The sequence below is a fragment of the Chenopodium album genome, chromosome 7 (genome assembly GCF_948465745.1).
Source record: "Chenopodium album chromosome 7, dcCheAlbu1.1, whole genome shotgun sequence".
NCBI lineage: Eukaryota > Viridiplantae > Streptophyta > Magnoliopsida > Caryophyllales > Amaranthaceae > Chenopodium > Chenopodium album.
This window is the reverse complement of record NC_137840.1, coordinates 43,219,995-43,292,083: the sequence shown is the minus strand read 5'-3', so window position 1 is coordinate 43,292,083 and position 72,089 is coordinate 43,219,995. Positions and strand designations below refer to the sequence as shown.

Here is a 72,089-nt window from a genome sequence, read left to right as displayed (position 1 = left end):
TTTGAATATTTGTATTTTTATGCTTGAGGTTTTCTACTCTTTTTAGCTCTCTTTCATCTCTTGCTTTAGCATCTATTTTATTTTAATAAGTGTGGGCAATCTCATCATGCGGTCTATCACTCACTTGGAATTCATGTTTCTCAGGCACGGTACCGAGCACTCGATAAGAGACGCAATCTGAAACGTGTTCTTATCGAAGATATATTCACATCAAAGACATTGGAACACTTACCCTTTTGTACACTTTTATTTATTTTTTTGTTATTGCTTATTTTTTTGCTATTTCTTTCTTTTGAATTTGCTCAAGCTTTCTTTAGAATTGCATAAGTTGCACGCCATCTCATCCCAAGGTTAGGTAGATGTAGGTTTAAAAAAGAAGGGTCTATCGTTAGACGAGGCTCAAAGTGGTTTATGAAGAAAGGATTGTAAATTTGAAAGGTGAAAGGAGATATGATGTGGCTACAAGGGGTGCCTCAAATCATTAGTATACCTTGTGCTTAATTCGACACGGTTTTTTTTTTTTTTTTTTTTTTTTTTTTTTTTTTTTTTTAATGCAATGAAATGAAATGATCATATGCAAGGAAATAAATGCTCATTTTTATTAAAAGAAAAGGAAAAAAGACTACAAAGTTAATCTAAAGGAAAAGAAAAGAGGCCTATGCTAGACTTATTGGGGAAAGGAAAAAATGAAAAAGAAATAGAAAAAGAGGTTATGAAATCTTGTCATTGAAGCTCGCCTCTTGTCTTGTGTTGTTTGCTCCGACATCATCCAGTCTTCTCGCTAGCTAGAGGCAATGGGATCTTATTTGCTTCTATGAGATCTTGAATGAAATTTTGAAACCTGTAGCATTCATCGGTGGTATGACCGTTTCCTCGATGGTACTTGCAATAGGAATTTGGATTCCATCTCGAAGATCGATTCTGGTGTTGGATCCTCGGTAGGGCCAATAGGTTTGATTAATCCTCGATCATAGAGACGATCGAAAGCAGCATCGTAGGTCATTCCAATGGATGTGAACTCTCGCCTGGGTTTCCTTTTATATCCTTGATTGTCCACGGCTAAGACATCATTATGGTCAAAGGTACTAACATCATTACTATAGTGGGCGCTTTCGGAAGAAGAAGGATTGTCGCTCTTCTTTCCTTTCCAGCCACCGTGGTTGCTATTGTTAGTAGCTTTTTGCTTTGCGAGGTCATCTTCGATCTCGACACCTATGTCATAGACGGCCTTGAAGGTATTCAAGTTGTGTTGATATTTTAAGTGCTTTGAATACTTTTCTTGGAGATTCTTGATAAATATCCTCACGGATTCTTTTTCGGTGGGGACCTCAATCATCTTGGCGGAAGTTTCCCTCCACTTATTAAAGAAAGAAGTAAAGCCTTCATTTTCTTTTTGTCTTAGCATCTCAAGTTGTCTATGATCGGTTTCAACTTGAATATTGCACTTGTACCTATCAATGAAAGCGTTTGCTATCGATTCCCAGGTAGAGGTTTTCTCCTTGTCAAGGGAAAAGAACCATTGTTGACAAACGGTTTCAAGAGATAGTGGGAACAGAGAGGGGAAAACCTTCTTATCGATACCCTTAATGCTCATTATAGTTCCAAAAGCTCTTAGATGGAAGTAAGGGTTATCTGTTGCCTTGAATTTAGGGATGTCAGTGGCGTTGAACTTATGCGGAAGAAGTTCCTTGTCCAGTGAGACCCCTTGTGAACTCATGCCCTGAAATTTGTAGTCACTAGATAGCTTGCTCAAGCTTTCTTGCATGAAGTCCATCCGTTGTTGCTTCAAGGGATCATCGATCTTGAGTGTGAGTAACTCTAGTGTTTCAGTCATGGTAGCCAATTGGTTCCTAAGCTCATTGACTTCTTCTTGAGTTGCCATTATCTTTTTAGCCTTCCTCTTTTGATGAATCGGTTTATCAAAAAGCGAGACTTGAATAAAGAAGTTGTCCTTGATTAATCGCCCTTCTCTCTTCGACCAAGTACTGTGGGAAAGGAATTTGGGGATATTTATTGTTAATTATTTGACTCAAACTCTATTCAACATGCAATGAATGGAGGAAGTGAAGAAAGATTGGAATAGAATATGAAGAAGAAAGATGGAGGGATATGAAGAATTAGGAATAAAATGTACCCCCAACTTAAACGACGGAAAAGACCGACTCATGCATGAACCTAAGACATGGCCATGGTGACATATACTCAAAGTGTGTGCTAAGACTAGTGAGTGTAGGTGACATGTTGAAACTCGTGTTATGACCACGTGGCTAGACTATGTGACCAAGACTCGATTAATGACTTGACAAGGTGTTATTGACAGCGAAAATTAACCGAATTAATTAGCAAACTGGTTAATTATACCCTAGGTGATGACTCGACAAATAATCCGAACTGTCGGCCAAGCGACAGGACTGGCGTCACACTTTTTAGTAAATGTCTGGCGCTATACACCATATAGTGGCGCTACAGTTCAAATTTTGGCACCAATTTTGGAGGTTCAATCCGGGACTGTTTTCGTCATAATTAGCCAACTGGAGTATGCCTAAAGTCGTACTAGGTCAATTCCGATTAAAAGAAGAGAAAAAAGACTTTATTAACTCGAATTAATTAATTAGGCAAAGTTCTTTAAGTCATTAATTATAATCTCAACACAAATCAACAAACGGTTAAGAGGAGCATAAGATATATATGCACAACAAATAATGCACAATTAGTCAAGTAGGCACAACATGATGCAATAAGTTCGCAACCTAACCATGGCTCTAGTTCTCTAAAGTTCGGGATATGGTTTAGTCAAATAGGGTCCATGGTTAATTGTCCGGATGCACCGCGTAGAAGCCTAACCATGAAGGGTTAATGCGTGTGGATGGGACACCGCGAGTTTTTAGGAAAAACTCACTTCCATGGTTTGGTGAATTCAACATCTCAGATGTACCCTTTGTTGCCAGGAGCGTTCAATCAGGTAGATAGAGCATGAATTCCCAGAGGGTTATGTCCATATGTAGAACACATATGGGTTTCAGAAAAAGTGAGAAAAAATTCAATCAGGAAGCAGGATCGAGCAAACAATACGAAAAACCAGTCGAAATTAGAACGCATATTTCTGGCTCGGTATTGGGGGAAATTGGCGCCAGCAAACAGAGACTGGAGCCAACTTTTAAATGTAGCGCCTGGCACCAATATTGGCGTCTGGCGCTACGGCTAAAAGTTTGGCGCCAAGCTCTGGCCCCTGACGCTACTTCCCACATGCCTCAGCAGCTTTCTGTGCTCAATAAAATCATCCTGTTTCGCACGGTGTTATTTCAGCCCTAGTTGTGAAAGACATTTCTCAAATTTTCTACGTGTAAAATCCTTATGTTTTTGACTCATTACGGATGGTCTTTCTAATGAGAACCTTTTTATGCATATGACACAATGTTAATCAAAATTACGCACATGAAATACTTAGAACTTTTCGAGTCTCATCCACTCATTCTAAATCATTGCCGAAACAAATTCAAGAATTAAAATAGAAATCCTCCCCAGCGGAGTCGCCAAAAACTGTAGGGAATAATTTCAAGCCTTTAAAATCCCACTAGCTTGAACCCCACTGTGATCATACACTAAAGTACGGTGGCGTCCAAAAGGGAAGAAGATAGAGCAAAAGAGTCGCCAATAAGTTTTTAAGGAACTTGTAAACCGTTCACTAGGTGAAGGTTACACCCCTTAACGATCCAAGAGATCGTCAACTCCATAAGGTCATGAACCAAATAAGGGTTCGGGGATGATGGTAAAAATCCAACCTAAAAGAGATTGAACCTGCCCTAATAATAGGCCTCTACTTTATTCTGCTCGTATTCATGTGTGCTTTCTGACTAACATACAATCAATAGGAATTAACCCTAAACCTGTTTAATCTATGTTGGTTGAATTTAATGCAAAAATAAATCTATTATTGGCGATCACTTGAATTTATAATCACAATTAACCCTAACAAGATTATTAATTATCTTATTAAGCGTGGTTGCAAGTACCAATTCCCTTTAACATGCATAAAAGGTGATCAAGCAATAAAGAATATAAAATAATAATAATAATATGCATATCAAGCAACATAATAAATATTATTAACAATAATAATAATAATTCATCAATCATAATTATAATAATCATGTTAAAGCATAGCAAGATCCTAGGCATGATACTAACAAGATTAATAACAAACCCTAGCATGTCACTAAGCATTAAAAATTAAACCTTTAGCCCTAACATGATACTAACAAGAATTAATATTAGGAAGAATATAGGAAGCATCGTACTTTTAATCATACTTGATATTAAAGTTACCCTAGACATGATACTAGGAATATAATAATAACGATATAATCATGATATCTACATCATAATATCAATTAATCAATTAAAGTACTTACTTGGATGCCTCGTACCTCTTTCTAATAACAAAATACACACGTTAGTAACTTCAAGGAAAACTTTAAACAAAGCAACTAAATTAAATAATTGAAAGAGAGATTTGGGATCAAACCCTCAGAAATTAAAACCTTTCACGTCTAGGGCAAAGGCAACTTCGAATATGGCTAGGTGTATTAAGATCTTGTGAATACGGAATTTTGAAAGAGAATTAAGAAAAGAGATGAATGAGATGATTGGTGCATCTTAGTGAATATTGGCGAATGATTAAGAGAGTAGATGAATGAATATAGATAATTGGTCCATGAAAACGGAGTTTTGATACGATATTTATAGAGAAAATCGTCCAAAAAAGATAATTTATCAAAACAGAGTCTGAAGACCAAAGAACCACCTTGGCGCCAGACCTGGCTTATTGGCGCCAGGATCTGTGGCTAGCGCCAAGCGCCAATGCTGGCGTCTGGCGCTAATCCTGATTCCAGGCGCCAAGGCCTGGGGTTGGACGCCAAACCGGATTTTAACGCGTTTTCAAAAATCTGATAATTTTATCGTACTGGAAGATAAAATAATATAATTTCAATCGAAAATGCTATTTGATCTGATTAAAACTCTGAAGAGTCCTAATTAAATTAAGAATGATAAAACCTTCTAGAATGTTCTAGAAGACAAAAAACCATTCCTAATTACATTAAGAATGATAAATTATATTAGGCCCTCCCCTAGATCATAAGGTCGTACTTAAAACTCAAACCAGGCCCAGTTTAGTAAATTGGCCATAAATTCCTCAATATTCATCGGAATTGGGCTTATAATATATCGTTGGAAAGGTCTTTGCCAGCCCCATCCGACTACACCATTATTGGACCCATATTATGGACCAACCACACTGGATTGGCTGTTTTCTTAAAATAAAGTTTTCAAAAACTGGGAGAAGAGAAAATAAAACTTTCCGCAACACTAGACTTTTCACACTTTCATTTCATTCGATTAGGATTCGACGTGAAAGGCACTCATCACTGGGTTTGGTTTTGGGGAGACACAAATGGGAGTCTACACCAGGTCACCTAAGTGGGATCCTAATAAATACTGCAAATATCACCAAGTAAAGGGTCACGACATTGAGGAGTGTTGGAAACTCAAAGAAGCAATTCAAGATCTGATTGATGATAATAAAACTTCAAAGATTCTAGTCATCGCAGAAGATCAAACATCCTTTGATCCTTCACTTCGTATCAGACCTGTAGATGATCCCATGATCGAGGTAGCTTATATAACCTCTCTTGATGAAGTGGCCATGATTGAGGAGGATGAGAGTAATTTCTAAGTTAATACCATGGAAAACTTATCAAGTCTAAAGGAGGACGTTTGAAAGCTGCAAGATGTCATTGCCATGCTCTTGAATGTTGTAGAAGGACTAACAAATCGGATGATGGTTATCGAACAAAATTCTCACCAAGGATTTAATGAAGAACTCAATGCTCCTAAGCCACAGGAAAAAGGCACCATTGAAGAATACACACCAATAGGAATGACTTACAATGAAGCTTTTAACTATCTTCACGATCAAGGTCTCATTCACCCCACTGGTCCCAGTCAAGACCCTCCGCCTGAGAAACGGTTTCCCAATTGGGACCCAAATCTTTTTGCCAATACCATAGAGGTCGTGGTCACACCACCGAAGTATGTTTCGTCCTCAAAAACTGCGTTCAAGACGTCATTGATTCAAACCACCTTTATGTTCCTCTAAGCAACAAGAAGGCCAAGAATAGTAACAATAGTAACAGTGGCTAAAAGGAAAGAAGAACGACAATCCTTTCTCTTTCAAAACTACCTACTCGAATAGCTTGGATGAGGTCATTTCCATGAACGAACGAGAGCAAAAGAGAACCTTTACACCTATTGGCATAAGTTATGACACAGCAATCGATCGCCTTCATGCTTAAGGTGTCACAACTACTATTGGACCAATTCAAGATCTCGCACCTAAGAAGAGGCTTCCTAGTTGAAATCCAGATGAACACTGCCAGTAGCATCAAGGTAGGGGTCATGCTACTGAGAGCTGTTGGAAGCTAAAAGAGGTCATCCAATATTTAATTGATAATAACAAGATCCCATTGCCTCTAGCTAGCAAGAAGACTGGGTGATGATAAGCACAAGACAAGAGGCGAGCTGGAACGAAAAGATTTCATGACCTCTATTTCTATTTCTTTTTCATTTTTTCCTCTCCCTAATAACTCTAGCATAGACACCTTTCTTTTCCCTTAGATTAATTTTTTAGATTCTTTCTTTTTCCCCTTTTAATAAAATGAGCATTTATTTCCTTATATATGATCAATTCATTATATTGCATTAAAAAAAATGTCAAACTAATCACAAGGTATACCAATGATTTGAGGCACCCCTTGTAGCCACATCATATTGCCTTTCACCTTTCTGATTTACAATCCTTTCTTCACAAACCACTTTGAGCCTCGGCTAACGATAGACCTTTCAGTTTTCAACCTACATCTACCTAACCTTGGGATGGGATGGTGTGTAACATATGTAACTTCAAAAATCTTGAGTGACTTCAAAAGATTAAAATAGCAAAAAAAAAATAAAAAATAATAAAAATATACAAAAAGGCTAGTGCTCCAAGGTCTTTGACATGAACATGTCTCAGATTGCGTGTCTTATCGAGTGCTCGGTACCGTTCCTGAGAAACATGAATGCCAAGTGAGTGATAGACCGCATGATCGGGATTTCCCACACTTAAAAAAAATGCAAAAGCAAAAAAAAGAAGAGAGCAAAAATAAATAAATCTAAAAAAAAGAGTAAAAAGCCTCAAGCATGAAAATACAAATTTCCAAAAGCAAAGTTGCACACCTTGGGGGCTTATCTAGGGTCTTTAGCCTAACCACGTCAAAACCCTTAAAAAGACCTTTTTGAGGTATACACACACTAGTGCGAGGTTCGGCTAGAGCTACGTTCGGCTTGATTCCTAACGGAAACGTAGGCAACCACACAAAAGGGTGCGGTCGTAATAAACATGCATTCATATTTACATTCATAATTGATCATATCAAGGGATCCCCTATGCTTATCCCTATGTACTTACAGCTAGACTTGGGTGCTTGATCCCTACATCATTAGCTTACCTAGCCTAAACAGTCACCATCATTTGACTCTTCTGGAAATAATTTTTTCCAACACACTTAGCCCTTACGGCCTAACTTTAGTATCACTTTAACACACCGCACAGATACATGACCAAATATAATTTCCCTTAGGAACCCTTTGTCATGAAATCTTAACATAACGCTGAAGCATACCTTATCATGTCAAAATCGCTCATCAATCATCATTGCATCACAAAGTATGAATTACTTAGCCTCCGCGCCTAAGTTACCTAAATACTCTAATTATTAAGTCAACTAGGATAGTCTAAGATGTTACAATCCTTGTACTATGAGAGACAACGTTAACGGATTAAGCTCATTCAACATGCACCTTCAAAAACTTCGCTTCTTTCTTTTTTGCGTCTTTCTTTTTCTGGAGAAAGTCAGTACCCTCCACAAAAATGACGGAAATTTTTTGCTTTTTTGCATTTTCGAGTCACACGATCTCAATACAATGCACACACTGGTCATGAGCCACACGTGTCAATTCACCTTGGGTCAACCTGAAGTCAGTCATTTACCTAGGGTTAACCTCAAGTTAGTCGGTCACGTTGAGTCAACCTCAAGTCAATCAATCACGTTGAGTCAACCTCAAGTCAGTAAATCACCTTAAGTCAACCCTAAGAAAAAACATCAAGCCTTAGGTAAACCCTAAGAAAAGCACCATCAAAGTCTTTTGGCAATCTTTTGATTTTTACATGATACAACCATTCATCAACAAAGCTATTTTGTTTAGAGACGTGTGACATATCATCAAAGCTCTATTGTTCAAAGACGCGTAGACATATCAACATATCTCTATTATTCAGAGACGCGTGGACATATCATCAAGCTCTTTGTTCAGAGACGCGTGGACGACTCATCAAGCTCTTTGTTCAGAGACGCGTGAACATATCCAAAAAAGCTCAGTGTTTAGAGACAAGTGAACATCAAAATAGCAAGATGGCGTTCCTTTGTTTGTTGAAGGTTGTCACAACGACAAATGCAGCAACAAATCAGTTACCCCAGAGACGTGTGCTCGACGGTGCAAGATACGCATTTCTTAACTCTCTTATCTGTTTAACTAATGCTAGTTTGAAGGTATCGGCGTTAAAAGAATGATCTAGAATTGCAGAACGTTCTGAATCAGTCTCCGTTCCTATCGATACTTTGACTTTTGTTTTCGAAACATGCGTTTATCCAAACTTAGTCAAAGTTGGGACTTCTGTAGACACCCATTTGTGTCTCCCTAAATACAAACCCAGTGATGAATACCTTTCACGTCATTAGATTATGAAAAAAACGAATGTTTGAAAAGTCTAGTGATGAAGATGTTTTTATTAAAATATTTCTTCTTTCTATTTTTGAAAATATTTCTTTTCTTAACTTTTTATGAAAAAAGTGCATCCTAGTTTAGTTTGGTCCATGATAAAGGTCCAATAATGGTGTACTTGGATGGGGCATGAAAAAACCTTTCTAACGATATATAATAAGCCCAATTCCGATGAGTAATGAGGAATTATGGCAAAAATACTAAACTAGGCCCGGTTTGGTTTTTATATGCGGCCCAATGATCTAGAGGAGGGCCTATTTTTAATTATCATTCCTAAATATTTTAGGATTGATTATAGTTTTCTACAATATTCTAGAAGTTTCTTTTAAATCCTAATGCAGTTAGGATTGATAATTATGTTTCAAAGAGTTTGAAATTGAATAAAACTACTTCTTTTTAAAATCCTTGTTTTGTATGAAGTGGAATATATTAAGATTTTATTTGTGCCTCATAATATTTCTCTAAATTTTATATGGTTGGATAGATCTTGAAATTATCTTTCCAATGATATTTTATAATATAAAATCCGAGCTATAAGGAAAAAGATATGAACGGAATATAAAACTCTATCCAAAAGTAACACCCTTCCACTATTTCGGCCATAACTTTTTATTTACAAAAGCTTTTAATCTTATTCAAATTGGGTTAGAAAGTAAACTTCAGGATCTTTCCAACGACATATTATATAACTTATTTAGACTTCTGAATAAAAAGATATGTTAAAAACAAAATCTGTAAAAACTATTTTGTAGCGCCAGACGCCAACCCTAGCGTTTGGCGCCAGACTTAGCGCGTGGTGCTGCACTCAGCGTTTGGCACCACGTGCGTATTTGGCGCTGCTATCGTGTTTTATTCTTTTCTAAACTCTGATTCGCTTTTTATAACATTCGGCTAATTTTCTATACAAAAAGCCTCCTAAAACTTTCGTTTTCAATCATCAAATCTCATCAAAAATCACTAAAGCTCTTCAAGATTCTCTGGATATTCTCTCTCTCTCTTTTTAAACTAGATTTTGCATACAAAATTCCGCATTAAAAAGATCTAGAAACACCTAGCAAAAGTAGAAGTTGCCTTCGCCCTAGACGTGAAAGGTTTTTTTTTCTGAGGGTTTGGTCCCATATCTTTATTAATTATTTAATTTAATTGTTTGATTTATATATTCCATGAATTTACTAACGTGTGTATTTTGTTATTAGAAAGAGTTACGAGGCACCCAAGTAAGTGCGTTAATTGATTTATTGATGTTTTGATATAGAAATCATGCTTAGATTTTTATTATTATTCCTAGTTTCATGTTTAGGGTAATAACTATAATTTGTAATATCAAATATGAAAATTGTGATTCCTGCAATGCTTCATATTCTTTTCCTAATATCATGTTAGTATCATGTAAGGGATATATATTTAATCTTTGATGTTTAGTGACATGCTATGATTTGTTATTAATCTTGTTAGTATCATGTCTAGGATCTTGCTATTATTGTTATGCTTTAACATGATTATGATAAATATGATCATGATTATTTTAATTATTATTATTATGATATGATTATTATGATTATGATTTTTATTATTATGTTTCTTGATTACATTTATTGTTATTTCTTGATCACGCCTGTTATGCATGTTTAAAGGGAATTTATACTTGTAATCACGCTTAATAAGATTATTAATAACCTTTTTTAGGATTAATTTGATTATAATTCAAGTAATCGCAATAATAGTTTTATTTGTGCTTTAAATTCAACTGACATAGATAAACAGATTTAGGGTAATCTTATTGATTGCACGTTAGTCAGAAAAAGCACATTAATACGATCAGAATAAAGTAGAGGCCTATTATTATGGCAGGTTCAATCTCTTTTAGGTTTGATTTGTACCTTCATCCATGAACTACCTATCATGGTTCCAAACCTATTAGAGTTGAAGATCCTGGATCGTTAAGGGGTGTAACCTTCACCAATTGAACGGTTTACTAGTTCCTAGAACTTGTTGGCGACTCTTTTGCTCTATCTTCTTTCGCTTTGGACGCCACCGTACTTTAGTGTATGATAACAGTGGGGTTTAAGTTTGGGGTAATGCTTGAAATATTCCCTACATATAAGGAGGTTGTTCCTCCTCCTTCCCACATTTCTAAGACTTATGGAATTGAGTTCACAAAGGAAGAGCATTGGGAGAGATTTTCCTAGCTTTCAATTCAAACACTCTTTTCTACTGGATTCTATGATTTGTCGGCAACTACTTCGTTGGGTATCGACGATGATGTGATATTTTTGGCTCAAAACTTGGCGTTATAGGAATTCTTAAGCCTTCATGCTCCCACTTACTCTCGGATTGCTTTCGAATTACTCTCTTCACTTGAGGTCCTAAAGGTGGATTTGGATGATGAAACTTCTTGAAGAATTTCTTTTTAAGTTTTCAACAATGATCATTTGGTGCCTCTTTCCTATCTTAATGAGGTTTTCAAGTTTCCAACTCTTAGTGAGGATGTCCCACTTATGTATTCGGTATTTGATGTTGTGCAACGTGATAACAATTATAGTGAATTCAAGTTTTAGAGGCATATTTCTGTCGAGGACTCATATAGTCCTCAATATTCTAAGGCGGCGTCGATTATTCATGCGGCCTTGAGGTATTTTAGCCGACTTCTTACATATGCTTTCTTCTCCAAGGAATCCCTTGGTTCTATTTGTCGAGAGGAGTTGAGTTGGTTATGGCTAGCGGGTAAGCCATTTAACGAGGGGGTAGCGGTCATTTACTTTGCTTCGCATTTGATCGACCGTTTCATTGATATAAGAGATGGTGTCCATCTCTCCGAAAGTATCCAATTAGGGGGTATGATTACCAGTTTGATATTTTCTCTTAACAAGAAGTATGAAGCAATGCTCCAGTCACTTGTCCAAATCCATGATAAAAGGGAGAAAGCTCCTTATCATTTCTTAAGCATCTATGTCATGATAAATTAATGGTTTTTGGAGCGCACCACCAAAGAAAACTTGTACATTTGGAAGGTTACAAGGACTACGGGTTAGTGCCCCATCCCTCACCCCGAGGCTATGGTTAGATGTGTGGACACCCCTCTTCCATGGAGACCTAACAAGGTGTCAATTGATCTAGCCCTCAAGAGACCTCTGTTGCAAAACATCCAGCATAATCCTTATCTTCCTCTTGCTCCCTCTTCATCCCGGGGAGGTAAATCTTCTCGAGGAGGTACATCCTCGACTCCTCCCTCTTCTTCTACTATTTCTACTATTGACTTGTCTGTTTTACATGCGAAAATTGATTCCATAGCGAATGTTCTAAATTTTTCACCTTTAGGGTACGATTTTGTATTAGGCTATGACTTTCATGCTAGGCAAGTCTTCGATTTTCTCATGAGGGGGGATATCTAACCGGTCCAACAGGGACCCATACCTCAGTGGGAACCATTTGAGGAGACCGTAGGCCCTAGGTTGTGTTACCCTTATTTGGAGGGGCCTAATGTACCTCCTCATGCTATTAGGGGACCTCCCCGACCTCTTATGATTACAAGAGGTCGGGAGGATGTGATTTTACTTACGATCCGGCAAACCCTAACCCTTTTCCCTCTCCTAAGACTTTTGGCCGTTGGAGCTTATCAGGCGAGCCGGTCCTTGATGATTAGTCCCACTTTTTTGCTACGGATAGAGCCGAGAAGGTGAAGAGGTTGAAGGGTGAGGGCCCTATGCTCATGGATGACGTTTCTAGCCAGGTTTCTAGTGATGTTGGTGAGGGGAGTGCTCATTCTATCCCTTACCATAGTGTCGAGTGATACCATATTAACTACCCTCCCTTTTTATGCTTGTGTACCTTTCTTCTTTCTTTGCCAGCTTGTAGCTTGGTTTTTGCTAGGGGGGGGGGGGTAGCTCAATATTAGCTTGGGGGAATATTCTTATATCTGCTGCTCTTGTTTTGTCTCCCCCTTGCTTCTTTGGTTCACTTTGGCTTTATCTCACATTTGTTGCTTTTCTCTGCTAATGTTTTATGCTGTTGTATGTTCCCTGCGATAGTATTCTGCTAATACTTTTTAGTTTTGTTATCTGTCTGTTGATTTTTGCAGTTGATGATGTATTGATGATCTAGTTCTTGATTTATGTCTTCCTAATGATTGATTGCTCTCTAATTGGCTGATTTTTCTCTCTGCTCTCGGATTCTCTGTCTCTGCTGCTTTGATAATTTCTGTCGCCTATGATGCTGTTTGATTTTGTATGGAAGTTACTAACAATTTTGTTTCTGTATATAACTTTATTTTTCTATCTTGGTTTGTTATCCTTACAATTGCTCTTGAAGTCTCCTGATGGTTTGCGTTTGCTTTCTTTCTTGCTCTTTCGCATTGCTTCAAATACCTGTTGTAGACACCTAAATGTGTCTCCCCAAAACCAAACCCAGTGATGAATACCTTTCATGTCATTTGATTATCAAACATAGCGAAAGTGTGAAAAGTCTAGTGATGAGGATGTTTTTCTTAAAATATCTTTTCTCTCTATTTTTGAAAATATTTCTTTTCTTACCTTATTTTTAAAAAACGTGCATTCTAGTTTAGTTTGGTCCATGATAAGGGTCCAATAATGGTGTAGTTGGATGGGGTTTGGAAAGACCTTTCCAACGATATATTATAAGCCCAATTCATATTAATAATGAGGAAATTATGGCCAAAATACGAAACTGGGCCCGGTTTTGTTTTTATATGCGGCCCAATGATCTAGAGGAGGGCCTATTATTAATTATCATTCCTAAAGCTATTAGGATTGATTATAGTCTTTTAGAATATTCTAGAAGGTTTATTTAAATCCTAATGGAGTTAGGATTGATAATTATATTTTAAAGAGTTTGAAATTCAATAAAACTACTCCTTTTTAGAATCCTTATTTTGTACGAAGTGGAATATATTAAGATTTTATTTTCGTGCCTCATAATATTTATCTAAATTTTATATGGTTGGATAAATCTTTAAATTATATTTCCAATGATATATTATAATATTAAATCCGAGCTATAACGAAAAAGATATGAATTAGATATAAAACTCTATCAAAAACTGATACTCTTTCACTATTTCGTCCATATCTTATTATCTACAAAAGATTTTTATCTGATTCTAATTGGGTTGGAAAGTAGACTTCAATATCTTTCTAACGACATATTATATGACTTATTTTGACTTCTAGATTAAAAGATATGATAAAAACAAAAACGCGTGAAACTGATTATTAACGCCTGACGCTAAGCATTAGCGCCTAGCGCTAAGGCTTGGCGCCTGGCGCTAATTGCCAGCGTCGACACTAATTAATTTTTATGCGCGTCGGAACTCTGTTCGATTTTCTATCTTTTTGGGTGATTTTCTCTATAAATAGCTTTCTAAAAACTCTATTTCATTCACCAACTCTCATCAAGATTCTCTTGATAACTCTCTCTCTCTCTTTTCTAAACTAGCCTTCTCTCAAATACAAAATTCCGCATTCACAAGACTTAGATACACCTAGCCATATTCGAAGTTGCCTTCGCTCTAGACGTGAAAGGTTTAATTTATGAGGGTTTGGTCTCAAATCTCTCTTTCAATTATTTAATTTAATTGTTTTAATAATTATTTTCCTTGAAGTTACTAACGTGTGTATTTTGTTATTAGAAAGAGGTACAAGGCATCCAAGTAAGTGGTTTAATTTTTTTATTGATATTATGATATAGAAATCATGTTTAGAATATTATTTTGATTCCTAGTATCATTTTATGATGCTTTTCTTAGTATGATATTTAGGGTGATTTGCTTATATCAATTATGATTCCTGCGATGCTTCCTATTCTCTTCCTAATATTCATAATAGTATTATGTTAAGGCTACATATTTGATTTTAATTGTTTTGTGACATGCTAGGGTTTGTTATTAATCTTGTTATAATCATGCCTAGGATCTTGCTATTATTATGCTTTATTATTAACATGATTATGATTTATGATTATAATTTTATTATTTATTATTATTATGTTGCTTGATATATTTATTTTTATTGCTTGATCACGCCTTTTATGCATATTTAAAAGGAATTGATATTTGTAATCATGCTTAATAAGATAATTAATGATCTTGTTTAGGGTTAATTTGATTATAATTCAAGTGATCGCCAATAATAGATTTAGGGTAAACCTACTGATTGCATGTTAGTCAGAAAGCGCACATAAATACGATCAGAATAAAGTAGAGGCCTATTATTATGGCAGGTTCAATCTCTTTTAGGTTGGATTAGTACCTTCATCCCCGAACCATATTTGGTTCAAGACCTTATGGAGTTGACGATCTCTTGGATAGTTAAGGGGTGTAACCTTCACCTCGTGAATGGTTTACAAGTTCCTAAAAACTTGTTGGTGACTCTTTTGCTCTATCTTCTTTCCCTTTGGACGCCACCGTACTTTATTGTATGATCATAGTGGGGTTCAAGCTAGGGATAATGCTTGAAATATTCCCTACACCTGCTGAGATCTTTCTTATTTTTCTTTATTTCTCTTTAATTTTTTTGTATGCACCGCTTAGGATTAGTTTTCGGGAAAGTTGAATGGTTCGAGGATGGATGCTTTTAACACCTAGCGTGTTTGGGATCATTGACGATGTTGTCATTTGATCACTTGTTTGCCGATTGGGTATTACATGCTTTACTTGCATATTCGTTCCATTCTTTATTTTCCTTCTTTTACTTTGTCTATGTTTTTCTTTTCTCTTTTCATATATCTTATTTTTCTCTCTTTTTGTTTTTGGTTTTTGGTAATTTTTGAGGCTTTATTTGTCATCTTTTTGTTTTTCTTTTGAGTAGGACTATATACAATTGGTTTTTGCTTTTGAATGAATATCATCCTAAATGGTATTGGTATGCACGATTTGAGAATATTCTTGGTTGACTCTAGGATAGGTGTATGCTAAGGTAGCATTTTCTAGACCTAGGAGGATCATGAAACCGGATTCTACTTGTTTGTGGCATGTTGGTAGTTGCTTCCTATAGTCGATTTGACACTGTAGACACCCATTAATGTCTCCCCAAAACCAAACCCGGTGATGAGTACCTTTCGCGTCAAATCATAATCGAATGAAGTGAAAGTGTGGAAAGTCTAGTGTTGCGGATAGTTTTAATTTCTTTTCTCTTCTCTTCTCTCTGTTTTTGAAAACTTATTTTAAGAAAATAGCCAATCCAGTTTGGTTGGTCCATGATATGGGTCCAGAAGTAGTGTAGTTGGATGGGGCTTGACAAGAGCTTTCCAACGATATATTATAAGCCCAATTCCGATGAATATTGAGGAAGTTATGGCCAATTTACTAAACTGTACCCGTTTTGAGCCTCATATGCGGCCCAATGATCTAGGGGAGGGCCTAATATAAATTTATCATTCCTAATTCAATTAGGAATGGTTTTAGTCTTCTAGATTCTTCTAGAAGGTTCTTTTCATTCCTAATTCAATTAGCATTGATAAATTGACTTTTGTTGACTTTTCAGAGTTTTAATAAAGATCAAAGAGCATTTTTGAGGAAATATACGATTGTATCCTCCTGTACGGCAATTTTTATATGATTTTAAGAGAACGCGTGAATTTCCAGATCAGCGCCAAACGCCAGCTATAGCGCCTGGCGCTACGCTTGGCGCCTGGCGCTAATGTTGGCGTCTGGCGCCAATAGCCAGCGTTGGCGCCAAGTCAGTTTTATGTGCGCCAAACTCTGTATTGATATTTTATCTTTTTTGCTGATTTTCTTTATAAATAACGTGCTAAAAACTCCGTTTTAAATAACCAGTTTTCATCAACAATAACCAATTTTCATTCACGAATTCTCATCTATAATCACCATTTTTCTCTCTCTCTCTCTTTTTCTAAACTAGCTTCTCTCAAATATAAAAATTCCGCATTCATTAGATCTAGATACACCTAGCCATATTTGAAGTTGTCTTCGCCCTAGGCGTGAAAGGTTTAATTTCTTAGGGTTTGGTCCCAATTCTCTCTTTCAATTATTTAATTTAATTGTTGATTATTATTTTCCTTGAAGTTACTAACGCGTCTATTTTGTTATTAGAAAGAGGTATGAGGCATCAAAGTAAGTACTTTAATGGTTTTTATTAATGTTACGATATAGAAATCATGCTTACATTGTTATTATGATTCCTAGTATCATGTCTAGGGTAACATTAATATCAAGTATGATTAAAAGTATGATGCCTTTTATGTTCTTCCTAATGTTTATGATTATTAGTATCATGTTAGGGTTAAAGGTTTGATTTTTATTGTTTAGTGACATGATAGGGTTTGTTGTTAATCTTGTTAGTATCATGCCTAGGATCTTGCTATTATTATGCTTTAACATGATTTATGATTATTTTTATGATTTATGATGATGATTATTTTTAATTGTATTTATTATTTATTATTATTATGTTGCTTGATATTTATTTTTATTACTTGATCACGCCTTTTATGCATGTTTAAAGGGAATTGGTACTTGTAATCACGCTTAATAAGATAATTAATAATCTTGTTAGGGTTAATATGATTATAATTCAAGCGATCGCCAATAATAGATTTATTTGTGCATTAAATTCAACCAACATAGATAAGCAGGTTCAGGGTTAATCCTATTCATTGTATGTTAGTCAGAAAGCGCACATGAGTACTATCAGAATAAAATAGAGGCCTATTATTAGGGCAGGTTCAATCTCTTTTAGGTTGGATTTGTACCTTCATCCCCGAACCCTATTTGGTTCAAGACCTTATGGAGTTGACGATCTCTTGGATCGTTAAGGGGTGTAACCTTCACCGCGTGAACGGTTTACAAGTTCCTAAAACTTGTTGGCGACTCTTTTGCTCTATCTTCTTCCCTTTTGGACGCCACCGTACTTTAGTGTATGATCAGTGTGGGGTTCAAGCTAGGGGTTAATGCTTGAAACTATTCCCTACAGTTTTTGGCGACTCCATTGGGGAGGATTTCTATTTTAATTCCTGAATTTTTTTCGGCAATGATTTAGAATGAGTGGATGAGACTCGAAACGTTCTAAGTATTTCATGTGCGTAATTTTGATTAACATTATTGTCATATGCATAAAAAAGATCGTATTGGAAAGACCATCCGTAATGAGTTAAAACATATGATTTTACACGTAGGAAATTTGAGAAATATCTTTCACAGCTAGGACCAAAATAACACTGCGCGAAACTGGAAAATTTTATCGAGCATAGAAAGTTGTTGAGGCATGTAGGAATAAGCGGCAACAACCAGAGGATTGGCGCCATATTTTTAACTGTAGCGCCAGACGCCAGCATTGGCGCGATACAGCTAAAACTTGGCGCCAAGCTCTGTTTGCTGGCGCCAAATTCTTCAAATACCGAGCCAGAAATATGCGTTCTAATTTCGACCAGTTTTTCGTATTGTTTGCTCAATCCTACTTCCTGATTGAGTTTTTCTCACTTTTCTGAAACCCATATGTGTTCTACATATGGACATAACCCTCTGGGAATTCATGCTCCATCTACCTTATTGAACGCTCTGAGCAACAAAGGGTACATCCGAGATTGTTGAATTCACTAAACCATGGAAGCGAGTTTTTCTAAAACTCGCGGTGTCCCATCCACTCGCGCCAACCCTTCACGGTTAGGCTTCCGCGCGGTGCATTCGGACAATTAACCATGGACCCTCTATTGACTAAACCATATCCCAAACTTTAGAGAACTAGAGCCATGGTTAGGCTGCAAACTCATTGCATCATATTGTGCCTACTTGACTAATCGTGCATCATTTGTTCCGCATATATATGTTTTCTTAATCGTTTGTTTGACTTGTATTGAGATTTAATAAATTAATGACTTAAAAGACTTTGCCTAGTTAATTAATTAATTAATTAATTAATTAGAGTTAATAAAGTCTAATATTTTATTCAGAATTGACCTAGTACGACTTTAGGCATACCCCTGTTGATTAATAACACCAAAAACAGTCCCAGATTGGAGCTCTAGCATTGGCGCCAAAGTCTGGACTGTAGCGCCACTCTGTGGAGTGTGGCGCCAAGCGACAGCTTTGTCTTCTGGCGCTACACTACACAGTGCGACGCCAGTCTTGTCGTTTTGCCGACAGTTCGGATTATTGTTCGAGTCATCACCTAGTGTCTAATTAACCAATTTGCTAATTAATTCGGTTAAATTTCGCTGTCAATAACACCTTGTCGAGTCATTAATTGAGTCTAGTCACATAGTCTAGCCACGTAATCATGACACGAGTCTTAACATATCACCTACACTCACTAATCTTAGCACGTACTTCGAGTACATGTCACCATGACCATGTTTTAGGTTCATGCATGAGTCGGTTTTTTCCGTCATTTGAGTTGGGGGTACATCCTATTCCTCATCCTTCATATCCCTCCATCTACATCATTTTTCTTCACATTCTATTCCATCTTCCTTCACTTTCTTCATCCATTGCATGTTGAATTGAGTTTGAGTCAAATAATTAACAATAGATATCCCCAAATTCCTTTTCCACAGTACTTGGTCGAGGAGAGAAGGGTGATTAATCAAGGACAACCTCTTTATTCAAGTCTCACTTTTTGATAAACCAAATCGTCAAAAGTGGAAGGCTAAAAAGATAATGGCAAGTCAAGAAGAGGTTAATGAACTCAGGAGTCAGTTGAATGACGTGACTGAGATGTTAAAGGCTTTAACCCTCAAAATTGATGACCTTGTGAAGCAACAACAAATGAACCTCATGCAAGAAAGTTTGAGAAAGCTATCTAGTGACTATAAATTTCAGGTCATGAGTTCACAAGGGATCTTGCTGGACAAAGAACTTGTTCTGCATAAGTTCAATGCCTTTGATGTCCCAAAATTCAAGGCAACATATAACCTTTACTTCCATCTAAGAGCTTTTGAAACTATAATGAACATTAAGGGTATCGATAAGAAGGTTTTCCCCTCTATGTTCTCTCTATCCCTTGAAACCGTTTGCCAACAATGGTTCTTCTCCCTTGACAAAGAGAAAACCTCTACCTGGGAATCGATAGTAAACGCTTTCATTGATAGGTACAAGTGCAATATTCAAGTTGAAACCGACCATAAACAACTTGGGATGCTAAGACAAAAATAGAATGAAGGCTTTACTTCTTTCTTTAATAAATGGAGGGAAACTTCTGCTAAGATGATTGAGGTGCCCACTGAAAAAGAATCTGTGAGGATGTTTATCAAGAATCTCCAAGAGAAGTATTTGAAGCATTTAAAATATCAACACAATCTGAATACTTTCAAGGCTGTTTATGACATCGGAATTGAAATCGAAGATGACCTCGCAAAACAAAAAGCTACTAACAATAATAACAACAGTGGCTGGAAAGGAAAGAAGAACGACAATCCTTCTTCTTCCGAAAATGCCCACTCTAGTAATAATGTTAGTACCTTTGACTATAATGGTGTCTTAGCCATGGACAATCAAGGATCTTAAAGGAAACCCAGGAGAGAACTCACACCCATTGGAATGACCTACGATGCTGCTTTCAACCGTCTCTACGATCGAGGATTAATCAAACCTATTGGGCCTACCGAGGATCCAACGCCAGAAAATCAATCTTCGAGATGGAATCCCAATTCCTATTGCAAGTACCATCGAGGAAACATTCATACCACCGATGAATGCTACAGGTTTCAAAATCTCATTCAAGATCTCATAGAGACAAAAAAGATCCCATTGCCTCTAGCTAGCGAGAAGACGAGTGATGATTAAGCGAATAACACAAGACAAGAGGCGAGCTTCAGCGACGAGATCTCATGACATCATTTTTTCTCTCTTCATTTACCCTTTTCCCAATAAGTCTAGCATAGGCACCTTTCTTTTCCCTTAGATTAATTTTGTAGATTCTTTCTTTTCCCTTTTTTTTTTTTAATAAAATGAGCATTTATTTCCTTGCATATGATCATCGCATTGCATTGCATCAAAAAAAAAAATCCATGTCAAATTAAGCACAAGGTATACCGATGATATAAGGCACCCTTTGTAGCAACATCATATTGCCTTTCACCTTTCTAATTTACAATCCTTTTTGATAAACCACTTTGAGCCTCGTCTAACGATAGACCCTTCATTTTTTTAACCCATATCTACCTAACCTTGGGATGGGATGGTGTGCAACTTATGCATTTTCCAAAGAAAAAAAGCTTGAGTATATCAAAATAAATAATAGCAAAAATAAGCAAAAGCAAAAAATAAATAAAAGTGTATAAAAGGGCAAGTGTTCCAATGTCTTTGATATGAACATATCTTTGATAAGAACATGTCTCAGATTGCGTCTCTTATCGAGTGCTCGGTACCGTGCCTAAGAAACATGAATGCCAAGTGAGTGATAGACCGCATGATCAGGATTTCCAACACTTATAAAAATAAAGTAAATGCTAAAGCAAAAATAAAGAGCTAAAAAGCATAAAAAATACAAATATTCAAAAGCAAAGTTGCACACCTTGGGGGCTTATCTACGGTCTTGAGCCTTTATCCCCTTTTTATTCAAACCTTTAGCCCAACCACGTTACAACCCTTAAAAAGACCCTTTTGAGGTATACACATACTTGTGCGAGGTTCGGCTAGAGCTACGTTCGGCCTGATTCCTAACGAATACATAGGCAACCTCACATCGAGCTACGGCCATAATAAAAATACATTCATATTCACATTCACACACCATGATCCTATCAAGGGATCTTTTATGCTCAAACCTATTTACTTAGAGCTAGACTTGAGGGCTTGATCCCTACATCATTAGCTTACCTAGCCTAAGAGTCACCACTGTTTGACTCTTTTCAATATATTTTTTCCACACACTTAGCTCTTGCGGCCTAACTTTAGTGTCACTTTCACACACTGCACATATACATGACCAAATATACTTTCCCTTAGGTACTCTTTGTCATGGAATCTTAACATAACGTTGAATCATGCCTTGTCATATCAAAATCACTCATCACTCATAATTGTCATTGCATATCGAAGTATGAAGTACTTAGCCTCCATGCCTAAGTTACCTAAATACTTTCATTATCGAGTCAACTAGTAAGAAACAACATTTGGCTAAGCTCATTCAACATGCACCTTCAAAAACTTCGCTTCTTTCTTTTTTGCGTCTTTCTTTTTCGGGAGAAAGTCGGTACCCTCCACAAAAATGACGGAAAATTTTTGCTTTTTTTGCATTTTTGAGTCACATTAAATCAACACTATGCACACACGGGTCATGAGTCTAACACATGTGTCAAACACTTCGAGTCGAGTCAACCTCGAGTCAATCACAGCGAGTCAAGTTTATGCCTTGAGTCGTGTCGAGTCAATGATTCAAGCGATGTTAAACCTTAGATCAACCCTGAGATAATTAAAGAGACTAGAAAAGTTCTATAGTCAAAAATAAATACAGGTGCAGCAGAATAGGGAAGACCCTACTCCAGCGCCAGACGACAACATCTAGCGTATGGAAATAGATTTCAGCGCTTGGCGCTAGATCTCAGCGTCTGGCGGCAGAGTCAATTCTTGGCGCCAGAGATATTTTAGCAACGACAGAGCTCGAAGCCTCTCAGAAAGGTGATTTCGACCTCAAACAGCAATTTCGGGTTCCTTGGTACGCTAGTTAGCCCTTATGAGCAATTTGACATGATTAAGTAGTCGGTTTGATTACAATCGCAATAAGTGATCGACCTGATGAAAGATCGTCTTACTTAGCTTAAAGCGCCTAAGAATTGGCTCATCACGAAGACATCGACATACTGGTTTTAGCGGAAGCAAAGTTCAAGCAAGCTTTAGAGATCGGCAAGCGTTGGTTTTCGGAAATTTTTCTTCGGAATATTATCGTAACAAACATTCAAGCATTGAAGCTCTTTTGTTTAGAGACGCGTGAACATTTCCAAGCTCTTTTGTTCAGAGACGCGTGAACATTTCCAAGATCTTTTGTTTAGAGACGCGTGAACATTTCCATCAAGCTCTTTTTTTCAGAGACGCGTGGACATTTCTTTTAAGCTCTTTTGCTCCAGAGACGCGTGGGCATATTAATCAAGCTCTTTTGTTCAGAGACGCGTGGACATATCATTCAAGCTCTTTTGCTCAAGAGACACGTGGGCATCCTATTATCAAGCTCTTTGTTCAGAGACGCGTGGACACATCATTCAGAAGTTCATATTAAAAAAGGAATATAATAAATAAGCTCTATTGTTCAGAGGCGCGTGAACATATCCAAAAAAAGAGAAGCTCTTTGTTCAGAGACGAGTGAACATCGAAACAGCAAGATGGCGTTCCTATGGGAAGTTGTCAAAAAGCAACTGAAGGTGATTTCAAGCGAGGTTGTCTTCGATCGTGTTCCCTTAGACATGGAAGATGGTCATAAAGCGGAAGGGGATGATTTCAAGCAAAGTTATCTTCGATAGTATTCCTTGGACGTAGAGTATTATCATAGCGGAAGAGGATTGTTCCAAGCGACGCAATCTTCTAAGTTGGAAGCAGTTACAAGTGTAGCGGTTTTTAAGCGGGATGGCATTCTCTTGGCAGGAGGTCATCAAAATAACAGTAAAGCAGCAGCAAATTGGTTACTTTCAGAGACATGTGCTCGACGGTGCAATATACGCATTTCTTAACTCTTTTATCTGTTTAACTAACGCTAGTTTGCAGGTATCGGCGTTACAAGAGTGACTTGGAATCGCAAAACGTTCTGAATCATTCTCCGTCCCTATCGATACTTTGATATTTGTTTTCGAAACTTGCGTTTCTCCAAACTCAGTCAAAGTGGGGGCTTCTGTAGACACCCATTTGTGTCTCCCCAAAACCAAACCCGGTGATGAGTACCTTTCGCGTCGAATCATAATCGAATAAAGTGAAAGTGTGGAAAGTCTAGTGTCGCGGATAGTTTTAATTTCTTTTCTCTTCTCTCTGTTTTTGAAAACTTATTTTAAGAAAACAGCCAATCCAGTTTGGTTGGTCCATGATATTGGTCCAATAGTAGTGTATTGGATGGGACTTGACAAGAGCTTTCCAACGATATATTATAAGCCCAATTTCGATGAATATTGAGGAAGTTATGGCCAATTTACTAAACTGGGCCCGTTTTGAGCCTTATATGCGGCCCAATGATCTAGGGGAGGGCCTAATATATCTTCTAGATTCTTCTAGAAGGTTCTTTTCATTCCTAATTCAATTAGCATTAATAAATTGACTTTTGTTGACTTTTCAGAGTTTTAATTAAGATCAAAGAGCATTTTTGAGGAAAAATACGATTTTATCCTCCTGTACGGCAATTTTTATCTGATTTTAAGAAAACGCGTGAATTTCCAGATCAGCGCCAAACGCCAGCTGTAGCGCCTGGCGCTAGCATTGGCGCCTGGCGCTAATGTTGGCGTCTGGCGCTAATGTTGTCGTCTGGTGCCAATAGCCAGCGTTGGCGCCAAGTCAGTTTTATGTGCGCCAGACTCTGTTTTGATATTTTATCTTTTTTGCTGATTTTCTTTATAAATAACGTGCTAAAAACTCCATTTTAAATAACTAGTTTTCATCAACAATAACCAATTTTCATTCACGAATTCTCATCTACAATCACCATTTCTCTCTCTCTCTCTCTTTTTCTAAACTAGCTTCTCTCAAATATAAAAATTCCGCATTCATTAGATCTAGATAAACCTAGCCATATTTGAAGTTGCCTTCGCCCTAGGCGTGAAAGGTTTAATTTATGAGGGTTTGGTCCCAATTCTCTCTTTCAATTATTTAATTTAATTTTTTATTATTATTTTCCTTGAAGTTACTAACGCGTGTATTTTGTTATTAGAAAGAGGTATGAGGCATCAAAGTAAGTACTTTAATGGTTTTTATTAATGTTACGATATAGAAATCATGCTTACATTGTTATTATGATTCCTAGTATCATGTCTAGGGTAACTTTAATATCAAGTATGATTAAAAGTATGATGCCTTTTATGTTCTTCCTAATGTTTATGATTGTTAGTATCATGTTAGGGTTAAAGGTTTGATTTTTATTGTTTAGTGACATGATAGGGTTTGTTATTAATCTTGTTAGTGTCATGCCTAGGATCTTGCTATTATTATGCTTTAACATGATTTATGATTATTTTTATAATTTATGATGATGATTATTTTTAATTGTATTTATTATTTAATATTATTATGTTGCTTGATATTTATTTTTAGGAAAAATTAGAAATAATAATCTCAACTTTCATCAATTTTGGTAGAATAATCCCAACTTTAGATTATACTGGAATAATCCGAACTTTAGGGGGTGTTCTTTTTCTTCAATCCCAAACCAGTCAACAAAAGTCAATGACCTACTATATCGGGTCATTTGACACTTGGCAAGCTCTGATTTGTCCAAAAATTAAAAAATAATAATAATTAAAAAAAAAACCAAAAAATCAGAAAATCAGAAAACCCAGCCAACCCCCACCCTCCCCTTCCTCTTCCCCCACCACCATAGCAAGACCGCCACCTCTCCCCTCTCCGGACCACCGCCTATCCCCCACCCCTTGCATCGTCGTTTCCCCCCTTCCCGAAACCCCTTCCTATTCCCCCCACGCAACCAACGAAACCCCAATTTCGCAGCCAACGATACCCCAAAACGCAGTTGCCGAAACCCCTGTATCGCAGCCAATGATACCCTAAATCGCAAATTCAAGGCTGTTTCGCAAATTTAGGGGTGATGTTTAGGTGATTTTGGGATTAAGGGAGTGGTTTCAAGTGAGTTTCGAGACAGGTGCCGACCGGCGTTCGTGGCTGCGAAATTGAGAGGAGAGGAAAAATGAAAAGGGGTTAACGTTTGGCCAGATTTCGTGAGTGGTGGCCGGATTTCGGGGCTGGTGGATGAATTTCGTTGATGGTGGTTGGGTTGCTTGGCTGGTGGCCGGCGTCCATGGTTGGTGGTCGAATTCAAGGATTTTCAGATTTTTTTTTTTTTTTGTTTTTTTAATTAAATTTTTTAACCACTTAATTTGTTACACGTGTCACTTTAACAAAAAAATAATAAAATTAACCCATTCAACCGATAACCGGTATTTGGGATTGAAGAAAAAGAACACCCCCTAAAGTTCGGATTATTCCAGTATATATTAAAGTTGGGATTATTCTACCAAAATTGATGAAAGTTGGGATTGTTATTTCTAATTTTTTCCTTATTTTTATTGCTTGATCACGCCTTTTATGCATGTTTAAAGGAAATTGGTACTTGTAATCACGCTTAATAAGATAACTAATAATCTTGTTAGGGTTAATATGATTATAATTCAAGTGATCGCCAATAATAGATTTATTTGTGCATTAAATTCAACCAACATAGATAAGCTGGTTTAGGGGTAATCCTATTGATTGTATGTTAGTCAGAAAGTGCACATGAGTATGATCAGAATAAAGTAGAGGCCTATTATTAGGGCAGGTTTAATCTCTTTTAGGTTGGATTTGTACCTTCATCCCCGAACCCCATTTGGTTCAAGACCTTATGGAGTTGACGATCTCTTGGATCGTTAAGGGGTGTAACCTTCACCTCGTGAACGGTTTACAAGTTCCTAAAACTTGTTGGCGACTCTTTTGCTCTATCTTCTTCCCTTTTAAACACCACCGTACTTTAGTGTATGATCACAGTGGAGTTCAAGCTAGGGGGTTAACGCTTGAAATATTCCCTACAGACACCTATAGTGAGTTTTTGCTACATCCATGTGAGGTTCATCGTTTTTCTAGCCTTCTACATATTTTGCATGAGTGGCATGGATCCTTGACTATTGCGGACCTAATCTTGAATCTTGACTCATAATTCTCAATCACGAGACCGAACCATCTAGGGAGGACAAAGGCATCTTTTCGGGGTGGTAATTTTTCTTTTTCTAGGTTTGATTTTCTCTATTTTAGTTCTTTGGGTTTACATTTGCCTTCTTGCTAACCATTTGAGCCTTTTTCCCTTCTTTTCAAGCCACATCTTTAGAATTTTTCAGCCTTATGTTTATTTTTGTTCCATTTTTGGTTTTTGTGAAGCAAATGGTCGTGTTTTTGGGGTTTGTGGTTCATAAGTATGGATATTGGTTCCTTTTGTAAGCAAGCTTGTATTTTGTGAATATTTTGTGAATAATGGAAAATGATTGATGGAAAAAGCCGTCCTAAGTTAAGAAGGCATGGACATTTTCTTTGAAAAATTTGAAGATAATCAATGAAAAAAAAGAAAAAGTTAAAAATGAGAAAAATCAAAAATATTTTGATGTGATTCTTTTCCCCTTTTCAAGCATTGAGGACAATGCTCCCTTTTAGCTTGGGGGAGAAGCGTTTACGCTTTTTGTATATATGCTATTGGATATAGCTTTGAATATGCTTGGGGGTGTTAGTTTGTTTTTGTTTGGTGACTTCTCAGTTTTGGTGCTGAGATTTGGCCAATCTTTGCTTCATCACCTAAGTGTACCACCAAATTTTAAAATTTTATCCTACCCCTAACCTTTTGCCTTTACGTTACAACCTTGGGGAAAGACCTTTCGACCTAAAGGTTGAGTCAAATTTCGAAGAAGGGCATTATGAGTTAAAGCCTAAAGAGAGGGGATGCATAGTCAAGACGTCGTGTAGCCCAAAAGTGTTTCTTTTCTGGCTCCTTCGAGGAGCTATTGAGATGCTCATTAAAGGGAGATTTGAGATTATAGGAAGAATGCGGTAAGATTGAACGGGATGATGGTGAATTGTGATAACTAGTTCTCTACACTTAGCATACTCTGTGTTTCAATCAACCTCGAATATCTTGAAACGTGCATACCCCTATCTGTTTAAGAAAGATATTTATTCATTTGAAATGTGGTCATTTTGTAATGTCCAATTCGTAAAGGTTTCAATTTTGTTTTACTTTCTTTTACTTTCCTTTTTGTTGTTTGTCTCATGTATGTTGGTGGAGAGTTATAGGTTAAGCTCTTAGGAAACCTTTACCAGACCTCACTCATCCTCATAGGCGACTTTGGGGTTTCAAGGGCCTGTTGTAGCTAAAAACAACCGTGATTCCTACGGAAGTTAGTCTTAGTGTATATTCCCGTCTTATGTCTTTTTTTTTTTAATAAGTCTTTCATCCTTATTCTTTCTTGCTTTGTTTTTCTTGAGGACCAGAAAAAGTTTAGCTTGGAAGAATTTGATGAGTGTCATTTATGACACTCATTTGGTTCTTTTTAGGGTAAATTTCATGCTATTCTATAGCTCTTTTACTTAGCTTTTCCTTAATTTTACTCTTTATTTCTTTTAGTCTGCATTTTCTTAGTTTGATTCTATACACAGATTTGCGCGGCCGCGCTCTCTCTTATAGTTGGCCGCGCTTGTTCGGGTTTATTTGGGGACAATCTCACTAATTTCTCTTAGTTAGTTTTACTATTATATAGATTTTTCTATCTATTTTTAGGGATTGTTTAATTTTTTAGAAATGAGAATAGAATTAGGTTATATTTTTAGAGAGAGAAACTCTAGTTTGTAGAGAGAGAAGTTCTTGATTGATGCTTCCAAGTGTTTTTCTCCATTGAATTAAAGCAAGTTTGTAAGGATTTCTTTACATTAATGCAATCTTAGTTTTGATCTCAATTTCTTTGTTAATTGTTCAAGTTGATTGATTTTTGAATTGGTATATTTTTTTGTTAATATGATTAAGATTAATTTGTTGCTTAATTTATTTTTTATAATGATTTCCATGAATAGTGAGTAGTTTTCTTTCTAGGGAAATGGTGAAGCATATATGAGTAAATGATTTTTGCTAATTGGGGGAAATTGATAGAGTTGATGTTGTGATTAAATTGGTTGATTGATTATGTGCATGTGTGTGTTTGATTTAGGAGTGATCAACCTTAGTTTCTCATACTAGATTGCATTGTAGGTTCACATTGATACAGAAAATTGATTTGTGGCTTACATTTGTCAATTGAGTAGGTTCGCAAGTTTCCTAACTAGAGTCTCTCGTAGTTGGCGCTAGTTTGACCTCTAGGAGATTAGCCTACAATATTCTCTTGAATGCTTAATCAATTTTTCGCAACACTTGACTTAATCATCTCCAATCCCAATTAGTTGAATTAATTACGAATATATGTGGATCCATACCCTAGTGCTTGATAAATTTGATTTTTGTTTCGATTGATTGATTGGTAGAATAGACACACCTCACTTCATTGCTTCGAAATAGCTTAGCTTTGACATTAGCACTCACCTCCCATTCCTAGTGGTTCGACTCTCGACTTACTCTATGCTTTGTATAGGGGTGTATTGAGAGATTACAAATTGTTTTTTGAGCAAGGGTAGCTTAGTTTTCAACGACCTAGTCTCAGCGTGGATCAGACGCCATGGAAATGGTCTAAAAGTGTGACAAGTGTCTAAATCTGGCAAGCTAATCCATCGTCCGGCTACTAACTTGACGGCAATTCACAGCCTAGTCCCGTTTGCTAAACGGGGGATGAACATCTTAGGTCCTTATACGACTATACCAGGCGGAAAGCACTATATTCTGGTGGTTGTGGATTATTTCACCAAGTGGGTGGAGGTAGAGGCGATCAAGAGCATCAAGACAATGGATGTCATCTCTTTCAACATCATTACCCGGTATGAGGTACCTATGTCTATAATGTTTGATAATGGCCCTTAGTTTGAAACGCCTTAGCTCAAGATTTTTTTTTTGGCAATTAAAAAATTTTTATTAATCACCAAGAGAACAGGAATACACCAAAAACTAGCAAAAGCTAGCAGCCAAAACACCAACAAAGAAACCTAACAAACTCACTTTACAATAAGGAACTCACGTTGCCTATCATTACATCTGGAAGCTACTTTAAAGGAAATTTCTTTTATCAATGCATCAGCAGACCTATGATATTGATTAAAAACCACTTCATTCGTCTGGATCCAAATCGCATAAATGCTCTCAGCAAAAAACATTAAGAATAGCTTATGTTTAGGAGTCCCTTTCTTACCACACTTGGTAGCCCAAAGCAACTCTGAATCAAAGGAGCCAGGATTTCTCTTGCAATGCAAAATCTGAAGCACAACACCCCAAATCTGAGCAGAAAAAGGACATTTGAAGAAAAAATAATCTATAGACTCAACAACATTACCACATAACTTGCACATAGTATCAGAAGTAATTCCCCAAGCAGATAGTCTATCTAAAGTAGGCAGTCTATTACAAATAGCCAGCCAAGCAATAAATAAACTTCGTGGAGAAGCCTGATTATTGCAAATCACCCTGCTCCTGCTGACTTTATCATGAATACCATGGAGAAACTTATACATAGTCTTAATAGAAAAGCAACCCCCTTTGATAAAACTCTCCCAGCCACCAGCATTCTTGATCAGATTCATGCAGTCAAAAATTTTCTTCAAAGCCTTAGACATAGCTTGACAATGCACATCATCCAAATTCCTGCCTTTGATATAATAAGCAACAACCCACCTGACCCAGAGCTTATCTTTTTTGCATGAAATAGCCCATAAGAGCTTACACACAACAGCTTTATTCCACAGCTCCATATCCTTCACCTTCCAACCCCCAGCAACCTTTGGCAAGCAGAGCTAATGCAAGGAAACTAAGGCCTTCTTTGAGGCATCAGTGCTACCAGTCCATAGAAAGATCCTGCAGTATCTTTGAATTTCTTTAATAGCGTTTTTAGAGATAATAAAGATTTGACACCAAAACAATTGAAGACTATGCAAAATTACTTTTACCAGTTGAAGTCTTCTAGCATAAGATAAGAATCTAGCAGTCCAAGATTTGGCTCTTAAGAGAACCTTATCAATGAGGGGCTTACAATCAGCATAGGAAAGTTTCTTGGTGGCAAGAGGAACCCCAAGATACCTAATGGGAAAAGAACCTTTAGGAATCTTAAGGCTATCAATAATTTGTTGTTGTATAGACAGGTCAACACCCCCAATATAAACATTGCTTTTGTCCAAATTAGCCTCAAGACCATAAGAGCAAGAAATTTTTTTAAAAGCATGCAGAAGCAGCTCAGCAGAAATACAGTCAGCTCTACAAAACATGAGAAGATTGCCTGCAAACATTAGATGAGTGATACCAAGCTTTTCACACTTGGGATGAATAATGAAATCGGGATTGCTCTTTAGATGAGTCATGTTCCTTGAGAGATACTCCATACCTATGGCAAAGAGATAAGGTGAAAGAGGATCGCCTTGTCTTAATCCTTTTTTTGCTAAAAAAGGGGGACTAGGTTTCCCATTAATAAGAAAACTATAAGAAACAGAGCTCAAACAAGCAAAAATCCACTCCAAAAAAAGGTCAGGGAAGCCCAATTCTTGCATAACACTCCTCGGGAAGCACCATTCAACAGAATCATATGCTTTTTTAAGGTCTACCTTAATCATACATCTAGGAGAAATATGCTTTCTAGTATAGCCCTTAATAAGCTCAGTGGATAAACCCAACTTGACATTCACTAACCACTGTATGAACCACTTGCTGGATTCTAGCTGCCAAAATTTTGGAAATGATTTTGTAAATAATTGAGCAACATGCAATAGGCCTAAAGTCCTTAACTCTTGAAGGGTTGGGAACTTTAGGAACCAGAGTCACTGAAGTAATATTAACCTGCCTCAACAGATGCTTACTCTCAAAGAATTCCTTGACTGCCTTGCAAATGTCAGTCTTAAGAATAGACCAAGTATGCTTGAAAAATACAGCATTTAGCCCATCTAAGCCAAGAGCTTTACTATCATCAATTCCCTTCAAAGCTGCTTCAATTTTAGTATCTGTAATAGGTTGACAGAGAAGAGTTCTATGTGCAACAGACAATCTGGAACCATTTCTCATAATAGAAAGATCAATCATTGGAAGCTGAGGAGCACAAGATCCAAGAAGCTTCCCATAAAACTGCAAAATTTCTTGCTGAATATCATCATGAGAAATGAGTTTCTCATTTAGATCATTATACAAAAGAGAAATTCAATTTATCCTATGTCTCTCCTTGACTGAAGAATAAAAGAATTTGTGATTTGAGTCACCGAAATGCATCCATTGAATCCTAGACTTCTATCTCAGAGCAGTTTCTTCAACTTTAAGCCACTTCTTAAGATCACCAATACACTGATGTTCCATCTGCCAAAGCTCAGAGTCATGAATAGCAACCTGTAACTTATTCTGAACATTAGCAAGCTCTGTTCTAGAATTATCAATTTTATCATGAATGCTCGTGAACTCTTCAAAATGTAAAGTTTAAAGCACCACTTTCACCTTTTTCAGCTTAGACCAGAGAGTGAACATAGCAGTCCCCTAAACATCCTTCTTCCATTAGTCTTCAATGAGAGGTAAGAAATCTTTATGATGGACAAGATAATTGAAAAATTTGAAGGGTCTACCACCACCATGAGAATCTGCAGAAAGAGTAACCAAAATTGGACTATGATCAGAGATAGACGGGTTTAAATAATCAGCAACAACATCACCTTTATTTAGCATCCAATTACTATTACCCAAACATCAGTCAAGCTTAAGATTTTGTTGGGAGATCAAGGGATCTCATATTGTTTTGCATCAGTCAGCAAAACCCAAGCAAACGACCAAGCTGAATCCTTCAACAAACTCATCGCAGACGGCATTAAAACGAAAATTGAAAGAGGCGGTGGTTTATGGGCTAAAGAATTATTTCATGTCATGTGGGCCAACCGCACAATTAAAAAAGGGGCGACTGGTGAAACCCCATTTCTTATGGTATATGGTGCTAAAGCTGTGTTGCCCATCGAGCATTATGAGTCGACTCTACAAAGTATGTTGTACGATGAAGAGGCAAATTGGTAGGCCATGCGGCTAGCATTAGACTCGCTCCCAAAACGCAGGGGCAATGTCGCATTGCATCTTGAGACTTACCTTCTCAGAATGACACGTGACTACAACAAAAAAAGTACACAAATGACCCTTGAAATTTGGGGATTTTGTGTTATGAAATATGGAGGCAACCGGTAGGGCCAGCGAGCATGGAAAGCTAATTACTAATTGGGAAGACCCCTACCGGAAATATAAAGAATTAAGAGACGACATTTACCGATTGGAAACTCCAAACGGCATGCAACTGCCAAAAACTTGGAATGTAGACAACTTAAAAAAGTACTACTTCTAAGGGTTTTTTAAAAATTTTGTAAATGAAAAAGCTTATCAATGAAAAAGTTCTTTTCGTTTTCACTATTATTGTTTATTCCTTAGTATACATGTGTAACTTTATAAGTACCATCTATACAAGATACAGACGAATTAAATTAATTAAATAAGGCAATAGGCCGGATGATAAACTAAGTAAAAAACTTTGTGGCTAAACAAATGTCTACCACACATGAGGCCTAAGGTAGGATAATATTAAAATTTTATAATTCGACTTCTCCAACATGAGTAAGGCGTCCGGCGACGCCCATCCGGGTGGAATCTTCACAGAGAGTAACTCCTATCTGGACGACAAAGTTCTGTACACCCACATACAGACGACAAAGAATGAACGATCAAATTGGTCAACTCATAGTCATCTGACAAAAGTAATCTAAAGGAAACAAAAACGGACTTTGAGTGAGGTTGTGTCTAATAACACATCCGAAATTTGAATAATTCCCTTGCTTAGTTTACAATTTGAAATTGAAAACCTATACAAAGTATTCCTATGGGATGGACGGATGGGTGTATAATTGGATAATAACTACTTCGCTAGGAGTAGGCAGTCCGAATGTTTAAAAAACATTTGGTTGGTATTAATGCATTGAGTATAACTTATATAAATTCATTCTTTTTAATATACATAGAAGGCCTAGACTTAGTAGCCTACTTCTTTTAAGTGTAATGGCGAAAAGTTAAGGGCTAAGGCTCAAATATAAGACACATTCGGCCACCTAGAAAAAGCTTTAAGGTCGTTTGTATAAAAGAACCGGATAGTCAGTGGCTGGCTATACGCTTGGTGTGGGGAAATCACCATAGTGAATGATTGACTTTGAAATTAGTCATACTATTTTAAATATCAAAATTTTCCAAGTCAATCAACCTACTTTAGAACCCAAGCATACAGCTGTCAAGGGGAAATAACACCCGGTACGCTGCCTGTATCAAATGAGATGCAGTCATTCATGAAAACATATAAAAGAGCTTAGCTTTTAAATAAGTCCGGCCAGATGGCTGGCTGATTCATAAACAAAAGTTGACCCCTTGGCATGCAAAATAAACTATTGTTACCCAGAATACATTCGAGGAGAAACAGAGAAAGATTAACTCGACTCCTCAGTAAGTAAAAACAAAGATACTCAACACGCAGGACGGAAATGTATTTGAAATGGCTATCCGGCTGCAGAAAAAACTTATTTAGCTTTAGAGAGGACTCGACTTTATTTTAATCCGCCACTTCCTTGTTGGTTGGATGTTGCTTGTTGTGCTCCTTGTCCTCATCCTCATCCTTATCCTGAACATTCGCCACTCCACGTCTTGGTCCGCCTGTGCATCAAGCTCATGACGATACTCCTAGACGGGCCAAGACGTGGAGAACAGAGACTTCCACACCATCTTCATGCGAGTGATGAAGTCGGCCTCATTCTCCTGAATGAGAAGCTTCTTCTCTTCCTCAACCAAGGTCGTGCGGTATGATGCATGTGAGCTGCTTCTCCTGGTTAGCAAACCTATTTTGTAACTTCTCATTTTGGCCCTTGAGACTATCCGTCTCCATGCCACCATCTGGAAGCTTCTCCAACTTTTACTTGGCCGTTTTAAACTCCGCCTTAAGCTTAGTCACCTTCTTTTGAGCCGCCTCTAAATATTTTTTCACCTGCAAATTTGCTACCGCTTGTGAGTTCAAGATATCTTGAGTAAGCAACTCAGTCGTATTTAAATCATACATGGCTTTTTCAAGATTGGAAGCGGCTCTTATGTTGGAAGCCCTTACTTCTTCTTGCTTGTCGTTGAATGGTTTTTAAGACCATTCACTCTTAGCATGGCCTACATCTGGTTAACAGAGGAGGCAGTTAATATGCAATCGACCAAATAAAAAATTGAAAAATAATCTAACTTAAAAAGAAAGTTACCTCCGCAAGATTTGCTAGGAAGGCATCAAAGTTGAGGGAAATGACTCTTTTAATAGCGTGACGCAGTTCAGCAGAGACGAAACTAAGCATGTCCTTAGAAATTTGTCGCACATCCAGCGTTTGCGGAGCATCTGCACATGCAACATTTGGTGAAAGGCTGGCATAGATCCATCCAATAGACCTGCTGGCTTCAGAACTTGTTGGAAATTTTCTATAAGTCTTAACCCTGCATGGGTAAGGCAAAGGGTCAAAGGCGGAGGTACCTAGAATAACGACCAGATCCTAGGCATGTTTGTCCTTTATTTTGTTAGAAAGACTGCATAGAGAGCCAGTAGTACCAATTGGAGGCTTGTCCTTTGAAGACTTGGACTCCTCTGCCTTCTTAAGGGCAGCCATAGCAGCCGGCGACTTTGCGCCTGTTTAGGGGTGGGATTGAAATTGGCTCACGGAAGGTTTGTGAGTAATCCTCTTTTGATTCTTTGTGGGCGTGGGCACCCACCCTAAAGCGGGCTGTTTGGAGGGCTTTTGCACTAAAGCCGACAGCATAGACAACTTCACAGATCTTCCTAAAAATAACACAACACTTAGCAAAAGCAAAAAAATCCAATGTATAAAAAGAAATTGGTAGATGCATGGGAGCTTACGTGCTCCAGTTGATCTTTTTTTGAAAATTTTGCTCTTTTGCCGAACCATCAGGCGTTATGCAGAGGAGGAGTTTCTTAGCTTCTTTTTTGGATCTAGTTGAGACATCGCTTCTTCTGCAAAAGGCCGACTAGGTGATTATTAAAATGACAAAGTAAGAGTATAACAAAATTCTCTACAAAATACTCATCCGGTTGCCCACCTCTTCCCTTTTCAGTGCTTAGGCCACATGCGGTTAAGAAAATGGGATTTGTAAGCCATTCAAACATAGGGATGTAGTTGTTTGGGATTATTTCCTTCTTATATCCCCCACTACAGTTGTTATTTCAACCTAAAATAACCCACGCATCAAAATATGATCCCAGCCTTCATCAGACATTGGCGAGATAATTTCTTTTTGACAAAAAGTTAAGAGTTCTGGTTCGAAGAGTTAAACTTCGCATTCTGGATTGTGTTGGGGAAGAGATGATGTAAAACTTTTTCTTCTAATATTTCCACTTATTCTCTTTCCCAAAGTCATCATGTAACCTATGTTACAAGCTAAAGTGAACCATCAAGGCTCGCATAACTTGGGAACTTTGTGAAGATAATCCATGTAGGCGAATGCCTCAAATCTAGGCTCAACTCCTTGCATCTTACAGGTGGACACAAATCCTAAAATATTGAACCTAGAATTGGGTGCTAGTTGTGATACCCTCAGGAAGTACCCGTTAAGGATCTTTTCAATAGCCGTTTCTAGTGGGAACCGAAGGCCCGCCTGTATTTTGGTTGCATAACATCCAAATAAAGAATCCCCATAGCTTTGGTCAAGCGGCTAGATTACTATGTTGTCAAGGGCTGGGATGTTTATTCTATAGTCAGCTCCCATCACATAGGTGTCCCGGATTTCTTCTAAGTTTTTTTGCATAAGCCTTTGTGTGGCAGCGGATATGTGAATGAAGTACGGGATGTACTTATCTTGAAGAAAAGACAAAGTCTTCTCTTGGCCTTGCTCAATAGAGGTGGTTTTCTCGTCAAATTCCTCTTCTACAGCCTCAGGCGGCCTCTCTTCGGTTTTAGGGCCGCCTGAGATAGCATTTGACTTGAACGACCCCTTATCGTTGCAAGACGTCTCGTCACTAGACTTGCTTTCTAACACCCCTAAGATAGAGTCATTGGCGTTGTTGGGATACAGGACGGATAGTACGAGATTTCATTCCTAGGCACCCTAATTGGACTCTCGTCCTCGACATCACTAGACGCTTGAGCTGTCCTCTTAGTTCTTGTCATACATTCCGTCACAGACACAGACACAGTCGGTTTCGGGGAAGAGTGCATATTGGGACATGCTTCACCCCTAGTCCTAGATTCAGCCGTCCCAGGTGACCAGCTAACGGCTATCCTAAGCTGTGTCGTGTGTGTTTGTGATACCTTTTATAAAAACAAAAAAATAAACATAGATTAAATATTGAAATGTAAAGAGAGAGAAAGAGCAGGAGTTTACCTTATGGAAGTACACTTGAAAGTTCCTTGAACCGGTTGTGTCAGACAGATTAAACCCAACGACAGGCGGAAATGTTCTTTTAAGAAAAGTCAAAGATTCTTTCAGATTCCCTCAAGTGTTTTTCGTGAATATGGAAAAATGAGGGGCAATGATGATATTTATAGAGGGTGAATCTAGGGGCAACCCTACAAATTTCCCATATGGGTGAACAATAAAACTGACCACCCAATGCATGTGTGACAAATGTCACAGATGCCCCGTGGCAAGGCACCTCACATCTGTGAGGGGCAAATGTTTTGGGAAAAATTACCCAAGACACGTGGCCCTATAAAAGCTAACACATGTCAGCCTCCTAGAGGCCCTACTGGATCTCTCACCTAATGACACGTGTCAGGCCACATAAATGGCAGAAAAGAATGCCTTTCTTGCCCAAATACTGAGAAAGCCGTATTACGGCGCAGCCCACCAAATTAGGTTAGAAAAACCTAAGAAAGAGCACTTTACTCAATCCTATAAATAAGGTGATTTACCCAATTTATGGGGAAAATACATTTATTTCAATATACCCTACATTCTCTTACATTAAAGAAAACACTTGATCTAAGAATCCAAGAAGATCTTACTTTTACCTTTCCGCAATTTGTACATACTCTAGCACGTTCTAACTTTATCATCAAAGGTAGAGCTCCAACCACCCGGAGTCTCCGTTATTTTGTAGATGCAGGCGCCTCAAGACCTGTCTTCGAGCTGTGACTCTCCTGAGGGCTAAAAACACCCAAAACATGTCGCATCTAATTCTCTCTCAACAATTTATCCACTTTGCCACGACATGTTAGGACTGCATCACTTATATCGTTGAGTATAACCAAAACCTACATGCATACCCCATATGACTTATGTCTCCTAGCAGTAGTAGTGATGCCTTTGTAGACATCTACTTTTGGCCTCTTATCCCGACAGGAAGTGCTATGACGACAAATAAAACTATATTTGTGTTGGATTAACGTAAAGAATACTTATGGATAATTGATTGAATCACAAGAACACAAAGATGATTAGCCTAACAAAAAAAATATAAAATAAACTCCAATTAATTAATCTAGATCATAATTAGAGTTAATTCTGAGGCTAAAACCTAATCCTGGCATATTTTGTGGCGCCTAGGTTAAAATCAATGTTGCCGTAGAGAAATCCACACGCATCTCAATGAGTAGCGCTTGTCTAACGCGCGCAACTTATTCAGTTGTGCGCATTACCCAGCGCAACTACTAGTGATGCGATAGTGGAAGATTCAAAATTTCATAAAAATATAAAATCAAATCATACCATAATACCGCGCAAAAGATCCTCAGTGGCGCTGCCCATAGTAGTGCATTCTAATTACATGCACTGGGCTTTTGCGCGCAACCCATTAAGATGCGCGCGACACCTGCTGTGGTAGAATGCTTAAAACCCTAAACACACTCATTCCCTATAAATAGAGGCTTAATACTAGGCTCAAACAGATGGTAATTAACCTAAAACTCTGGCAGAAACTTTTTAAACTTATGAATTATCAAACCCTCTTGTCCTAAATAGTCACCCCCTCAATACTTGTTACCAAGGTGGAGGTTCTCGAACAAGGAGTCCGTAAACAAAGATCTAGAATAGAGAAGTGGTAATTCACGAGCACTTAGATCAATCACACTATTACAAAAATGCTCAAAGAGACCCAAAATAAGAGATTCGTTAACTACATGTCTCTCGAAATATAAAAATGACCCGTTATTAAAGCTAATCGGTCTCAACGTACAAAGAGAGACCCGTGGTTTTAAACAACAAGTCTCTCGAATTTTTTTTAAAAAAATTGAGTAATCAGAGTGACCTGTCATTTTAACAGACGGGTCTCCAAAAATTCCCAAAATCGTGCGCTTGGTAGTTCAAAACCCTGACCCTTGAATTAAAACATTTCACTCTGTCATTCTTCTCATTCACTCAGCCGCTTCTTGCCTTCAGCTCATCACTCTCCCTATTCCTTAATCACTTTTTATTCTTACCCCATTTTTAATTTCCTTAATGCTTTTCTTAATTTCAAGAAGTGATCTTCACTCTATTAATGTCAAAATTTCAAGATCTACTGTGAAGGTGAGTTTGTAATTTTCTTTCCATATTTTAAAGTAGTGTTGATCTTTGACTTTTTGTATTCTTTAATGAAAATCTAATTTCTCATAATTGTTTATAATATTTGAAATTTTTACATGATGTGATTTTTGGACTTCATTTTGAGGTTTTTTTCAATCGATTTTTTTTTTTTTGTTTTATTCCCTTTTACTTTTATGTGCTTTCACTTTTCTTCTCCCCTCGGATCTTTTGTAGTGTTAGATATAGTTTAGTGTATTTTTCGTTCACATTTTTTTATAATATAGTTCCTTTTATTCTGCTTTTATGATAGTCATATCTAATATGTTGATGTATTTTTTTTTTTAATTTTCATTTTCAATATCGTCTTTTTGTTCTTCATATTTTTTTTTTGGTATATTTTTTTGGATCTTCGACCACTCAAAATCAAGTTCAAAATTTAACACCACCTCCACTCGAGGTGGAAGATCCGTTGGTCAAACAAATTTGCCAATCTATTATAAATATTATCATTTTGGAACTCCTAAGTACTCCTAAATAAGATAAGAATTTGTTACGAATGCTCTAACGGCTTTATCTGTAAGTACGTACACAACTTCCCGGGATCTTGTAGCTTGATTACTAGCGAGGAATCTAACAAATCAATCATTTTTACTAATGATGATTTGCCTTTAAAAGACATTACCCACAACAATACATTGTATTTAACTATAGTATAAAGTATAATACAAAGTATAGTTAAGTTTCATGTCATGGACATTAAACCTACATTCAATCTTCTTCTTGGACGTTATTAGATAAATGTGCTTGGAGCGATACAATCCTCGCTTCATTAACTGATTAGGTTGAGCGATACATGCTTCTCCTCTCAGAATAGCGATAAATGATCAATCCCTTCTAGAAATAAATCATGATAATAATGAAGAGGACATGTGAGTATTCGCCATGGAGGCAATTTTCACACTAGAAATAGAGGAAACCCTTGAAGAACCATTAAATCTTGATCCATACTCCACCCCAATTGTAAACAACATCTTAAGAGTAGTTACTTTCTTGGGATGCCTTTGGAAATAGGAAAAAAGAAATCTCTTTTACTTCATATCCCAAAGAAATGCTTCTATTTTGGATTAGGATATAAACAATCTGAATAAGAACTAGAGTCTCACGATGCTAAGATGAAAGCACGTTGGGATAACAATAAGAAAAGGGATAATCACTTTACTCCCACCATACAATCAAACCCTTAATGGACAATTCATTAGGGAGGGAGAGGATTACCCATACTATGACTTTCCTAAATCATTAGTTCTAAAAGGTATCTAGAAGCCTGGATTCAAAATATTCCACGATTGCTACATCTTGAATAACGATTTTGAAATCGTTCAATCAAAATACCTAACTCCAGGGTTCTATGATAGGCAAGCATTCAACTTGCTATTTGGACTAGATCAAAATCATGTTGCTGCAATGACTAATCCGAACACCATCGAAGATGAAGCTTTTGACCCAACCTCGTTGATTACCTCTTCTAATGAAACCTTTTATCATGGATGGAGAGAGTCTTTCAAATGGATTAACCATAAAGGTGATACGCTGGAAATCATCACTGGCGTAGGGAAGATGTTTGAAGAATCTAACGATGAGTCTACTTTATATTTTAAGGAAACTGAAAGTTTAGGCCTTATGGCCATTGCTGAGCCTTTATTTCCTAGTTCTAAGGACGAAGATCTCAAAAAGGATTCTTCTCTTGATGTACTTTCTTTTGATTTCAATAATACGAGTTCTATTTTTGAGTATATGCCTTCTCTTTAATCTTTTGAATGCTCTAATAATCGATCTAATGAAGATGAAAATATTAACAAATTGGTCGAATTAATGAATGAACGAGAACAAAAGAATCCTATATTTGAAGAAACTGAAAGAATCAATATAGGAACTAATTAAAACAAAAGGGAAGTCAAATTAAATTTAAATCCAGAAGAGCAATCGATCCTTTTATCAACGCCCAAAGAATTCAAAAGACTTGTTCTCTTGGTCATACAAGGACATGCCTAGAATAGATAGGAAAATTTCAGAACAAACCATTCCCTAGAACCCTACTTCTAACCAGTAAAACAAAAACTCCGAAGAATGAAACCTGATGTTGCTTTGAAAATAAAAGAAGAAGTACAAAAGCGATTAGATGCAGGCTTCATTCTCGTATGTAATTACTCAGAATGGGTAGCAAATATCGTCCAAGTCCCCAAAAAGGATGGATGAGTTTGCATGTGTGTCAACTTTTGGGACCTTAACAAGGCTAGCCCTAAAGACGATTTTCCTCTACCTCATATTGATATATTAGTAGATGTAGATACCCTAAAATGTCTCCACAAAATCAAACCCAATGATGAACAACTTTTCACCTCCATTACTTGTCGGGTTTAGTATTTAATCACAAGAGTTCTTAAATTTCATATTCAGACAAGCTCAATTCATAAATTAGTCAACGGATCAGTCCTATGTTTGGTCAAAGCAAAGTCCATTTTTATTTTGGCCCAAACCTTTTTATTCATTTCATATTATTTATTATTTTAGCCTAATTAATAACTAATAAACCTAAATAGCCCAAAATTATGAAACGACACTTAAAAAACTTGAGCGTGATTAGGGTTTAAATGTATCTGGACATAAAAATTTAAACAGGATCCCCCGTGCCACGCAAATTGTGTCGTAGGGAAATGTTGCCACGTCACAGCATATTTTCCTGTGCCACGGTGCGTATACCATGACACGGGGCTATTCCGTGCCTTCTCCGCCTAAATCCTTCACGCGCTTTTGTCTTCCACGGTTATTTCTTTCCCACGTCACTCCAGGTTTCCCTGCGTCACACAAAAGTGTACCGTGTCACGGAATGATTTGTCCTGTCACGGTAGTATTAATTAGGGTTTTTTTTATCCTATTTAAGGTTCTGTGTGTTCCTTCTTCTCATTTTCCCTATAAAATACCCCCTCTTTTTTGTTGTTCAGGGCATCAATTAATTCTCTCTACTCGCTTCTATAATCTAGCCTAAACACTTGCGTACCTAATTATCTCAAAATGCTAACCTTAAGCACTCTAAGGAGTCCGTACTTTACCTGAGGTTCTGTCCTTAAACCGAGGCGTGAAAGGTAGAACTGTTTAAGGGTTTGGCCCTAAATCAACTATATTTAATCTAATTTAAATTATTGTATTATTTATTTCCTTGAATTTACAAACTCGTTTATTGTCTTATAGTTGCAAGCAAGAAAAATCAATGTAAGGGACCTAGTTCCTTTTATTTCTATTATTTTTCAAATGATTTTATATTGTTAGATTTATTGTTGAATTGCTTCCAATATTAATGTTAATTCTATTATTATTTGTTATCACCATATTGCATGTTTAAAGAGAATATGTAATTGAAAATCACGATTTATAAGATAATTTAGACGACCAGTTTAGGTTCCTTTTCAATCTTGTTATTAATTCAAGTGATTATTAAATTTTAGAATTATATGTTGCATTAATATTTAACCAATTTAGCGTAATTTTAGTTTGGAGCAAATTGAATATTTGCTTGTATGCCTTTGAGATCGTAGGAATCACTTTTCACTATAAGAATCGAGTAGAGGCCAATACGGGCGAATGTGACTCTATGAGAAACTTCGTACCATCATCCCCGATCCTCCTTTCATGGTTCTGAACCATATGGAGTTGGTAATATCATGGATTATGAATGGGGTGTAATCTTCACGGGAATTGTAGTTGCTTATCATTGTCCCTTAATCGTGGTTGCCTTAAAAGATCCACAAAAGGTTTACAAGTCCTTAAAAACGTGTTGGCGGCTCCCTACTTTCCTTCTCTCTGATGGTATATGTCAATTCCGACTTCCTATGAGTGCCAAGCATATTAACCACATGCTTAACGTAGGCGCACTTCTAACGACGCCTACAATTTGGCGACTCTACTAGGGAGGATTCTTGGTTATTAATCCATTTGAGTAATCGGTATTTAATTAAGACGTGTGGATGAGAGTTGAAAGATTTTTAAAAAATATTCCTGTTATCAATTTGGTATTTTTGCATAAGCATAGACATTTTAACGTCGCATTCAGGTCTGTGCCGTAGGAAAATTTTAATAACCTGATCGTGAAAGTGGCGACGGCAAACTCGGACAGTAGCAGCAGCTGAGCCGAAAAGCTCCTTAGGTACAACGTGAGACGGCTAGTCACACCGCGACATGGTATCAAGCTTCGTGCCCTAGTATAGTTTTGTTGTGACGCGGTATTTTGAGAAAAAAAAAAAAAAAGAAGAAGAAGAACCAGAAGACGAAAATGGTGAAATTAAGATTGAGAAAGCAACAACAAAATGAATTGAGAAAGGAGCATGCGGAAGCTCGAATTTAAAGCAAAATAAAGCCCCGTGACACGACTTTATTTCCCGTGCTGAGGTAACTGTTGCCGCGTAATGGTATACATGTGGCGCGGTCAAAGACACGGAATTCTAAAGACATGGTGCATGCGGGAATCTAGTAGCGAATATTCCTGGCACGATTGAGTAATTCAGCTGTAAAAAATAATCCCACGTCACGGGATAAATACCGCATGAAGGGAACTAATACCGTGTCACGTCGACCAGCCACGTGACAGGTGCACAGTCGTGTGACATGCACGCTAATGGAAGCTCTTGCAGCGAATATTCCTAGCATCTTTGATCGAATTGTAACGATTTTCCGCAGCTTTTTTACAGTTATTTTCTCACCGAAAATATGTGAAAAATTCTAACAGATATTTAAGTCGTAAATAAATTACCATTTTGCCACCTATCAAGCATCAAAGTCACATTTTTTATATTTTAAGATTACCATTTTGCCCCTAGCGAGCATCAATGTCACATTTTTTATATTTTAAGCACCTAACATGATCGGATAGTAGACTTGAAGGTGTGAACCATTCACAGCCCACGTTCGGGGACAAGGAAACCAACTATATCCCACGTTCGGGGACAATTAAACCACCATTATTTCATGGGGCAAGGTTCTCGATACACAAAGACTTGCAATCTCATTAGATAAGTTTTTTACTTAAGCATGGAAAATTGTTGGTCGTTGTCACATCTCAAAATGAAGACGTCAGCGATTATATAATCTGTCGACATTCCTCAAGCATGGAGAGTATTATCGGTGGATTTCTTCAAGCATAGAAAACCGCCAACTTCATCTGTCGACTTTTCTCAAGCATGGAAATTATTATTGGTGTGTTTTTTCAAGCATAGCAAACAAACAAATTCATTTGTCGACTTTCCTCAAGCATGAAAAGTATTATCCGGTGGAATCCTACAAGCATAAGAAGCTACCAAACTCATTTGTCACAAATACACTAGTGTCAAATACACATTCTATCCCTTTACTCTATTATCTATAGAACTAACATTTTTCTGCAGGTATCGGCGTATACAAAGTGATTTAGGATCGCGGAACGTTTTAAATCATTCTCCGTCCCTATCGACTACTTTTACCATCGTTTTTGAAACTAAAGTTTCTACAAACTCAGTCGAAGTGGGGGCTTTTGTAGACACCTAAAAATTTCCCCCCAAAACCAAACCCAATGATGAACAACTTTTCACCCCCATTATTGGTCAGGTTCAGTATTTAATCCCGGGAGTGCTTAAAATTCATATTCAAACAAACTCAGTTCATAAAATAGTCAACGGATCATTTGTAATGTTTGGTCAAAGCGTAGTCCATTTTTATTTTGGCCCAAAACATTTTATTCATTTCATATTATTTATTATTTTAGCCGAATAAAAAAATAATAAACCAAAATAGGCCGAAATTATCAACCAACACTTAAAAATGCTGAGCGTAATTAGGGTGTAAATGTATCTGGACATGAAAATGGAAGTATTATTTCCCGCGTCACGGCAAACTATGTCGCGTCACGGGAAAAGTTGCCGCGTCATGGCATATTTTCCCGTGCCACGGTGCATATACCATGACACAAGCCTATTCCGTATTTTCACCATGTAAATCCTTTAAGCCCTTTTATCTTTTGCAAGTTATTTCTTTCTTGCGTCACTCCAGGTTTCCCCACATCACACTAAAGTTTACCGTGTCTTGGCATACTTTGTCGTGTCGCGGCATGCTTTGCCATGTCGCAGCGTTTTTATCCTTTTTAGGGTTCAGTGTGTTACCTCTTTTCATATTTCCTATAAATACCCCATCATTTATGTTGTTTGGGGCATCAATTAATTCTCTCTTCTCTCTTCTATGTTCTAGCCTAAACACTAGCCTAACTTATTCTCTCAAAATACTTCCCTTAAGCACTCCAAGGAGTCCATACTTTACCCGAGGTTCTATCTTTAAACCAAGGCGTGATAGGTATAACTGTTTGAGGGTTTGTCCCCAAACCAACTCTATTTAATTTAATTTTAATTATTGTATTATTTATTTCCTTTAAGTTACTAACTCGTTACTAACTTGTTTATTGTCTTATAGTTGCAAGCAAGCAAAATCAAAGTAAGGGATCATGTTCCATTTATTTCTATTATTTTTTCTAATTATTTTAAATTGTTACATTTATTTTTGAATTGCTTTCAATATTATAGGGTGGTTTGAGAAAGAATGAGTCAAAATGTTAAGAAATAGAGAAAATAGGCATGTAAGAACCCATTTTGGCTTGAAATGGCTTCATTTTGAGGATATAGACCCTTAAAATTAGTAAATTTGTTTGTTTTGTGTGATTTCAAGTCATAAACTCTTATAACTATGTAAATATGGGCTGGTTTGACATAGAATGAGTACAAAAGTTAAGAAATAAAGAAAATAGGCCTGTAAAAACCTATTTTGGCTTGAAATGGCTTCATTTTTAGGATATAGACCCTTAAACTTAGTAAATTTGCTTCTTTTAAGTGATTTCAAGTCAAAAACTCTCATAACTATATAAATATGAGAAGGTTTGAGAAAGAATGAGTTCAAAGGTTAAGAAATAAAGAAAATAGGCATGTAAGAAGCCATTTTGGCTTGAAATGGCTTCATTTTGAGGACATGGACTCATAAACTTAGTAAATTTGCTTTTTTTATGTGATTTCAACTCTTAAACTCTTATAACTATATAAATATGGGTTTGTTTGAGAAAGAATGAGTCCAAAAGTTAAGAAATAGAGAAAATAGGCATGTAAGAACCCATTATGGCTTGAAATGGCTTCATTTTGAGCATATGGACCCATAAACTTCGTAAATTTGCTTGTTTTATGTTATTTCAAGTCATAAAATCTTATAACTATGTATATATGATATGGTTTGAGAAAGAATGAGTCCAAAAGTTAAGAAATAAAGAAAATAGGCATGTAATAACCCATTATGGTTTGAAATGGCTTCATTTTTAGAATATGGACCCATAAACTTAGTAAATCTGCTTCTTTTATGTGATTTCAAGTCATAAACTTTTAAAAATATGTAAATTAGAGATGGTTTGAAAAATAATGAATTCAAAAGTTCGGAAAAAAGAAAATAGGCATGTAAAAACCCATTTTAATTTGGCTTGAAATGACTTCATTTTGAGGATATAAACCCATAAACTTAGTAAATTTGCTTTTTTTTATGTGCTTTAAAGTCATAAACTATTATAAATATGTAAATATGGGTTGGTTTGAGAAAAAATGAGTCCAAAAGTTAAGAAATAAAGAAAATAGGCATGAAGAACCTATTATGGCTTGAAATGGCTTTATTTTAAGCATACGGACCCATAAACTTAGTAAATTTGTTTGTTTTATGTGATTTCAAGTCATAAAATCTTATAACTATGTAAATATGTGTTGGTTTGAGAAAGAATGAGTCCAAACGTTAATAAATATAGAAAATAGGCATGTAAGAACTCATTATGGCCTGAAATGGCTTCATTTTGAGAATATGGACACTTAAACGTAGTAAATAAATTTGCTTGTTTTATGTGATTTCAAGTCAAATACTTTATAATTATGTAAATATGAGATGGTTTGAGAAAGAATGAAATCAAAAGTTAAGAAATAAAGAAAATAGGCATTAAGAACCCATTTTGGCTTGAAATGGCTTCATTTTGAGGATATGCACCCATAAACTTAGTTAATTGGCCTTTTTATGTGATTTCAAGACATAAACTATTATAACTATGTAAATATGGGTTAGTTTTAGAAAGAATAAGTCCGAAAGTAATAAATAGAGAAAATAGGCATGTAAGAACCCATTATGGCTTGAAATGGCTTTATTTTGAGCATATGAACCAATAAACTTACTATATTTGCTTGTTTTATTTGATTTCAAGTCATAAAATCTTATAACTATGTAAATATGGGGTGGTTTGAGAAAGAATGAGTCCAAATGTTAAGATTAAATAAAATAGGCATGTGAGAACCCATTTTGGCTTGACGACTTCAATTTGAGGATATAGACCCTTAAACATGTAAATTTGCTTGTTTTATGTGATTTCAAGTCATAAACTCTTATAAATATGTAAATATGGGTTGGTTTGAGAAAGAATGAGTCCAAAAGTTAAGAAATAAAGAAAATAGTTTTGTAAGATTCCATTTTGGCTTGAAATGGCTTCATTTTGAGGATATGGACCCATAAACTTAGAAATTTGCTTCTTTTATGTGGATTAATATCATAAACTCTTATAACTATGTAAATATGGGTTGGTTTGAGAAAGAATGAGTCCAAAAGTTAGGAAATAAAGAAAATAGGCCTGTAAGAACCTATATTGGCTTGAAATGGCTTCATTTTTAGGATATGGACCCTTAAACTTAGTTAATTTGCTTTTTTAACGTGATTTCAAGGAAAAAACTCTTATAACTATGTAAATATGAGATGGTTTGAGAAACAATGAGTTCAAAAGTTAAGAAATAAAGAAAATAGGCATGTAAGAACCCATTTTGGCTTGAAATGGCTTCATTTTGAGGATATGGACCTATAAACTTAGAAATTTGCTTCTTTTATGTGATTTCAAGTTATAAACTCTTATAAATATGTAAATATTGGTTGGTTTGAGAAAAAATGAGTCCAAAAGTTAAGAAACAAAGAAAATAGGCATGTGAGAACCCATACTGGCTTGAAATGGTTTCATTTTGAGGATATGGACCCTCAAACTAAGTAAATATGCTTGTTTTATGTGATTTCTAATCATAAACTCTTATAACTATGTAAATATGAGATGGTTTGAGAAATAATGAGTTCAAAAGTTAAGAAATAAAGAAAGTAGGCATGTAAGAAGCCATTTTGGCTTGAAATGACTTCATTTTGAGGATATGGACCCATAAACTTAGAAATTTGTTCCTTTTATGTTATTTCAAGTCATTATCTCTTATAACTATGTAAATATGAGATGGTTTAAGAAAGAATGAGTTCAAAAGTTAAGAAATAAAGAAAATAGTTACTTAAGAACCCATTTTGGCTTGAAATGACTTTATTTTGAGGATATGGAGCCATAAACTTAGAAATTTGCTTTCTGTTTCGTGATTTCAAGTCATCACTTATATTTTATTTTCTTTACTTGTAACTTATGTTATTTTTTAATTGTTTAAACTATATATTATTATATAATGTCTTTCTTGTAGGAGAACTGCCAGAAGAATGTTGAAGAAGCCACCACTCAAGGGATTAAAAAGAGTCCTAACGAGTTGTATTGGGAGAGTGTGGGTGGTTGCAACAAGAAGGTTCGGGTGAGAGGACTTGGCCAAAGTGCAGAGCTGTACTATGGCAACTGGACGGGTCGAGGTTCTAGGTCTTCACAACAGTACACACCGTTCGTTGTTTCTCAGATGCAGGATTAGATGGACCATAGGGTGGAGGCTCTTCATAGTGAAATCCGGAGTGAACTTCGGAGTGAAATTCGGAGTGAAATGGAAGTTGAGATGCAAACCCAAATTCAAGCTAAGGTGGCCGAAATGGAGAGGAGAGTCGAGGCGAGATGGGATGATTTCATGAGTCGATTCGCAAACAATGACACATGTTCCACCTTTGAGCCTTAGCGTCGAGACCCCAGGGATGACCCGGGTAGTGGAAAAGGAAGCCAGGGTACCCTGGCATTTGTATAGCTTAGCTTTGGTTTATGTAGTACGAACATGTAGTTAATTAGAATTTATGTAGCGTTTGATTATGTTCCTGCTTTTGTAGAATTACTATATATTATATAGCTTTTGGTTATGTTTAACTTAAGCATAGATTTTGTGGAAATATATATATTTATATTTCCGAAATTGGATTATGATTTTAATTTTTACAGGTATTAGGTGCAGGAATATAGGTTATTAATGTTGTTTTTTTCTTAAAAAAACAACTAGAATTTTGGCTTTGTAAATTATATTTTGCGACGAAAATAATTAATATTAAGTTTGTCGGAAGTGATTTGCGACGGAAAAAGGAAGAATAATCCGTCGCTGGAAGACTCAATAACGACGGAATTTGCCGTCGTAAATCAGGTAATTTGCGAGGGAATTTAATTCCGTCGGTATATTACGAGGGAATTTTCCGTCGCAAATTATCTTATTGCAAGGGATTTATCCGTCGCAAAACAACGTCGAAATTAATTTCCGTCGCAAATTCCCAAATTTTGCGAGGGAATTTTCCATTGTTGGTGAATCTTTAGCGACGGAATATAAGAAGAAGAGTTCCTAAAGAACTTATGTACGACGCATTTATATATCAAGCCCTACAAAAACTATATTTTGAATATTGTAATTATTATTAAACTTTTAGTCTATTTGACTAAATCATTGACATCTCAACCTGAAGTTTGAGCATATAAGTGTTAGTAATGAGAATTACTATTTGTATGTGAAAGAGAACTATCGTGTCAATTATAAATATTCTAAAGCATCAACAAGATACTTATTCGTGAGACTGTTTTATCATGGTCCCTAAGAACCATGAGCAATGTATATAGTTACATGTATTATATTATTATACAAGATTGAAAAATCAACGTTGATAATATCATGTGTTGCCATATTATTATGGAATGTTTAATCAAATAATAATGATCATCAATTTCTATTATTCATGCCCTCCAGAAGAAGGCATATGTATAATGGTTAAAGCAATTTTAAACAGAGATTTCGAATGAAATGTGGACAACACACGTATTATTGTTATAGGTTTGGTGGTATGAAGACTCACTTGTTCACGTAAAGATTTGAGGATTTGGGAGGATTGAAAATCAAGGAATGACGCTATTTTGCGTCATGTGAGAAGACTCTCAACTATATTGGATTCATTGCATTAGAAGACTTCAAGTTATGTATTCATCAGAGGGAAAAATTACGCGCTGCACTCTTTTCCCCTTAACCATGGTTTTTGTCCCATATTGGGTTTTTCTGGTAAGCTTTTTAACGAGGTAGCATTTCAATCGTATTATGAAGAATGTTATACTCTTTTTCCTTCATTAGGTTTTTATCTCACAGGGTTTTCCTTAATAAGGTTTTAATGAGGCACAATCTTCGATAATGGACATCCAAGGGGGAGTGTTATGAAATAATTGTGGATATCCATTATCCTCATTTGTATCATTCCGGAACAATCTATATCTAGGGTTTATATTCTTATCCAATCAAACCCTAATATAATGTATGTATATATACACCTTATCATATGGAATAAAGATACACAGATTAATTCTCTCTTCATCTCTCATCTTTTCCCTTATTTCACAACACATAAAAGATTTTGGTGTCTTTTTTATAATTTTACAAAGTTACCACGTAGGCACATAAACTAAATAATACGTATTAAACTAGCAGGCCTACCACCCAAACTATAGAGATAAATACACGCCAATACAATTACTATATAAGACTTAACTCTTTTACGCGCATCACCAAGGAAGCCACCCTATTTTATTATAAGACGTCGAAGAAAAGCTTTTTATGCTGGGGCCAGGCGGCCCAGGCCCAACAACACTTGAACATTCAAGAATGTAACTTTTGCACGAAAGGGCCTAACGGCTAGAAATCACATAACCAAAATTTTGAGTTTTCAAACTAATAAGTACGTCTTAAAAAAAAAAAAAAAAAAAAAAAAAGAGCGATAAAAACGGATCGGCGCCCAACGATTAAAAAAAAAACGGCATTTTTCTCAGACACACTTCTTCAACGGATACTAACAAAACCCAATTTCCTCTCCTGAAGCCGAGTGAAAACATCAGTGTGTTTGAAAAATGGCGAGCAACATAGGAAACATGGATTCAGCGTATTTCGTAGGCAGATCTGAAATTCTCTTATGGATTAATTCTACCCTGCATCTCAATCTCTCCAAAGTCGAAGAGGTACGGTTTTCTTCTCTCCTTCTTTTCCTTCAATTTTTTTTCATAAATTCTTGGCATAATGACGGATTGTAAAATAAAAAATGTAATATTAACGACCCGGTAAATTTCAGGCGGCTTCAGGGGCGGTGCAGTGCCAATTGATGGACGCTGCGCATCCGGGGATGGTACCGATGCATAAGGTCAATTTTGAAGCGAAAAATGAATATGACATGATTCAGAACTATAAAGTTCTTCAAGATGTCTTCAATAAACTTAAGATTACTAAGGTACTACTCTTATTAATTTTGTTTCTTTATTCTCCCCATTATTGTTTTATTATTTTAAAAATTTCTGTTTTATATTTTTTTGTTTTTCTCTTTTTCGATGTGGGAATTCAGCATATAGAAGTTAACAAACTCATTAAAGGGAGGCCGTTGGATAATCTTGAGTTTATGCAGTGGATGAAGAAATATTTTGACTCTGTTAACGGTGGACTTTTCCACAGGTAATTCGTTTATCGTAGTTATCATCCTTGTATATAAAGCTGAGTTAAGTAATACATTCCAAAATTAAAATTTCATGGAACAAGGAATTATTAGGTATGTATTTTTTGGGAACAAAAGGACTGCATTAATTAAATTAAAAAATTATACAGAATTATAATGATATGAGAAAAATGGTTTTAGACTTTGCTTACTGACATTTTTCTTTTGAACTGTATCATGATAGATAGAATTAATCATCAAAAAGTTGATACAATGATTAATTTTAGTATAATCGCAATTCAAAAAAATTCAATGTGGCCAATTTTTAAGGGATGCGTGCTATATAGGTTTGGATAGTTTCTGTTTCTTTTCTACATTCTAGCAGACTGAAAGAAATTCTTGTGAATGATATTTAAAAGCAAAAATGTTGATTCTTTTTGTGAATGATAGTTACAATCCTTTGGAAAGGAGAGAAAGCAGGAAAGTGGTCAGGAAATCAGCAAACCTTCAAGTTTCTGCAAAACCGAACACTTCTAGCAACAAATCTCATTCATCTCACAGCAACAGGAGAGCTGATGTGTGGTCTACTAATACTAATAACCAGTCTCTTAGAGCTGCCAAACCCAGCTCTAGTACTGCTGTATCTGTATACGAAGAACAGGTAATTAAGCCATTATGGTGTTGAGATTGTGTACTTTGACTTAATATAGTTCATGAATCTAATTTTAGACTGATGAACCAGATCACAGAGCTGAAGTTATCAGTTGACAGTCTTGAGAAAGAACGCGATTTTTATTTCTCAAAGCTGAGAGACATTGAAATTCTATGTCAAACACCACAGATCGAGAACTCACCTGTATGTGTATGCCTTATAAACCCATTTTTACATCCTATTTTTGTTGTGTTTTGAATCAAAGAAATTTGATGGTGTGTTATAAGGACTGCAACCTGAGATTTTCATGTTTTCGTTACTTAGATTGTGGCAGCAATGCAGAAGATATTATATGCTACGGATGATGAAACATCTGTGGTGGCTGAAGCACAAGCCATAGTATCACAGCACATAAAGCATTTAAGTCCGATAGTTGAGGTCTCAGAACAGAGTACAATGGTTGAAAAACAGAAGCGGAAAAGCATTGATATCGATACTCCTACAAGCGGAAAACAGCCTCAGAGGCAACGGCTTTCTGATGTCTCTAACATTCAGTGCAGCGGATCTCCTCTTATTAGCTTTTAGAGGATCTGATCGTGTTTCATAACTTTTGAAACTACATCTTTTGAACTTGACACTGTGTTGGTACCTGGACTGTTGAAAGCTCGAGCAGTCTATGTGGTTTGGTTGTATGTGTGTACTTGTGCAATTAACTTATCTATCAAATGGTATTAGCCATTATGTTAAGCCAATAAATATTTTGATATCGATACTCCTACAAAGCAGAAAACAGCCTCTGAGGCAACGGCTTTCTGATGTCTCTAACATTCAGTGCAGCGGATCTCCTCTTATTAGCTTTTAGAGGATCTGATCGTGTTTCATAACTTTTGAAACTACATCTTTTGAACTTGACACTGTGTTGGTACCTGGACTGTTGAAAGCTCGAGCAGTCTATGTGGTTTGGTTGTATGTGTGTACTTGTGCAATTAACTTATCTATCAAATGGTATTAGCCATTATGTTAAGACAATATATATTTTGATATCGATACTCCTACAAAGCAGAAAACAGCCTCAGAGGCAACGGCTTTCTGATGTCTCTAACATTCAGTGCAGCGGATCTCCTCTTATTAGCTTTTAGAGGATCTGATCATGTTTCATAACTTTTGGAACTACATCTTTTGAACTTGACACTGTGTTGGTACCTGGACTGTTGAAAGCTCGAGCAGTCTATATACCTTGTGGTTTGGTTGTATGTGTGTGCAATTACTAATCTATCAAATGATGTTAGTTATTATGTTAAGATCAATTAATATTTTGCATTGACAGCCCGGTATTAAGGGACAGCTCGGTATCAAGGCTGCTTTCATTTATTGTTCAACAATTCAAGTAAGTTTAGATAAATATAAGTTGGAAACCCAAATTAGGAATGTCAATGGGCGGGCGGGGCGGATGTTGGCCTTCCCATCTCCATCCCCACCTAAAATTTTCATTTCCATGCCCATCCCTGCGGCGGGTTCAGAATTCATCCCAATCCACGCCCCGGGGGGTACAATTCCAAAACCATCCTCGCCCCGCCCCCACTTGGATATCCACCCCCACCTGATCCCCATCAAAAACCCACCTAATCCCTACCCAAGACCTGCCTTTCAAATAAACAATCCAACATAATTAATACGGATTACAATTAAAAAAAAATTTAATCTTAATATTACACACTTTTTTTGTTTATAATATAAGTGTAGTACAAAGTATTATAATTAATATTTTATTTCACGTAATTATTTTATAAAGTACTATAAAAGTATATAATTTTGTTTTTAAAGATATATAAATGTAAGAATTAGGTAGGGATGGGACGGTACGAAGTGAGGCGGATGGGGCGGGTACAATTTAAAATCTATCCCCACCCATCACCCATGACGCATATGATTTTTATCCCCATCTCCGCCCCACCACCCGTTAAATCGAGACCCATCCCCGCCCTACTGATTAATAATCTAACTTTTGGAACACTATCTCACCTTGACCGCCTTAGAACTTTAACGTTATAAGTTAATACCAGTAAGCATATGAGACAGTACAAAAAACCACAAAAAGAATCTCCTTTGACAAGGCTTAAAAAAAGAACACGTAGAAACAGCACATGTGAGATACAGTGAATGAGCCTAGTTGCAAGGCTCAAGCTGTCATCAAGCCCTTAATGACGTATGTCTGATGCAATTAATCAAATTCTTCATCCGTCCCTTCGATAGTTCCTTATGGGTATTTTTTACGGAATTAATAAAGACAAATAAACATACTTAAAATACATTGAAAAGGTAAATTGACATTGGGTATACACAAAAGTAGAGAGAAAAAGTAATTAAAGCACATGGGGAAACAAAATTTACATGGAAAATTTAAATTTGCAAAAATATTGTTGCAAATTAAAGGGAATTTTGGTACAAAATTAATATTAATGGTTGTTGAAAAAAAGCAATTAGGGTGAACATTTTGGGACTAAAATTTGTCCATAAGAGACTATCAAAAGGGGACAGAGGGAGTAGATCCATTGTATTACATTTCTAAAAATACAGAATATAAGTATAAAAGCAAAAACACATAGTTTTGCTGGCGGAAAAAAAAAAATTAATTAATCAAAGATGTGAAACATTCGAGGAAGTAAAAACCAAGGGTTGAGAGACAAAGTTAAAGTATCTCTCAATGGCAATTTCGCAATTAAGTGCAAAAAAAAGTAAAACGGGGTGCTTTTTGGAGGAAAACGCAAACGGAATAGTAAAAATAAGAACGGTGTGGTCCCAAAAGAAGGATAATGACATTTGGTAAGTTAGGAGAAAAGTGAAAAAGTATGGGGAAAAGGAAAAAGCTCATTCCAGCCTTGTAAATGTGGAAGGGAAATACAATGAAAGCTTGAAAACACCATGGAAGCAGCTTGTATAACCAGGTAAAAGGGGCCAAAATATTCGTCATAGCTGTTTTAAATAAGTGGAGGGTGTTGTAGCGACATTGATAGTGGTACAGTTTTTGATTTGGTGAACCATGGTGGTGACGCCGGCGGGTGTGAACATGGAGCTGAGTATGAATTGAAGACGATGATGCGGCATTGCAGATGTTTTTGAATGGGGCAATTTAATTATAATAATTTAGCTTTAAAATGGCAAATGGATTATTTAGGGGTTAGTCTGAAAATCAAAATGAGAAATTAAATGTGGTAATTGTCGAATATAGCATGAGAAATTGATTTAAATTTGGAGCATGCAAAATAGGAAAAATAATAAGACTAACATATATTGGTAATTACTTGAAGCTCAATAAACTTGATTTTGACGACAATTGGGATGGATTGCAATTAATACAATCTTTGGTCTTCAAATTAAATCAACTAGTCAGTGTTTTAAGCCATAGATAGGTAAAATTAAGCTTCTCCTCTCTCCGAATAGATGGTGGTGGCCGAATTTATTGAGGGGTTGGTGGGAGACGACATGAAGGTGGTGGTTAGGCACCGTCGATGAGGGGCAATTGTTGAGATATGGTGCCTGGCATGTTGAAGTTCATTGGGGTGAGGAATTATTTATTTTTTATTTTAAAAATAGATAAATAAAATATAGTGACTTGTTTAGCAGGTTACAAGTCATTTAACTTATTTAAAGATAATACTACTCAAAGGTTGACTTATTCTTATTTAATGAAAATGTTAGCTTATTTTGAGAAAACCGAGTAAAGGTTGGCTTATTCTTGACAAATTTTCCATTAGAATTTGTTTAATTGTTGCAAACTAAAAAAATTTTAATCATGTAAAATAGGAAAAAGAATTTGTTTAATTGCTGTAAAATGAAATGTTAATGTTAAAATTGCAAAGTAGGAAATTTAATTTGTTTAATTCCTGGGCATGAAATAGGGGGAAATGTATGTAATTATTTTGATATATGATGTCTATTTTATATAGTGTTTTACCCCCGTCCCGTGGTCATTATTAGTAGTGTTTTTGGCTCTTTCGGGCCACTTTTATTACTAATTTGTGTGTTCTAGTGTTTTCGTAGTTTTAGTTGTATTTTTACAGGAAATTGCACTCTTTGAGCATTTTCTCGGGCCTTATTGGATCGACTACGGAAGCTAGAAGGACACGACCACTTTCGGAGCCCAAGATCGGTGAGAGCCGGTGACTAAGGGCTCGGTTATTTGGATCACGAGGCATTTGGACCATGTATTCGAGACCCGAGAGGAAATATGGATTGGGCCGAGAAATCTAGCCCAATCGAAGTCCAAGCCTTGAAGATGAAGACCGGGCCCGATCGGGCAAGCTTACACCCGATCGGGCGGCTGCGCGCATGAGTGCCATCAAGGAAAGGCGCGCCCGATCGGGTGAGCGTAGGCTCGATCGGGCGCGGCATATCAGAAGGAGCATAGTAAAAAAGGCGGGCCCGATCGGGCGCGTGTTTTTTCCTAGAGTCTGATTAAGTTTAGTTTAATTCTTGTTTTAGGAGAAGTATATATACGTTTTGTACGGAATAATTACTTATCTCCTTATGTCTTAGACTTTCTCTCTCTACTTAGTATTTTTGTCTCTCTTAAATTCTCTCAAAACTCTTGTTCTTAATTCCTCCATTAATTCCAGATTTATTTTGGTACAATTTCTTCCCTTTTTAATTTCAGCTAATTTAATTGTTTTCTTGATTATGTTTTTATTCATTTATTTGATTGGTTTAGTTATGATGATTAATGAGTAGTTTAATTCTAGGGTTTATGAGATCCATAATTAATATGAAGGGATAGTTTGTTATTATTGATTGTTGATATTGCATGATGATTTCCTATTGAATTGTTTTAATTCTTTGCAATTAGGTTATGAATCGAGCAGATACAATTTGATTGTGAATGTTTAGCAGTATTGAATTGATGAATCGAGCAGATGTTGATTTAATATTAAAGGCTATTTTTAATAGGAACTTAGGTCTAATAAATTGCGAGAGCCTGTTAGATCTATGTTGGTTAATAAATTGCGAGAGCCTGTTAATCATGTTATTTGTGCATTGTTAATTATTAATTACTTCATTCTATCCCGGAATATTAATTATTGGTGAACCTGTGACCCTAGGTTTCCTTATTATTGATTCTTTTCTCCCTAAACTCATTCTTCGTAGTATAGAATTCACATTTAAAATATTGGTTACTTAGATAATTTAGATTATATTAATTAATTAGAATTAAAAAGACCTGTTTCCCTGTGGAGTTCGACCCTACTTCCCTATCTACCTTAGTTAGTGATTTAGGTAATTATTTTTTATTAGGGGATACGACTTTACCCTGTCAAAATTTGGCGCCGTTGCCGGGGAAACGGTTTTATTTTTATTTTCTGATTATATTTTTGTAGTATAGATTATCCCCCCTTTTGCCTCCGAGGACATTTGTTCTTTGAGGCAAATCTCATATTTGTCTCTAATTCTTTGTTTATGCCCAGGTGTTCTAGATCAGGTGACATCCCTTTTGATCCTGAGATCGAGCGTTCTTTTCATAGGCAAAGGAGACTCTATAGACAAATTCTGGCGGGTTCTGAGGAGGAAAACGATCGAAGAGATCCTCCCCCTGATTCTAGTGATACAAATATTCCTTCAGATTCAGAATCAGAGATGACGGCCCAGAAGAAACTCAGTGATTATTCGCAACCGAAGCTCACAGATTTCCCGCACCTTACTCCTACTCCGGCTCTAGATGGAGTTCAATTTGAGATCAAGCCCCAATTTATCACTATGATAGAGAGGAAGCAGTTCAGCGGAGCTAAGGGTGAAGATCCTAATCTTCACATCGCAGATTTCTGTCAATATTGTAACACCATTAGACAAGCCGGGGTTACGCAGGACCAAATCAGGGAGATTCTTTTTCCCTTTTCATTATGTGGCAAAGCAAAATTATGGTTTAATGGTTTGAATAGAATTGCACTTGGTATTACTGACTGGGAAACTCTTGCTCTGAATTTCTATAATAAATATTATCCTGCGGAGAGAACAGCGGTACTAAGAAGTGCTATTCAGAACTTCGCACAAGAGGCCGACGAAACGTTATATGAGGCTTGGGAGAGGTTCAAGGATCTACAGAGAGAGTGCCCCCACCACAATCTAGCACAATGGCAATTGATCCAAGCATTTTATAATGGACTTGGAAATTCTTCTAGATCAGTACTAGATTCGGCAGCTAGTGGGAGGTTTATGAATTTAAATGTGGATGATGCAGGACTGGTTATCAAAGACATGGAAATACACAATTCCCAATATGGGAATCCGAGGGGGTTTGCAAATAAGGGAAAACATAATGTCGATTCTGTATCCTTTTTGCAAGCTCAATTAACATCTATTTGTCAAAATTTAGATAATCTTACTGCTACTCCTAACTCTGTAGCTAATGTTTCTTCTGTTGCTAACCATGAAGCTTTTTGTGAAAATTGTGGAATTGTAGGTCATTGGGAGCAAGATTGTAGGTGCTCTATGGAACAAGTTAATGCCTTCCAAACCTATAGGCAAAATAACCCCTATTACAATTCCTACAATGCCGGTTATAAAAACCATCCTTATCTTTCATACCGGAGTACCAATGTACAAAACCCTCCACCTCCACAACAACCACAACAGCAACCCCCACCACAGCAAAAATATTATCATCCTAATGCCGGCCAGAAAAGCCAAGCATCACCCTCATCATCTTCTGACCCTGCCATGACAGAAATTAGAGCGATGCTAGCTAATATGCAAAAGCACATGAAGAGTAGGGATGCGCAAATTGATTCTATTCTAGCCCATAAAAAAATCATGGACAATCAAATTGCACAACTTTCATCTACCCTACAATCCCGTCAGCAGGGAGCTCTACCATCACAACCTATCCATCCTACAGATCATGCTAATGCAATCACTCTAAGGAGTGGTTCACATTATGATGGACCTCCTATGCCAAAGGAAGATGGACCAGTTCCTGATCTATATTCCTTTATACCAAACGGTAATCCTGCTAGCCCTGCAGGGCTACAAATAGATACTAACCCTACTAATGTTTTTGTGCAGGGTAAATTGCAGGATAAGGGAGGAGATGTGCAGAGCCCAGTTATCAAGCTTCCATTCCCTAATAGACAACTGAAGAGTAAGCTTGATAAACAATTCGGTAAGTTTTTAGAGGTTGTGAAAAACCTGCAGGTAACAATCCCTTTCACTGATTTAATCACTCAAGTACCTGCTTATGCTAAATTCATGAAAGACATTCTGACAAGGAAAAGGGCCTAGCTTTCACAAAGGAGTGTAGCTCTTATTTGCAAAATAAATCCCCTCCTAAATTAAAGGATCCCGGTAGTTTTTCTATCCCTTGTCACATTGGGAACGTTTTTATTGATAAAGCTTTATGTGATTTGGGCGCTAGTGTCAGTGTCATGCCATCATCTATCTGCGCTAAATTAAATATGGGAGAATTAAAAATTACTAATATAACTTTGCAAATGGCAGATCGTTTGGTAAAATACCCCTTAGGTATTTTAGAGGACGTCCCTGTCAGAGTTGGTAAATTTTTTATTCCGGTTGATTTTGTTGTTTTAGATATGGCATAGGATGCACAAATACCCATTATATTAGGTAGGCCTTTCCTCCACACTGCAGAAGCTATTATTGATGTGAAAAATGGTAAACTAACCCTTTCTGTAGGTGACGATAATGTTACCTTTAATTTAGGGAAGGTTTTGAAAGGGCCTATGTTAGAGGAAAATTGTTGTTATATTGATACGATTGATATAATGGACGATATTTGTGTTGATAGCTTGCCACAGGTTCTTGCGAAGGATCCCTTAGAGGAAGTTCTCTGCGGGAATTTATCTAGCGACAATGCAAGCGTTTGGGGTAATGAGATACGGGATATCGAAAAGGCTCTTTTTTTAAAAGAGTTAAGCCCCAAGGAGACAATGAAGGTAGTAAATTTAGTTCAGGAATCAAAACCTGCAGAGGTCAAGAAACCTGAGCTAACACCTCTCCCCTCTCATTTAAAATATGTTTTTCTAGATGAGCAGGAACTACACCCCGTGATCATCAGTACTGCACTCACTGACCTACAATCTTCCCAACTTCTAGGGGTCCTCAAAACCCATAAGAAGGCTATAGGGTACAGTATTGATGATCTCAAGGGTATTATCCCTGATTTTTGCATGCACAGGATTCATCTAGAGGAAAATTACAAGCCCTGCATTCAACCCCAACGAAGATTAAATCCCAACATGCAGGAAGTAGTCAAGAACGAGGTGATGAAATTACTTGATGCAGGTATCATCTATCCTATTTCTAACTCCAAGTGGGTAAGTCCTGTGCAGGTAGTACCGAAGAAGGGTGGGATGACTGTGATAACTAATGATAAAAATGAATTAATTCCCACTAGAACTGTAACAGGGTGGCGTATGTGCATAGACTATCGTAGATTAAATATCGCCACTAAAAAGGATCACTTCCCTCTCCCCTTTATTGATCAAATGCTTGAGAGGTTAGCTAATCACAAATTCTTTTCTATTTGGACGGGTATTTAGGATTTTTCCAAATTCCGATTCACCCTGAAGATCAGGAAAAGACTACCTTTACATGCCCTTATGACACTTTTGCATATCGTAGAATGCCTTTTGGTTTATGTAATGCACCGGCTACCTTTCAACGTTGCATGATGAGCATTTTTTTTGATTTCATAGAGTCTATTATGGAGGTCTTTATGGATAATTTGATTCATGCTTAATTAATATCGCTAAAATTTTGAAAAGATGTGAAGAGTGCAACTTAGTACTTAATTGGGAGAAATGTCACTTTATGGTGTTTTATATTATATCTGATAAGGGCATACAAGTAGACAAAGCTAAAATATCAGTGATTGAGCAATTACCTCCCCCAGTCAATGTTAAGGGAGTTAGAAGCTTCTTGGGTCATGCGGGGTTTTATCGCCGCTTTATCAAAGATTTTTCTAAAATTGCTAAACCACTAACACAGCTTTTGCTCAAGGATGCCCTATTTATTTTTACTGACGAGTGTCTTGAGGCTTTTAACAGGATTAAGCAGGCTTTGATATCGGCACCCATCATATGTGCTCCCGATTGGAACCTTCCTTTCGAGATCATGTGTGATGCAAGTGACTTTGCACTAGGAGCCGTGCTCGGACAGAGGAAGGACAAGGTTTTGCATGCTATTTATTATGCTAGCAAAACTTTAGATGAATCCCAAGTGAACTATGCCACCACAGAAAAGGAGTTTCTTGCTGTTATTTATGCTTTAGAAAAATTTAGATCATATCTAGTTGGTTCTAAAGTTATTGTTTTTACTAATCATGCAACATTGAAATACTTGATAGCCAAGGCGGAATCAAAGCCACGGCTACTCCGGTGGGTTCTCTTGCTCCAAGATTTCAACATTGAAATAAAAGATAAAAAGGGAGCAGAGAACGTAGTGGCAGACCACTTGTCACGTATCAGGTATGATGAGGGTAAGGATTCTTTATCTATAGATGATTCTTTCCTTGATGACAACTTGTATGCAGTTGTAGAGCATCACCCTTGGTATGCCGATTTTGCTAATTATATAGTGGGTGGTACTCTACCTCCTGACTTGTCCTACCAACAGAAAAAGAAATTCCTTTATGATGTTAAACATAATTTTTGGGATGACCCTTTTTTGTTTCGTGAGTGTGCAGATGGATTATTTTGCAGGTGTGTTCCCGAATGGGAGGTTCACGGCGTCCTTACCGGTTGTCATACTTCACCCTATGGTGGACATCATGGCCCCACTAAAACGGTGGCTAAGATTAATGAGTCAGGCTTCTTTTGGCCTACTATGTTTAAAGATGCTAACACTTTTGTGCAGGCTTGTGACTCTTGCCAGAGGACTGGCAACATTTTGCGGAGGCATGAGATGCCCCAAACTGGGATTCTCGAAATAGAAATACTTGATGTTTGGGGTATCGATTATATGGGGCCGTTCCCATCTTCCAATGGGAATTGTTACATACTTGTAGTCGTTGATTATGTGTCCAAGTGGGTAGAAGCCATAGCTTCACCAACAAATGATTCCAAGGTAGTCATTAAGCTCTTCAAGAAGATAATATTTCCTAAGTTTGGTGTTCACGAGCTATTATTAGTGCTGGGGGTACCCACTTCCATGAAAGACAATTGGATAACCTACTCAAGAAGTATGGCGTATATCACAGAACAGGGCTTAGTTACCACCCTCAAACTAGTGGTCAAGTTGAGGTCTCTAATAGGGAAATCAAGGCGATCCTAGAAAAGGTAGTAGCCAAGTCAAGGAAAGATTGGAGCACGAAGCTTGATGACACACTTTGGGCATACCGAACAACATTTAAGACACCGATTGGTACTTCACCTTATAGATTGGTTTATGGTAAGGCATGTCATCTTCCCGTAGAACTGGAGTACAAAGCTTTTTGGGCGATCAAAGAGCTTAATATGGATTCTAAGGCCGCGGGTAAGAAGAGACTCCTTCAACTCAATGAGTTGGATGAGTTTAGATTGTCGGCATATGACAGTGCGCGGATCTACAAGAAGAAGAACAAGAAGTGGCATGACAAGAGGATCTTACCAAGAGAGTTTGCACCGGGCGATAAGGTTCTTCTCTCTAATTCTAGATTGAAGATTTTCCCAGGAAAGTTGAAGTCTAGATGGCCCGGTCCCTTCACTGTCACAAAGGTGAACAAATTTGGTTCGGTAGAGTTGGTGAATGACAGAGGTGAAGAATTCAAGGTGAATGGCCAAAGGTTGAAATTGTATCATGAAGGTGCTACCATTAGAGATGTGGAGGAGACTTTCCTAACTCCAATTCCAACATGAGATTCAAGGTGGTGAGAAGGTCGTGCGGGACCTAGATAAACCAGCGCTTTGCGGGAGGCAACCCGTATTTCATGCTTTCTAGGCTAGTTTTCCTTTTCCTTAAATTTTTCTTATATTATTATTTCTTTTTTAGAGAGGCGAGGAGAGTGATATTTCACCAAGTTTTAAGTGTTGTTGTACAGGTATGAATTTGACAGGTATCAAGACTTAGAAACAATTTGAAGAAGAAACGAAGTCGGAGAATAAGGGCCTTTTGGGCCTGATCGGGCGAGCCTCGCCCGATCGGGCGCGCAAGCTACCCAGAATTCAGCAGCATTTTCGCCCGATCGGGCAACGCAGCCCGATCAGGCGTGAAAGCGAGCTAAAAATCGGAACTAATTTCGCCCGATCGGGCGCGCAAGCAAGGTTGAATTCAGGGACAATTTTTGCCCGATCGGGCGAAGCTTGCCCGATCAGGCGTTTTTTTTTTTTGAAAATCGAGTAAAAGAAAAAGATATGTCGGGCGAAGCTCGCCCGATCGGGCGAGCAAATGGCGAAATTTTCGTTCGCGTTCGCGCACGATCGGGCGGAGCTCGCCCGATCAGGCGCGCAACTTGAATTTTAGAAATTCCGCACTTTCGCCCGATCGGGCGCGCCTTCAGGCCGACCCCACCTTTATTTTCTTTTCTCTTCTTTCTTTCCTCATTTTCTCCTTATTTCATCTTCTTCATTCACTTTCTCTCTCTAAAACCACCATTTTCAAACCTTAAACTTACACTTCAATCCAAGATCTTCTCCAATTCTTCCATCCAAAGTAAAAAATTCATACAAATTCCATCTCCCCTCATCCTCCTCTACAATCTATACTAATTTTCCCCAATTTTCTCTCAACTTTTCTCAAACCCTAAGAAAGAGATACCTCAAATTTTCCACTATTTTTCAAGAAAATGGCCTCCAAGCGTTCAAGGAATCAAAGGGGTGAGAGCTCAAGTGCACCACAACCAACAATCAACCCGGACCTTCAAATTCCGGGATGGGAGGAGGTAGTAATCACCTCGGAGGAGCAACGGGTTCGGATGGTCAACCTCATCGATCGTCAGGTAATTTCTACCCGTTTCATTCATCATCCTACATTAGTTAGGCTAGGTCTTGACAAATATGTGGAAAAATTGTTCAAGGGCATAGGCATGAGTGGTTTTTTTTCAAATGTGCCATGATACTTATGATTATTTAATATTGGAATTTATCTCAAGTTTTAATGTTATTAAAATGAATGCACTTATCACTCATGTACAATTTCGATTGTTAAACAACGATGTGAGACTAACTTTAAAAGAATTTGGAAAGTTGTTTAACTTAAAATCGGATAAGCCTATTGAGCCCTCTCAAGACCACACCGTCGTGGTCTATAAGAGGTTAACTGGGGAGGATTTAGTGAACCTCCAACATGCCAAAGGGACGTGGATTCAACATCCCGTCCCAAAGCTTTGACAAAGATTTGCCGGCCTCACTATTTTTGGGAGGCATGAACCGGCAAATGTTCGGAGAGATGAATTGGAACTATTGGCTTCCTATATAATTCCTAATGCTGAAAAATTGAACATACCCCATAGGATAGCCAATCATTTCCAAAGGGCGGCAAATGCGGCCGAGGCTAGTAGGTCTAGAGCACCTATTTACTTTTGGGGGTTAGTGACCCACATTGCTAGGAAACACTTAGGTTGGAACCCCGATGGCCATAGGAAAGTTGTGGGATCGAACCTAATGGACCTACCCTATTTAGGGAGTTTGAACTGGGTACAACCGGTGGGGAGTGATACTTGGTGGATTGTCCACCGACAATCGGGTAGGAGAGACCAAGCCTTTACCTTACCCAACCCCGCCTTGACCAAATTTGAGAGGGGGAAGCCCTCTTATACTTTCGAGATAAATAGTCAAGGTGAGGTTCAACCACCTCTCCCCTCACCACAACCCCACCAATCCCCCATTCACCAATCCCCCTTTCACCACTCATCCCACTACCAACCACCCCCACCTTTCACCTACGTCATGCTCACTTCCTCGGTCGATTACAATGTCGACCCCAATGCCCCATATGACTTTTCGGCTTTTAGGAGCCAATTAGACCGCATTGAGACGGGGCAAGGGAGGGTCGAGGGTATGATGCAAAACCTAGACTCTAGGTTAAGCACCCTAGATGGGCGGGTTGGTCTTATAGAGAGGAACCTAGGGAGGGGCCTTTACCCCATGTATGATGATTATGCCCGTCGGGGGGCTATTCCTCCCGACTCACTTACTTCCGATTGGTTCCAATACCCCCAAGGAGGGTATTTTCACCCCGGTGCTTATGGTACTTATGTGGACTACTCTTCGGTCCACGGATATGGGAGTATGGGTGGGAATGTAGACCCTAACTACTATGCCGGTGGTTCGGGGTATGGTTGTGGTGGATCTAGCCATGGAGGAGCCGGTTCTAGCCACGGCGGGGGTTATTCAAGGATGGATGAGGATGAGGAGTAGGCTACTCTCCCAAGTCAATGAGGGCATTGCTTGATTTGGCTTGGGGGGTGTTCTTTCACTTGAAAAATTCTCTTCCTTTTCTCTCTTTTTTTGCTTTCTAGTATAGTTTTTATTTGCTTTCCTAGTGTAGTTTTTATTGCTTTCTTATATATGAAAAATACTAAAAAATTGAAAAATAAAAAAATTCAAAAATACGTTCCAATGAATTGTAAATCATGCTTCCCTGTGCCCCATACTTGAGAAAATTTGTTTTGATTCTTGGTATTTGATGGTGAATTTTGTGGATTTGTTGGTCATGATTTGAAGTCTAATTGTTTCGATTCCTAAACTTGCGTCAATTTTGCCCAACTACTTGTGAATATAGTGCTTGACTAGTTGATTTGGTTAGGAAATGTGTGATACTTCCATAATTCCTGGTATGTCAATGAATTTGAAGATTGATTTGCAACTATGAGTAGTGTTTCATGACTTATTATTATGCACATGAGGAGGACGAAGGCGTTCATTCTTTTAGGTAGCCTTCAGAGTATTTAGATACATTTGTTCCCTTCTTGTCACCCATGTTGTTGTTTGTGCCCTTTTATTGTTTATAGCCACATTACAAGCCTTATTTGCCCCATTGGTTACTAGTCCCAAATTTGGCTTGGGGGAGCTATTAGTGAGTGAGGTGAGGGAGTTTGTAGTGTGCACATTATTTGCACAATTTGGGTGGGTTTTGAGAAGTAATTTGTTCTTGATCATATTTTTGTTTTTTATGAGTTTGAAAGTTGTATATATTTGAGAAAAATAAAAGTGTGATGAGAAAAAAAGAGGTTAAAAAAAAAAGTGAGAAATTTGAAAAAAAAAAAGAAAGTGAACTTCTAAAAAAAAAAAAAGAGAAAAAATGTTTGATGTTCAAATGTTCTAAGTGAAGGTTAATCAAAAGAAAAGAAAGAAAAAAAAAAGTTGAGTTTCAATGTAATTATTTCAAGTTATGAGTTCAAGGCTTGTTTTTCACTCAAGTTCTACATTATCATATTTTTATGAGTGAAATTGTGAGTGTTGGGATTGTTTTTATTGTTTGGAGTATATTTGGTGAATTGTTGTTGGAGTTGGTTATGTTGTAGATGTGTATGATCATTATTTTTGATCATGGGTTTATTAGGATTTGGCTCCCTTAATGCATAGCTTTTCTCTCACATAATCCCAAATTTACCCTGCCTTTACCCTAACCTTACATTACAAGCTTTAAAGACCTTCCGACCTTGTGCATAGAAGTTGTGTAAATGTGATTGTGTTGTTTTTCAATGCAAGTTATGACTTGGCATATTTCGAGTCGACTAGTAGGATGAGCGTTGAATGTTTTTTATACACACGAGAGTGTGAGTTGGGAGGGCATTGTTCACATTAAAGGGGTTGGGTGGAGAGCGATTGAGTACATTCTTTACTCGCCACATAAATGAGAGTCGAGTGTGTCAGCACTAGTCTTGAATTCTCTATGCTCTTGTGGTTTGCTCTACTTGACAATTGTTGGGGAGGAAGGGTGATTAGATGAATAAGATTGATTGATGTTGAAGCATGTTCATTTAATTTTACCTTGAATCGTTGGCTTTTGATTTGTTTATTGGGGTGAAGTATGTTTTATATGTTCATTGATGAGCTCTTTGCTTAGGGACAAGCAAAGGTTTGGCTTGGGGGAGTTTGATATGTCTATTTTATATAGTGTTTTACCCCCGTCCCGTGGTCATTATTAGTAGTGTTTTTGGCTCTTTCGGGCCACTTTTATTACTAATTTGTGTGTTCTAGTGTTTTCGTAGTTTTAGTTGTATTTTTACAGGAAATTGCACTCTTGGAGTATTTTCCCGGGCCTTATTGGATTGACTATGGAAGCTAGAAGGACACGACCACTTTCGGAGCCCAAGATCGGTGAGAGTTGGTGACTAAGGGCTCGGTTATTTGGATCACGAGGCATTTGGACCATGTATTCGAGACCCGAGAGAAAATATGGATTGGGCCGAGAAATCTAGCCCAATCGAAGTCCAAGCCTTGAAGATGAAGACCGGGCCCGATCGGGCGGCTGCGCGCATGAGTGCCATCAAGGAAAGGCGCGCCCGATCGGGTGAGCGTAGGCTCGATCGGGCGCGGCATATCAGAAGGAGCATAGTAAAAAAGGCAGGCCCGATCGGGCGCATGTTTTTTCATAGAGTCTGATTAAGTTTAGTTTAATTCTTGTTTTAGGAGAAGTATGTATACGTTTTGTACGGAATAATTACTTATCTCCTTTTGTCTTAGACTTTCTCTCTCTACTTAGTATTTTTGTCTCTCTTAAATTCTCTCAAAACTCTTGTTCTTAATTCCTCCATTAATTCAAGATTTATTTTGGTACAATTTCTTCCCTTTTTAATTTCAGCTAATTTAATTGTTTTCTTGATTATGTTTTTATTCATTTATTTGATTAGTTTAGTTATGATGATTAGTGAGTAGTTTAATTCTAGGGTTTATGGGGATCCATAATTAATATGAAGGGATAGTTTGTTATTATTGATTGTTGATATTGCATGATCATTTCCTATTGAATTGTTTTAATTCTTTGCAATTAGGTTATGAATCGAGCAGATGCAATTTGATTGTGAATGTTTAGCAATATTGAATTGATGAATCGAGCAGATGTTGATTTAATATTAAAGGCTATTTTTAATAGGAACTTAGGTCTAATAAATTGCGAGAGCCTGTTGTTTTGGGTGTTTTTGTCCCTCGGGAGAGTTACAACACGAAGACTGATCCGGGAAGAGTTGAACCTGCAAAACCAACGGAGACACCTGTTGGGCGGTGCTCCGCCTCCGACGCACAAGTTAGTAACTTGAAACGGGTTAAAGAGAACGGAAATTTAGGTGGGTATCTGCTCGGATTCCAAGCTCAGGTGTTTCTCTGATGTAAGAGAATGCAGTTGTAATCAATGGTAAAAACGTGTCCTCAAAATGAGGGACATCTCCCTATTTATAGGGTCATTGGGAATTGCCCCTAATTAGGTCATTGAACCCTAATCATTGGGGGGCTGCGCCGTATTCCGGCTTTCTCGGGATTTAGGCCTGAAGGCTGCCTTTTCCCTTTTTTCTCTGGAATGACACGTGTCAAACAGGGATTGGTCCATTTTGGACCAATCTGAGGCTGACACGTGTCACCCTCTGATTGGGCCACGTGGCAGGGTAAAAATACCCTAAACATTTGCCCCTCACAGATGTGACGTGGCATGCCACGTGGCATCTGTGACACATGCCACTATCCGGTTGGCGGTAATTTTACAGTTATAGAGTAACCGTTCACCTTCCAGGTAAATTACGGAAATGCCCCCGTATTTACCCCATATATATAGCCGTTTTACCCTCATAATTTTGTACGTTTTACAAAAATTTTCTAGAGAGAAAAACTTTGAGAGAGCAGAAGTCATCCATTTGAGTCAGGCGCAAGCAAGAAACTTTTGTTCTTCCGCAACCCAGCCGGACCCGCCCTCCTTCAGATACCACATACAAAGGTACCGTCTCTGTCTCTCTCAGCTCTTTTCTTTTTTCACCGCCTGTACATATTTCTTGCAATAAATGGATGCATCACCAACACACACGGCACAGCCTAGGTTAGAGACCAGCCGGTCACCGGGGACGGCTGAGTCTAGGATTGGGAGTGCCGGCTCGGGGTGTTGGGACCACCCTTTGCCATGGATTCCGACTAGTTATGTGTCTGTGCAGGACACCATGGCTCGGACAATGCAGACGGCCAATGATCCAAATTACAGAGGCGAAGGCTCAGGCGGCCAAACGCTTAAGGGAGACACGTCTGATCAGGGAGATCAGACGACTCTGGAGAGATCCCCTCCGCGCTCCCCTTCGACCCCCGCTGACTCTTTCCTAGAGGAGTGTGACCAAGGCGGCGACGATGCCGCCTCTGCCCCCATGGACCAAAGTGAGGGGGAGACGGAGAGTGACAGCTCCGCCTCTACCTCCAAGAGCAGCGATGACTTGCCCCCTCTACCGGATAGCGAGGAGGAAGAAAGGAAAAAGTGGAGTGAGAAGGACGATCCCTTCAGCATCCACGTCTCCTCCAAGGACCGGATCCAGATGGGGGAGAACTTAGAGAATTTTAAGAAAATGCACCTGCTAGGAGACGGGTATAAGATCCGGGTGCCGCCTGAACTTGGCACCATCGCCTGGGGGGATGATCAACAGAACGCCAACAGTTATTTTGGCTGTTACGAGGCGGCGTTCAAAGCCGGCCTTCGCTTCCCCCTTCACCAGGCGATGAAGGCTATTTTTAGGGGCTACGGCCTGGGGCTCTGGCAACTTACCCCCAACTCCTGGACCAACATTCTAGGGTATGTTGCCGCCTGCGAGTTCCAGGGGCTTAACCCCGGCTAGGAGGCTTTTGCAAGCATGCACTACCTCAGCAGGAGTCCAGGCGGCTGGAGGGCGTGGTACACTCTAACTACGTAGCCGCAATATATGATGACCTTGGACAAGGTCTCCAAGTTCGATGGCTGGAAACACAGGTTCTACCTGATGTCAGCCCCAACCAGACGGGAGAATTATGAATTCCGTCTATACAATAAGAAGCTTGACTTGTTAGGCAGGAAGTGCGCTCTTCCCCGGATCCCAGAGGAGGACTTTGACAAGATTATTGAGGCAGACTTTTTTGGCCTCACAGACGCAACCTTGTCAACCGGGGAAACAATAAAAGTTCCCAAGAACTGGATCCCCAAGAGCGCCTGGTTCAGGGACGAGTGCTTCCTAGCCGCCTGCGGGCTAGGGCACATGTTTTCCAAACGTATGCGCCTGAGTTTATATCCGTCTGTAGTATTTTTCTATCAAAATTGTTTTATGATATTAACCTACTTCCTTCTTTTTGCAGAGGAAGCATTAAACATGTTGCAGACGGAGAAAACCCCAAAGCGATCCTCTGCTGCCATCCGCAAGGCGCTTGCGGAGAAGGCCGCGGCTGAGGTCAAAGCCAAGGTATTAAGCGCCTGACCCTTTCTTAAGCTCATTTTATAAACTGTCTTGCCCGGATACTAACCTTAACTTATTTATTTTCACAGGGGGGAGAAGTTGGGAAATCATTTGAGAAGAATCTCAAACGGGCTAGGGAGGAGGCCCCAGCCGTTCTCAATAAGCTAAAAAAGTCCGCCTCTGCATCAACTCCTGGCGCCTCAGCCGGGACAAAGACGATGCGAATAGGGGGACGGCTCAAGAAAATAGGAGGCAGCCTGTGCCTTGACCTTGCCAACCCCTCAGCAGCCGCGGGGTTCACCACGCCTGCAAGCGTTTCCCGCTTGGCCGGCTCTGAAGGTAAGAATCCTTTTGAATCCCGCCTGAGCTGGGGTGGCCTTTACGGGTGAAATCCCACTCCCAACAGACATCATCCTCAGACAGCCGGATACAAATAGGTGCCGCCTTAGTTTCGCACTCATCACCTATTGATTGTGGTGCAGATCAAACACAATCTCCCCGCTGGCCAGACGTCCAGAAGCACGCCAAAGCCATGCTGGATGCCGTCCGGAAGAAGGATAAGGACAATATCCCTAGGATAGAGACATTCAACCTTGAACGCATTCTATCCCTTCTGGCTGAGGTGAGAAACCTGTCAATTCCATGTTATTTTTTCCAAGTAATTTCTCTGCCCGTAATTCTTATACCGCCTGCTTTTTTGCAGGCCATGCTGCGGTGGACGGGCTCAAACGTCCTTATTCCCGCAAACGGGAAGAGGTAAAAAGGGCCAAGAAGTCTGCTATAGACGCTGATAATATTGCTTTACACTCAACTATCGTAAATGAACTTGAAACTAAAGCAATAATTATGACACAGGCGTCTAAAATCCAACAGCTGGAGCTAGATCTGAAGGCGGCCGACAAGCGGGTGACGGATGCTGAGACGGCCAAGAAGGGGGCGGAGGAGGCCCAAAAGAAGGCAGACGAGAGCGCCAAGCAGGCTGATGAGGCGCTCAAGAAGGCCCAAGCGGACCTTGGTAAACTGAAAACCAAGGTTGAGAGGATGGAGAAGGATGCTGCTCAAGCTCAGAAAAACTTTGCAGCAACCCTGGAGGCGGAGCAAAACCGCCTCGTTGCTGAAAGCGATGCTGACAACGACGCCCGTATGAAGATTGCTTGGGCTGCCTTGTACCCAGAAGCTGATTATAGCATCTGGGCAATGG

General features: G+C 37.8%; 2 protein-coding genes and 1 non-coding gene across 3 annotated transcripts; 1 reads left to right on the top strand and 2 right to left on the bottom strand.

Moving 5' to 3' along the window:
* Window positions 1-29,644: 29,644 nt before the first annotated feature.
* Window positions 29,645-35,320, bottom strand: LOC145640208 (uncharacterized). The gene is made up of 8 exons (XM_081691510.1): window positions 35,263-35,320; window positions 34,925-35,055; window positions 33,920-33,953; window positions 32,237-32,323; window positions 31,935-32,077; window positions 31,470-31,766; window positions 30,590-31,351; window positions 29,645-30,436 (listed from the first exon to the last, which is right to left on the bottom strand). The coding sequence occupies exons 1-8, from the start codon at window positions 35,318-35,320 to the stop codon at window positions 29,645-29,647; spliced, it is 2,304 nt and encodes a 767-aa protein (XP_081547636.1).
* Window positions 35,321-51,243: 15,923 nt separating this feature from the next.
* LOC145637833 (microtubule-associated protein RP/EB family member 1A-like) lies at window positions 51,244-53,370 on the top strand. Its single transcript, XM_081688858.1, has 6 exons — window positions 51,244-51,456; window positions 51,567-51,722; window positions 51,834-51,940; window positions 52,371-52,581; window positions 52,663-52,776; window positions 52,897-53,370. Exons 1-6 carry the CDS (start codon window positions 51,349-51,351, stop codon window positions 53,155-53,157), a joined length of 957 nt encoding a protein of 318 aa, XP_081544984.1. The 5' UTR covers window positions 51,244-51,348; the 3' UTR covers window positions 53,158-53,370.
* Window positions 53,371-58,581: 5,211 nt separating this feature from the next.
* On the bottom strand, window positions 58,582-58,688 carry LOC145641295 (small nucleolar RNA R71). Its single transcript, XR_014115342.1, has one exon. It is a non-coding gene; the product is annotated as a small nucleolar RNA R71 (small nucleolar RNA).
* Between the last annotated feature and the right edge of the window lie 13,401 nt (window positions 58,689-72,089).

Excerpts from the sequence above, each read along its gene's own strand:
- LOC145637833 (XM_081688858.1), top strand. The coding sequence starts at position 51,349 with ATGGCGAGCAACATAGGAAACATGGATTCAGCGTATTTCGTAGGCAGA. Across the intron at positions 51,457-51,566 it reads ATCTCTCCAAAGTCGAAGAG|GCGGCTTCAGGGGCGGTGCA; the intron begins GTACGGTTTTCT and ends GGTAAATTTCAG. Across the intron at positions 51,723-51,833 it reads ATAAACTTAAGATTACTAAG|CATATAGAAGTTAACAAACT; the intron begins GTACTACTCTTA and ends GTGGGAATTCAG.
- LOC145640208 (XM_081691510.1), bottom strand. The coding sequence starts at position 35,320 with ATGGCTGCCCTTAAGAAGGCAGAGGAGTCCAAGTCTTCAAAGGACAAG. Across the intron at positions 35,056-35,262 it reads AAAGGACAAGCCTCCAATTG|ATGCTCCGCAAACGCTGGAT; the intron begins GTACTACTGGCT and ends TTGCATGTGCAG. Across the intron at positions 31,767-31,934 it reads ATCTTAAGAAGTGGCTTAAA|CAAGAAATTTTGCAGTTTTA; the intron begins GTTGAAGAAACT and ends GATGATATTCAG.